The following is a 57,965-nucleotide window of genomic DNA, read 5'->3' as shown; positions in this document are numbered from 1 at the left end:
TGGTTTAAGGTGGTCTGCGTCTCCAGAAAAATAGTAGAAATTCCTCGGAATTTGAATGAACCATGAAAACGGGCACGGCCACTGCCTTTTTAAAGACGCGAAAAAGCTCCAAAATTCACAAATGGGGCATTAACTGATGTGTTTTAAATCCTAGAACAAAACGTGAGAATCGCCTAAGCTCACGTAAACCACAGACCTTGTTTCAGACGTCGAACCAAAATCCCATTCAAAAAACCCATTGACTTCCAGACGAGTGAACCGGAAGTGCAGAAGTGATAGCTCATTTCACAACTTGGTTTTAGTTTTTCCTTAGTTATTCCTGCAGCACTCTGTCATCACCAAAAGCCTTTTTTTATTTTCTGTTTTTCATAATTTTTTATTATTATCTATGTATTTATTTGTTGCACGCACATGTGTGTAGTGACAATACATTTTCTATGGGTAATATATACTGTGATAATCTATAGCAATAGTTTTTGTACATGCATGTTACAAATAAAGTCAGAATAAATTCCATACCTCAAAAGCGTACTTACCATAAATGTAATGTATATACATATACATGATACAATAAACAATAAATAAATAAATAAATAAATAATAATAAAAAGAAAAAAAAAATATATATATATATATATATATATATACAACACATTGTCAGTGTAATGCCATTGTTTTTGTTAGAGGTTGTTTTTCGGGTTTTTTTTTTACCTCTTTTTAAGTGTTTCCATTGTTATAATAAATTGCAATTATCATTACATGTTATTTTCAGCTGATTTTTTGTTTTTGGTGAAAGATATTTACCATGCATAATTAGGTACTGTTAGCTAGTGGGGGAAAATATTATGGTTATTGGATAGGATAACATAAAACACAGGAACATTCACACCAAAAAAGTTATGACAAGGGTTAAAAATTGATGACGAATAGGAATACTGACGCTCTACTGGTGTTTCTTAATACAGACTACAATCAGAGAAAACAACTAAGAACTAAATTGCTCTGCTAAACAATCAGCTTTGTTTATGAATATCTGTTTGGGTAAATGTTTATGTATCTATCGCTCTCTTTCTCTCTCTCTCGTTTAATTCAATTCAATACAACATATTCAATATTTTTCACTTCAATATAATAACAAAGAGAAAAGAGATGTGTATCTGGCACATTTGTTTTATTTACATTCATCTGACAATTATTTCCATTCCATATCATAAGAAAATTCGGGGAGAATTCAAGTAATATTAAGACATATATGCATGACCGTATGTATATGTATGTGACAAATAATCTCTTGAACATGAACTTGAACATAACTTAAAAAAAAAAAAAAAGAATTTGGTGAAGGAACTGTGATTGGTTTGTTTGCAGGCATTACAATGTTATATTATGGCTGTATATTAAAGCATTGGCTGGGTATCATTGTGAAATTATACCAAATCTACCATCAAATATTTGGTTTAAATTTGCAGATTACTACTAATAAGATATAGCCTTGTCTTTAAATGAGCATTTTACTAAATTAATCAATAAATAAATCAAAAATTGCTATTTCATTGTGAGGTGACCTAATAGACCAGTAAAAACAGAGATCTGGAAGTTGTATTGATAGCATCAGATGGGCCACTGCCAGTCTAAAGGAATACTTTAAAAGTAAAATGTAAGAGTATATTATGTAAAATAAGTGGAAAAATTACATCATGAGATAGCTTTAATTTGTATGGTCAGCAAATGAGCTTGCATCAGCAAATTCCATCGATTATTTTAGCCCACCCAATATTTGTCAAGAAACCACGTTAACAAATGAAAACAATGCCTCGATTTGTAATCTAGATACAAGCATAGAACTTTCTATCTTGATGCCATCGCTGGTGCAGCAGCTTGAGTTTTCTTTGTTCCTTCAATCGTCTCACAGACTGGTTTGGATTCTTCTTCGATGAAACCCTCAGAGGAGATCCTGTTGAACCTTTTGCGGTCTTGGCACTTCATGGTTTTGATCTATTCAGGACCCCTTTTTCTTGGGGGTCAGATTTGATTGACCTGATTCTTCTCTGTGCTGCTATAGGAGGTGGGCTCCCAGCGGCGCAACACGCTGTCCTTTATGTTGAACTGGCCCCTGGTGATGAGGGAGATTCTGCGGAGAACAGCGCGGCGAAGCAGGATGTACACCCAAGGATCCAAGATTTGGTTCCAGGAGGCCAGTCGTACACCCAATACCATAAGAGTTTTATATGTGGCAAGGTCATTTCCAATGGAGTCCCTGTAGGAGTGTATCACGGACATCAGACCAAAGATCTGCAAACATGACACAGAACACATTGTATTATTATGGTTTGGGAAAAAAAAGATATTTCAGTGTGATTTAATTGTTGACATTTAATGTTCGAACTTTCTGATTATTGTTTTTCAATTTCTTTAAGGGATCTGATTTAATTGTGAATGCTACTAATTTATCATAGGTTCCATCTGCTTTGTGACCGACCCAAAATACTACAGAAATACAGGTATGTAGTAATTCAGCAAAAGACAGCATACACGTGAAGAAATCAATTTGCGTCAAGGTCGAATAATCTGCAGTCAACAAAGGATTGTGGTCAATGTTGATGAAACAGCTATCTGGGACAATACGGTCACACATGGTTTTTTTTTTTTCAATCAAAAAAATATATATAAATTACGATATGGATAATATATGGATATATATGTGCGTCTTGCCATTCCATTTTCCAGTGTGGCCCTCAATGAGATTGAGTAAGTGTTGCTCCCTTACTCACCAGCAGGGGGCTCCAGCAAATGCAGGTGGTTACCATGATGCCCACCAGCTGCACCACCATCTCTATGTCATGGGATTTAGCTGAGTGGTGGGAGCAAGGTCGCCTCCTGAGCCGGGCCAGCACCAGCGTCACGCCACTGATGGTGTTACACACAAGTGCCACGGCCAGTGAGGTCAAGCCCATTCCAGAGAAAAGCAAAACAAATGCCACATCCGTCTCCTCTGTGTCCTCCAGTACTTTGATAAAACACCATGTTCCTGGGTACTGATAAGCGTAGGAACCCAGCTGAAAGCATGGCAGCATGGCCACGCAGAGAGCCACCATCCAAATCGCAGAGAGGGAGATCTTAGTTCTGGTGGTGGTAACCACGGAAGAATGCAGCAGGGGCTGAGTAACACCGAGACAGCGCTCGGCGGCCATGGCACAGCCGAGGAACAGTGGACAGAGGCCAAAGAACACCATGCTTCCACCCAGGAACTGACACATGGCATCGGCCTTGTTGTAGTCCCCGGTGGGAACACCTCCAGAGAGGTAGAGTCGCAGAACCAGGGCTCCGGGAATCACGTGGCCGGTGAAGTCGGTGACCACCAGTGAACTTGCAAAGAGGAGGAATGTGGCTTTGGAGCGCCGGCGCTGCTGGGAGTAGGCACTGGCCAAAATAAAAAGGGCCACGATGTTGGAGACGATGCCCAGGCTCATGGACAGCATGGCTGTGATAAGGCCACTGGATGTAGACTGATCCATGGTCAGGTTCCCGTGCTGAGACAGGCCATTCGTGACCTCCTCCATCCTCACCGTGCCCTGGCCATGGGTTGGGGAAGGGGTGAGGTGTGAGGACGGTGAGGTGTTGTGGTGGTTCATAGCTAACATTATTTGGCATTGGAAAATGTAGGGTTCATGATGAAATAATTCTGCAGGAAAAAGAAGGAAGGTCATTGTTTACGTGTGCTTAGTTAACACTAAATGAAGAAAGAAAAAAAAAACCCACTGAATAAATATTATACATTTTTATAAGCTATGCTTTATATTGATGCATTTTCAAGATTCAAGATTCAAGATTTTTTATTTGTCACATACATATACATACTTTCATACATATACGCAGTGAAATGTAATGCAACGCACCCGGTGATAGCACACAATATGTCCTAGGAAAAAAGAAATAAAAGTAAAAAAATTCCTTTCTAATAGACCGACTAACTGACTCCTAAAACGTAATACAGTAAGTTGAATACTTATAGAATAAGATAAAAATATATAGAATAAAATACAATAAAAATAAAATGAAATAAAATGGAATAGATAGAGGGAATATGCCTATGTATATACAGATATGTGCAATTAAAGTGGCATGTGAATTATTTTATAATCCATATATCCTGTATATTCCAACTCAATAAATACAATCAATAGGCTATAATCTCCAATCAAAACCATTTAAGCGATTTATTAATATTAAATATCACAATTTAGATGAGGCAGCTTGACTTCAAAAAGTTCAACCACAGAAATTATTAAATGTAATAGTGTACCACAACACGCGCACGCACACACACGCACACAGACACACACACACACACACACACACACACACACACACACACACACACACACACACACACACGCACACACACACACACACACACATACACACACACACACACACACACACACACACACACACACACACACACACCATATGCAACTGAAATCAGTATTCCGGTTCTACTGTTTTTCCTTTTATTCACATTATCCTACGTTTTACTGTAGGTTCGCTCTGATTTTACATCCTAAAAAAACAAAAAAAAAAACAATTAAAAAAAAAGATGAATTCTCAAAATATTTATCTCACCGTCGTCCGTCAGGTTGAATCCCCGACGCGTTCGTCATCAGATGCTTTTATTTCCCCAAACACAGAAATAAATTGCAGATATTCCAGAGGGAAGTTTTTAGAAAATCTGGAAAAAGAAAATTTAATTTGCTTATGGCAGCATTTATTTATCTGTTTATGTATTTTGTATCGTGGAAAGCCTTTCGATCTTCAAGAAAGCTCCAGAATGAAAAGCGAGACCAGTTTATATAGCCCCCCCCCCCCTCCCGGTCTCACACACACACACACACACACACACACACACACACACACACACACACACACACACACACACACACACACACACACACACACACACACACACACACACACACACACACACACACACACACATACGGTGGGCGGGATTCTGCGCTCATCAGATCAAGTTAACGTCATCTATCTATCTATCTATCTATCTATCTATCTATCTATCTATCTATCTATCTATCTATCTATCTATCTATCTATCTATCTATCTGTCTATCTATCTATCTATCTATCTATCTATCTATCTATCTATCTATAAAAGGCATTCCCACGTATTGCAGAAATATACAGTATATGCACAATGATTATTTATGGGTGTTGCTGCACCTTTATCATTTCAAAGTCCTCCAAATTAATTAGGGTTTTAGTTTTTGGGAAAAACCGACCAAATTTGATAGACATCACAGCAGTCCAATGCATTTCACGGAGAAATATGTACAACAAATATGTAAAACTATCTCGAAGACATTCTTCAGCATAACCTACCAACGCGGTTGAGGCGTCGTTTAAACCGATGTGTCACAAGGATGTATTCCAAATATTCAGCTGGTCTCGCTGAACTGACATGCCACTGTTTGTGTCAGAATGAGCGAGATGTCATTTACAGTGAGACGCTTTATGACGTCATCATTGTATTTCCTATAAATGTACAGGTTCTGTTTCAGAATGTCCGGTTGCGCCGTGTCCGGTGTGTGGTGTAGACTCTGTCGCTCTGTACTTGTTCAACCTTACCAACTTTTGATTTACATGTGTATTTACAGTATATACCTTCTTACCTGGTGGATGTCAGTAGATCTGCTCGATTGATTTTTGAAATCCGTGGTCCCCATTACTTTTCTGGATTAATGAAAAATACAATAAAAAGTAGTCCACAAAAACTTGTCACAGTGTCCAGTCGAAATAGCTGGAATGTGGGACTGAGTGATGCGTTCAAGATCCAGCGAGGCATCGGAAAAATAGTAGCCGGTGGTAATTACTCACAGACGTACCACAAAGTTTTTTGTATTTCATGGAAACGTAACTTACTGTTAATGTAACCCAAGGAAAAAAGTAATCAAAAAAATTATGTAACTTTGACTTCTATCGTAAATCGTCATGAATACGGCATAATTGACGTCTACGAGACAAAACGTCACCTAACGTAACTGATACTCTGGATGTATTTAAATGCAACAAGGTAAGTTATAACAATGACAATGTTGATGAAGTTTAAAATAAAATACTTTTTTTTTAAATAAACGTCATGTATAGATATTTTCCTACACTTAAACTTAACAAACTTTAATGAAAAGGCAGAAAGCGTTTGTGATATTGACAAATTCTTCCATAATAATTAAAATGCCAAATTAATGTTAAAGATACATAAATGTTGTCTGCATTACAATATAGACAAGTATAAGTATAAGTATCAAGTGAATTTTCAAATTGTACATTTTTAACAGGAAAAAAAAAAAGAAAGTAGTAATTACAACTAACATGTGTTTATATATTTCTAAAATTAAATGTATTTATTGTTATTTTTATAAAACGTAATTACAACAAAAAAATACAAATTCTGGACCTCTGACTCTTGTGTTCCATGCTGTATATTTCCACTAATAAAATATGTAAGCAATAAAAAATAAAATAACTCATTATTAAAGTTGTTTGTATTATTGTTACAATGCCGAAACTAGCCGAAAACCTAAGACATAAAAGAAGCCATTGTCCAAAAATCCAGTCGTCAAAGTCAGTCACAATATTAAAAAAAATAAGTACTGAATAAAAATACTTTCAATGTAAGTGTGGATTTCCCCAACCGTGCTAAGAGGCTTATTTAATCTGGATGCTTGACAATTTGAGACTGCAGAAATAAACAATGTGCAGCTGTGAGTTTAACAGCAATTCTGAAAAACAAAATTCTGAGTGCTTGCACATGGACGCAAAATGACATAGATGATGTTTCGACTAAATGAAATAATCTTTATCAGGGTATGAAAAAGTCTGGTAGAATAAATGATAATGTTCCAGGAAGAGATTATGTTGCGATAACAAAATTGCCAACAAGACAAACTATGTTTCATATTCCAAATAACGTCCGCAGATCTGTTAAATGGCTGCATTGGGGTACATCACCATGACTCTGCATTGTATATTATCGCTATGCCAATTGATATAGCACTTAAGAAATGACTGCTAAATAGCGATGATGCATGTTTATTAACTATTTCGGGTTATACACGTGCAATTATCAAGCAGGGATCGTGGTATGCAATTGTTGACCCACACGCAAGGTTCCTAAAAGGGCTGAATAAGTATGACCCTCCGAGCAGTTCTGTAGCTTACTACCACAACATTGAATCTGTCTGCCGTCATGTCTGTAATAGTAATAATAAATTCTGCCAAACTCAACCAATATTTGAAATCACTGGACTACAGACTGATATTATTGACACACGACGACAACACAGAGTACTTACTGTACGTGAAAATTGCGAAACACTCAATAGCAGAGACATAGACATAAACATTAAAAACTCACTAATTTACTGTCACTACTGACCGTACCGAAAATGTTTTAGAAAATGAAGACATTTAAAAAATAAAAAATAGAAAATCTATAAATGGTGAAGATACTGAAAAAAAATTTAATGTATGTCAGGAAGAACCTCACCAAACAAAATCCCTCTACCTTCGAACTTACAAACAATATGAAGACTGTAAACTCAGCTATTTGAGAACAGTTATTAAGAACGGACCTATCTCAAACAACACTTATATCATATTACAACTTTAAATCAATGGTTGACATCTGGTTGACATGGAAAGGCTTCGTACGTAATGCCATGAACGTTTGATTTGTGGAATTACATGGACGTAACTACATTATGTTTATAAGTTCAGTGGATTTCGCTGCATTACAAAAAGAAAATAATAATGTAACATGAGCCTAAAACGAATAAACTGGACCCTGTTTATTCTGTTTGACATTTCTAATTGTGTTTAGTGAGGTTTCATGCATTACAATAGTAATGCAGTGTTACAAAAAATCTCTTACTGTCTTTCCATTTTAGGATCATTTTTAGACGTTGACGCAACAGTCAGACAGGAGACCCCGTCGCTCCATTTCTACTTTCGTGCCCTTAAAAACGCTGCCATTTGCCCCCAGCAACCCTTTGGTTCTCCCAACAGCAGGTCTGAAGTTTGAAGGCCCTCGCTGCACCCCGCTCCACCTCCGCTGACCAGAGAGGAGAGTCACTTAAAGATGGTGCGGCTCAAAAAGGTTGATGAATATCTCCATCTACTCATGATGTAACACGATAAGGTAAAAAGAAAACCGGCACATTCTCTCGGTTGCCCCTTCTAAGTTGATGCATTTCATATTTCTTCCTTCTCTCCATTCCCCAGCTACCGATAGGCTTCCCATTTGAAATACACGTGGAGGTGAACAGACATTGACCACATATCTGGTTACAGATTCTTTGCGATCTGATCTGGAGGATGTTTTTACTTCTCTAATAGCTCTAATTACCTCTCTGTAGCCTATATTTTTATATTTGACCGTTTCTGTTTTGTTCTTTTTGGCTAGATTAGATTAAACTAATTGTCATTGCACAGAGTACAAGTATTGGAGCAACGAAATGCGTTTGTCTGCATTTTACCCATCATAGTAACTGACATATCTAGGAGCAGTAGAATGCCATACACATCAGCACACTACCAGGCTATTTGTGTATATCAGGCAATTTGTACTTTTATTTTATTTGTACTTTACTTTTTATTCTATTTCATTATTATTATTATTATTATTTTTTTTTTTTGCTGTTATGATGATGATGATGATGATGATGATGATTATTATTATTATTTTTATTATTAATAATAATAATAATAATAATAATAATAATAATAATAATAATAATAATAATAATAATATTGATATTATGAATACATGTTATTGTACATTAAAAATGTATATACATTTTACAAATACTCTTATTTTATAAAAAAAATTCAGACCGTTACGCTTTTATTTTAAATGTCTAGGAACGCACCAAGACAAATTCCTTGCATATGTAAATGTACCTGGTGGAATAAACTCTGATTCTGATCCTCAATGGACTCAATGGACTCCCTAGCATCCCTAATATAGGCCTGCTTGTTGTTGTGCATTGCTGATGCTCAGTTGCCATAAATCACAAAGCATGCACGGTTTGGCTTTTAAGTTGATAGACCATGAGTCATTAGATCTTATTTCACAGCAGCGTGGTCGGGTGTCATCTGAAGCTAAATCTGGACTTCACATTGCTCTGTATCGATTTGGGGCAGAGCGAGTTGCATTGCTCCGGTGTTGCTCTTCGTTGGTTGAGAACAGAGTGGAGGGTGAGTGTCTGCATCTTCTGGGAACCTCAGTAATGAAAGTTAGGAACTGCTGAAATATTAATCAGTTTTGTCTCCACATTTCCTGCATCAGCCCTACCATATCTTTCATGTATCATTACATTTGGCTTTTTGCACAGAAGCGCTTGGAATGATTTTTATTAATGTGGTTTTCCAGTCATATTTTCCGTTTTTTGTAACTAGATCATGGTACGTTTTCTATACTAAGGTGATTTATATTGTTACGTTAACATTAGGAAACCGATAACACGAGTCTCTAAACTAAGGAGTCAAAGTCAAAATTTGTAGTTAATTCATATTAAATGCACTTTTTCTTACTGCTTAGTAAACAAATAATGGCATTGATTTATACATTTAAAAAAAGAAAGTGAGTTCAATTGCTTAAAAAGAAACGCTCACACTCTGCATTTTGAGTTGTTGGAAACAGGTAAAACCTCCATGATGGAACAGATAGAACAAATTTATGACCGCTGTCACAATGAATTGCTGGCTCTTTCGGGAAATGGAGAGATGCGAAGAGAACGGAAGGTAGAAAAGTTAAGAAGTGAAAGTGTGGAAGTGAGAGCTAATGTGTGCACAGAACAAAAACAACTTAACCCGTACTCGTGCACACTCCTTCAATATTGTGCTTCACATTCACACTATTTCAAAATGTTCTCTTCGCAGGTTGTTGCAGATGGTGGAATTTGGACCACATACATGGATCCAAAAGTAGCTTTGAATTGCAAGTGAGGGAGGGGGTGAGCTGCACTTATTTAGGGCTCTGATCCAGACTTTTCCATCTGGTTCATGGTCAGAACCATTGGCTTTCTGGCAAGAAGGAGGAAGAACCCAGACACTTCCTGGAATTGCTCATTTCGGGTGAACTGGAAACTGACATGGTAGTGGGGAGTGGGGAGAGCAGATGGGAAGTGTTGGAGAATTCTCGCCGCGTGATCGGTGAAGTTAATCTGACCACTACAGGGAAACAAACTAAGAGTATAAAATATATTTCCTCTGCAAAATAAAGAGAAAGACACAGTCTTGCTTCAAAACAGTGATCTGATCAGTCCGCCCCTGCTTCTGACGATAGAGGGTTTTATACCAATGAAAGGTTATGTGTCATTGGTCAGCTTGTCATTTACAAGATTAATGCCCCCAATCATATTTCCGGGTGTTGCCCTCATACAGTGATTTAACAGTCACACTCCGGTCACAGATACAATCTTACTGGGCTATATAACAACCCAGGCAAAAGGCTCTATCAAGCCCCCTGGGGTTATCCTTATCTTCAAACAAGGTTGAGTGAAGATGTAATGTGATCTGGTCTTTATAATACAGTAGGCATTATTGGAAAGAACAGTTTCTTCATATAAACTCTGAGAGACTCATTAAAAACCCCAAGGCAATGTGTTTTCAAAGCTACTAAACACACAAAAAAGGCTATTGTCCTATATAAAACGTGTGAAACATCATTCAAAGAATTGATCTTCTGCATTTTTCGCTCACAGAAGAGCCAGCACTGGCAACAGGCAGGGGACGCAGCTGCAGAAGATTGAGGTGATTAGCAGAGTCCTCAAAAGCCGCTGTGTTTTTACCTTTCCATCGCTGTCCTGACAATGAGGCTGGTCTCCCACTCCAGACTGCACCCTACAAGTTATTATTTATGTTTGTCTGAAAAGACAAGTGTCGTGACTTTTGGTTTCAATAAATGGCAAGCTAAGGCTACCTTTTGTTGCACCGGGCTCCTGGTCCATCTCTCCCCGCCGCAACCAACAGAAACTTGTTGTGGCAGGTCTCTCACGTACAGTGATAATATCCATAGCACTTTTCCAAATTCAGAAATCATAGTTGTTTGCATCATAGTTTTGAGAAAAGGATTCATACATTCATGCTTCATGGCAATACTCTGTGTGTAGCCTAGACACTCCCAATAACTCTTCAAAAGAGTCTTTTGACAAAGAGGCGCTGCTCTCAGCTCTTGAACTCAGACATCCATACCCTACTGTGGCTTGCTCCTCACTCTGCAGACCAATCTGGCAAGATTCACTTGGCAAATCTGTTTAAGGGTCAGCTCAGTTCTGACTGGGGTCCTCCTGCAAAACCAAACCTGGCCGGTGACCGCCTGGGGCAAACGTGACACCCCTCTCACGCCATAATATAAGTGGACAAGAAATATGATTTTCAGTGTCCCTTGATTCATGGGAGTCCCATTCCAGAGACTTTCCAATGAGATGATTGAAAACACTTCAAAAGAAAAACCAAAAAACATGTAAGAATTGGGCGCAATGTAATTAGTAGCTGAAACCGCAGGGTTTGTCTTCTTGTTGTGACAAATGAACGTCCCCGTCAATTATTTAACGAGACGAAGTGAGCGGAAGTGACCATTAGTCTGCAAAAATTGTCCAGTCAGCAAAAATCATGGATTTCTGTAGACAAATTCTATACCTACATACAGCCAACCTCTACACGCAGCCTATACATTACATTATGCAACGCACACACCCACACACGTGCGCACGCACCCACGCGTGCACACACACACACACACACACACACACACACACACACACACACACACACACACACACACACACATACACAAACACACCCACAGCATATACACGCATGCATTTTTTCGGACTTGCTTTTGACGTCACATTTTATTTGGTGCATCTCATACAAATTCAGGTCTATTATTATTGATTTTGTTTTTGTTTTTTATTGAGAAGAAGTTTTGAATTTCAATAAAGCATATGTAGTAGCCACTAAAGATACACTTTTAGTGAGTGCATAAATCGCTGTGTAAGTATGAGTTAAGTTGAAGTATTAGTTCATGACCTGAATACCATCACTCCAAAAAAACAATAAAAACTAGAATCTACATCCCGACTGGAATAGCTACACACAGTGCTTTCTTTTCAGTGTGTGACTACAATCCAACACTTTACTGCCCCCTCCTTTTTGAACATTTAGACAACCTCTTCATATACTGTAACATAGCAGCAAAGAAAAAAAAAAGGTGAACCTTAACTTAAACTTTTGGGGGACCCCAACAACAACAAGCTGAATTACGACCCGTGGGCTACAACGCATGTGTGGGTTTGCCAGGTCGTTTGATCAGGCTATGAAAACACCTGAATCAACAGCAACATCGCAAGCAAAAGGATCCATCAACCAGTTTGCCACTGGAAAATGTCGAAACATGGAGCGTCCATAAAATCAGCAGGTCACTCCTTTGGTGGGTCTGCATAAAACTTCTGCTATGATCTCATTCTTTGATGTGAGGCCGGGTTTTATTTCCTGCCTTTTGAAATTTAAAAAACGAATAAGAAGTTTGAGGGAAAAAAAAGTCAATAGCAGTATAAACTGTTGCTCTTCCAGTGAAATTGTGAATTAATCTGAACTTATTTGTCATGGTAAATTTCACCGAAAGCTAATTGAATTGATGACTTTTTTTTAACAAATTAATAGACAAAGGTGTTTATATTATATATAAAATATATATTTATATTACGATGACTTGTTGATTCATATTGCGTGTCCATCATTTGCAATGATCAGTGTGTTACATTGAACAAATCCCTTCCATTATCATTTCTCCAAAAGGCCATTTTTTGAAACGTGTTGTATTGGAATGTTGGTTAATCCACCTGGAACGAAGCCCTCACCTTAAAAGCCAGCCAGCCAACATAGTGTATGTAGTGAAAGTTCCACACGGTCCAGGGCTTGATTGTTATCGTGTGTGTGTGTGGAGAGAAGCCGAGATTCTGTTCTCCCCCCCTCTCTCGCTCGCTCTCTCCTGAGGGAAGTGCCATGGGGGGATTTGGATCTGTTTTTTGGGGGGTGGGGTACGGTTTTGTTGTCCTTACTTGGGAGGAACTGTCATGTCTTGGAGCGGCCCTCATACGGCTTTCTAAATACAGCACATTTTTCATCGGCACCGTTTACAAACAGGGATGCCGACAAATGGGAATCGCGTTTAAACTAACTTTGCATTTGGTGACTCCGCACGGAGGAAAGAGAGTGAGAATCCCCCCCCCCCCCCCTCCCTCCCTCTCTCTCGCTCTCTCCACCTTCTCTGTTTCTCTATCGGTCGCTTTCTCATCGCCCGGCCGTTCTGTGTGTTGTCTACGTGCCGCCCGTTTTTTACGACATACATAATACGGTGTGGATGGCATAAATCACACGGATGCTCAAGTGATCAAGGGTTAACGGACCTCGGCCGCCTTTCCCAAAAGGGGGATCTGCTCGGCCGACCCATGCAGATAAATGCGCGGTGTGCGTGTGCGCCGGACAGGTCCATCCATAACGGCGAGCCGTAGAATAGACTGATCTGCTGACTCGTCCCCCTCCGTCAGCCCTTACCGCCCTCCGGGACGTTTTTACTCCGGCTGATTTGTGTCTCGTCGATAGCCGCGGCCCGGGCATTTTTTTTTCTCGCCATCTCTGTCGGCTGCAAACTTTGAGTTTGAGCCGTGAACAAGATTCATCGCAAACGGATCATGAGGACCCGGAATGACGTGGGAAAAAAAAAACGACCCCGAAAGCCGGCCCCGTCCGTACGTTGTTGTTTTCTCTGACGCGGCCCAATATAATGGAGGGATATGGAGTTCCTCCACCTGATGTGTCGTCGAGGCTTTTTAAAAAATGGTTTGTGTATTGTTTTTCCGACGCGCTGCAGAGTTTACAGGAAACCACAGTGATGTGACAAAGTCCGACGAGGGCGTGAAGCCTCGGCTCTCGAACGCGACGAAAACAAAGCGTGAGTCATCGCTCCGCTCGCTGAGATCTGGATTATTTTGCACTCGGGGTATAAAAGGGGCGTCCAAATAACATCTCACTGTCAGCGTTCAAACATCTTGGTCCCTCAACAATATCTCTCGATCCCTATATAGAGCTGAGCTGCAATGTTAGATAGATAGAAAGATAGATAGGTAGATAGATAGATAGATAGATAGATAGATAGATAGATAGATAGATAGATAGATAGATAGATAGATAGATAGATAGATAGATAGATAGATAGATAGATAGATAGATAGATAGATAGATAGATAGATAGATAGATAGATAGATAGATAGATAGATAGATAGATAGATAGATAGATAGATAGATAGATAGATAGATAGATAGATAGTGCTATATTTTTTATTATACCATTCCAGCAGATGCTCCCTTTTGCCAATGATGATTAATTTAAAGTCAATGTTTATCGTTTAATGCATCGACATGCTGGATCATCACACTCTGTGTTCAAAGTGTTAAAAGAGAAAGAAAATATATGATGAAGATAGGAGCTCACTGACATTTTGACGTTAAATTGCTCACATTGAAAGTAGCTGTCTAGGTGGATATTGTGATTGAAATGCAGTTTATGACCATATGTAATACTGGTCACATACTGTATGAAGTAACTTTGGTGCAGTTTGGGGATGGATAACACTCCCTCATCATCCAACTTTTCTAATTTGAATTTCTCATCTGCCCCTGTGTTCTCAAGCTCTTTCCCTTTTTAGATTCAAATGAATGTTCTTCTGTTCTCCATCTACCCCACTTTCACCCTGACCGTTGGGAAGCAACTCCACAATGACTGCGATCGGTTGCGGAGCGAAAAAAAAAAAAAAGGGGAAAATTTATGGTATGTGTTTATACAAGATTTGTGACTGTGAGCCTTCTCAGAACATGCTTGCGTGACTATTTGACCTGTAGATCACACGGGTGTTCCTCTAGTGAAGGTAGCAACATGGATCCACGGGGCGTCCACTGGAGAGCTCTGGATAATGTCAGCGACTGAATCATAGAGAGATTGTTAATATAAATAACACTTGCTACCATGCTCTAAAACGCAGCCTGATCTATAAAAAGGTAAAGAAAGCGCACATTTTTTAACATTTAATTTCCGAACCGGTGGTAACGTTAGTCAGGGCGAGACTTACACTTAAGTACTTTGATTTATTTTTATTTTTCACCTTTATTGCCTCATTCATCTGTTAAGTGTATCCCGACTTGCCAGAGAAATTAGTCCAAGAAAGTCCATTTTAAGAAAAGTGAAAAGTCCATTTCACTCTCCAGATTGGAGTCATAAAAAAAAGAAATCCCGTGATCAGCAAAGCCGGTAATTGCTTTCCACTGGAAGGTGTTCAAGGTGATCTGGAGGTGTGGTCATGTCTTCCCTGGTAGAAAGGGGCTTGTGTAAGTTTCTACTGCGTCACAGAAGACGTTTGAACAAACTGGGACCCAGAAATGTAAATAGTTTAGTGTCATCCCAGTATATAGACAATATAACATTTTTTATACATATATATAATTATTATATATATTTTTTTGTTTTACCAAACTGTGCAGCATGTGGTACATTTGGTTCACAATAATTTCAATGGAATTGTGGTTAACTAGTTTATTCTCTCACTGTTGTTCTCGTGGTTTCACTGCTTAGATCTGTACTTTGGATGACCAATGTTTCTGCATGGCCCGCTGCAATAACATTAAATATCGATGACAGGAAAACTACTGCTCTGACACTGACAAAACGACTCCCCTTTCCTCCCTTGAATTCCACCTTTGAAGACTGTCACCGGGCTAAGCCGCTTCATCCCTCAGAGAACAGGGTTCTGAGAAAATGATCATATGACCGTCAGATTTAGTGGCTTTCGGGAAAGGATGACCAAATCAATACCATTAACAGCAAACCCCCATCCTACGAGTCGTTTATTTTCTTAATTACGGGTGAGAAAAGCCTTTCTGAGTCATGGCTCACTTACAATTATAACGGCGGGTTTTATTACAGACGGATGATTTTATAATTGCAACGGCATTGGCTCAGCACAAAAGAGTAAATATAAATATATAAAACATATATACAAACAATATACAAAATGATCATTCCGCTTTATTCTGTGAACTTCATGTTTTTTCTTTCGCTTTTTATTTGATTACCATTAGTTGTGGCGTAAAGGTTAATCAACACCATGAGTGTTGAAGTAAATGTATAAACAGAATTACTGTACCCATGGTCTGGATCAAATCTGCCTGTGGAACAAAAGATCGTTACTGGATGAACGAAAAAGATTTGCATTGGAAGTGCCGTGACACGGCCTGTTTAATGTGACAGTAGAGTGTCCGAAATATCACTTAATACGAATATTTACAGACGTATTTTGTATTTCAGTTAAAGAGTAGTATCATACTGGGCTGCAACAATGACAACAACAACAACAACAACAACAACAACAACAACAACAAAAGACAGTACATTAAATGTGAATCAATCAATCACGCTCCTGCCCTGATGTGCTTCTTGTTCCTCCTGCAATTTTAATACCACTCATATTAGCTTATAACACATGCACATAAATTTTACTCCAAACAACACTCCACCAGACCAGGGTCTGTGGGGCAGGAGGGGTGCGAGTGACTCGGATCCGATTTGCTTGGAAGACTCGCAAGCCCCCCACTGACTTCTGGTTGTCCTGCGCTGAGTGCACTTGGCTACGGGGATGGGAGCTCGGGACTTGCGGCTGGATGGGACGTCTGGCCGGCTCGCCAGGCGGTTCGAGCGGGGGTGTCGGCGTCCCAGCCCGGGTTCTGCAGCCGCCGCTGCGTCTTGTGCCTGCACATGGGGGTGGGTTGTATGTGTGCCCCTCAGGGGTGCAGGGTCTCCTCGCGCTCTCTGGGACTGGTTTATGCTGCTCGGGGCCGGACGTTGGTGTTGCTCCGCGGGCTTCCGGCGTCTCTGGGGGTCTTTTGTGACTGCAGGGCGGGGTGCTCAGGGCTTTCTTGCAGTCGTGGGTTGTCTATATAGCTGTGGAACTCAGGAGGGGCTTCGGGCCTTTTTGCCTGCTTGGAGGGGCTACGATATATAATACCGACTTTATACACCACAACCAATTGGGATTAGTCCTGTGCACTCACTGGTGGACACATTCAAACACATCTCATGCACACACACACACACACACACACACACAGGCAGACACACAGGCACACACACACATATTAACACACACACCTATACATACAGTATTAACATACACACGCATACACACACACACACACACACACACACACACACACACACAGGCAGACACACAGGCACACACACACATATTAACACACACACCTATACATACAGTATTAACATACACACGCATACACACACACACACACACACAGACACATTAACACACACACCCATACATAAAAAGGAGAGGGATGCAACCAGGAGGGTGCTGGGGGGCGTGTTCAAGGCAGATGCGGGTGGTGTGTGTGCGCCTGTGATGAGTCCGGCTGTATGTACTGTAAGTGTGTGTGTGTGTGTGTGTGTGTGTGTGTGTGTGTGTGTCCGTGCGTGCGTGCGTGCGTGCGTGTTTATATAAGCGTGTGTAACTTGGGATTTTACTTGTAGATATTATGTGATATTATATTATTAGTTTGCCGTAAGATGCCGGAACCGGACCGGACCAGCAGGGGCCGCTGGTACTTCAGCCGCTCGGTGTTTGAGGTTGTCATGGCGACTCACCGCTCATTGCCCGGTGATGCAAAGATCCAGGCGCCGTTTCAACGCGTTTGCTTCATAACTTGTTAAAATGACTGAACGTCAAAGAGCAAAACTTCACTATCGGGAATCGAGAGACACAACACCTCGTTCCGGCGCTTTGGTGAGTCATTTCTGTCCCAAATCCCGAGGAAAGAGTCCTCAATTCAGCCACAGAACTTGTGGTATCTGACTTTTTGGGCTAATTATAAACTTGCCTCAGCTGAAAAAGTAACCCATTCTATTTTTTCGTCGCCAACGTCTCAGTTTATAAAGTTTAACGTGATTTAAATGTTTTTAAAATTTTTATATTCAGAAGTGCCGAACAGTCTCGTAATCTATTTATTTAAATGAAATAAAATAAAACAAAAAATCAACCTTTTGTTTGCCCCATGCGCAGTTGCACTTGCACCTGCACTTGCACTTGGTTGATTCCCTTCTGATTGTTTTTATTGATTTATTCCATTACATTTGACAGTAGGGACACTGATATTTCAGTACCAAGTACTCAATGTTAGGTACTTGCCAAGATACAGAGTGCAGATGCTGTATTCAGCCCATTAAGACAAAATCCATGATAGGATGAAAGTGTTGAACTTTCGGAGATGAACGGAACGGAACGGAGATGAATGGGGGAGATGGGTTCCATTCGAGAAAAAAAAACAGCCACAACTTGAAGATGAAATTGAGCTTGTCTGAAAATTTCTAGGCAACCGAGCTGTATAAGACACTCGCAGGCCTACTATGTCTTTGCCCTCCCTGGATCAATCCACTCGTCTTTCCGCGAAATGCTGGCCGGTTAAACTTCGGCGCTCAGTGACGATTTTATTTCGCATTTCCCATGATGGCTCGAGAAAGACGACACAAGTTGCCCGTTGCGATACAAAATGCTCGATATTAAGTTATATACTGTATGAAGTGTATGAAGCATTCTCCGACTTTGACCTCCGGCCTTGCTCTGCATTTTTGGATCGAAGTTTTAAATGTAATTGAAATATCCAGGCCTCTCAAATTGCATGCACTGTTCTCAGATACAGAGAAGGAGGAATTGGTTCTATGGACCGCATAATAACGTGCGGACGTATAGTTTTGTCAATTGTAATGCTAAAAATGGATGTTATTGCGTTTTTTTATGTTTTGTTATTTAAAGCGGGCCAGATTCCCCTCATCCAGGCCTCCTGACTATTGCACCCTGGTGAGGAGAAAACAAGAGGAAGCCCGAGACAGCGTGGTGGAGTTCACTAAATATCAGCAGACTTGCGACTTAAGAACAACTTGGGAGAAGAGCACCGATCGCCGCATCCTCTTGGGCACGATTGAGAGACAAGTCAAAGATGCACTGAACCAATATGCGAGTAGCGTTGATGAGAGAAGGAGCAGGTTTGTCTGTACAAAATTCATTTGTTTTAGGCATCTCTAAAAACTTCTACAATATCACTAAACTATTCATCCGTGTTTATTAGGCTGCGTGCCATGTTGGAGGCAGAGGAGCAGGAATTCATGAAGGAGATGGAGATAAATAAGGAGACTGTGTTGGAAAGGCACACTAAGATGCAAGAAAGAGTGAAGACCCTGAGGGAAAGAAGGGAGAATGAAAGGCAGCAATTTGTTGCGGACAAGCTTGAGCAGCTGTTTATGTAAGAGGTGACTTCATATTTTAGACCCTTTAACACGGTGCCTCGTATGTGTTATTTAAGCTGTTTATATTACAGACAGCAAAATGAAGATCTTCGGGCCGCCGAGACCAAGCGCAGGCAGGATGAAATCTGCATTGAACGTGCAGCACAGCTGCGCACCAAACAGGAGCAGCAGCGGCAGCAGCAGCAGGAAGAGAGGGTCTTTTCTGAGCTGTGGGATGCTGACCGACAAGCCAAGGAGCAGCGAGAGTGCGACACCTTGCAGAGAATACAACAGAATAACAAAGAGCATTTGGGTTCCCTGAAGATACAGATGGAGGATGCAGAGCAGCGGAAGCAGCAAGCCACGAAGCTCAAGGAGGAGGAGGCCCGGCTTGTTGTACGTATTATTTTGCCCCGTTGTATTTATATTGCATGATAGATGGATAGATATGTTCATAGCTTTGTCTCTTTATTTAAGCGGGAGCAGGTAGAGATGTTGAAGTTCAACAAACAGCGAGAGCAGCTTCAGAAGCTCCAGGCTCAGGAGACGTGGCGCGGGCAACTGCACCAAAGTTTGCGGCTGAAAATGAGGCGCCTGGCCAGGGAGCAGCAGGAAGAGTTGGCCCTGGACATGAGCATCCTGCAGCAGGTGTTGAGGGAGAAGAAGGACACAATACAAGATGCGACTCAGAGAAAGGTGGGGATTGGTATCGTATGAGCATCATGGATCAACCCATTTCAAGCTAATGCAAAAGGTGTTCTATCATACAACCACCAACGCTGTTTTTGTTGACATAGTACCAGTGGCCGTTGAGCATCATTGTACTTAAATGTAGACAGTTATGTCTACATCGAAATATCTTTGCAAAAATCTAAGAAAATAAATATAAAATATTTAAATATTCAAATAAATTGATTTTAAATACTGTATTTCCTCAACTAGTGACCGGGGCCTTTATTTACCTCAACTGCACAGGGTACCAGGCCTTTATTGGAAGCAGGCTTATATTAGAGCCAGGCTTCTATATCCAAAACCAAACAAAAACTCTCTTTGAATTTTAAATCAATATCAGTCTGGGTGCCGTGCTCCTCAAAATTAATACAGCTTAAATAAAAACACACTGTTTTTATCTTAAGAGATGCCTTTATTTGTCATTTCTCAGCACTCGCATTATGTTTTTGGTGAGGAGACACGGGAACGGCCGGGACGCACAGTGGACCGGAGATCGCTCTCTCTCTCCATTACGCAATCCACTGTCCTGATCAAAGGCGGAACATCCCTTAGCTGGGTTTAAAATGTTTGTTTCATACAAGTAGAAACTAATGAGAAAAAATAGATCTAAAAATAAAAACACAGGAAAGCCGGCATGGAAACTGGCACACCGCTGGAGGAGAAAAAGAAACCTCCAAATTTAAATGTATAAATTTGAAGTGACAGTAATTTACATTATGCTTAACTAGCATGCACATTATATTACAGGAACCTGGAGTGAATCCATCCTTGGTTTTATCCCATGGTCTCCATTTATGGGCTGGCCTTTATTTGTTTGCGTCAACGACGCCACTGGTCTTCATTAGAGGCTAATTTTTTATCTGATGATATATGGTCCCAGGCTGTCCCACTGTTTTTTTTCAGGTTTGGCCAATACCTAAGGTCAACTGAGCTGCCACTGCCTTTGTTTGTGGTTTTCTTTAGAATGACCTACGCATTGACCAGCAGCGGTACCGTCAGTACTTAGCTGATGAACTAGAGAATCAGAAGAAACAGGAAGAGGAGTTAGAGAAACTGATCGATGTGGATCTGAAAGAAACTTGGGCACGTAGGGAGAAGAGGAGCCAAATGGAGCGGGAGGCCAGAAATAGGCTCATGAAAGACGTGATAGAGACCCGCAACTTGCAAATCCAACAAAAATGTAAGAAGATGACTCATAACATCATATTACAATCATTTTGTGCTCTGGCTGATTTGCCCCTTTTGTTTGTGTGTATGAATGTTCCGTATGTGCGCTGCAGTGGATCTGAACGCACAAAAGCAAATTGAGCTGGCCAAGGAGAGTGATGAGCTGAATCGAACCATTCGGGAGATGAATGTTTTGCATGAGGAGCAGAGAAGACGGTACGGAGGATACACAGTCCCTCTCAGTTTATTTCCCCTCAGTTTATTTTCTTGGAGATTTCTCCATAGATATTGCAATGAATTCTTCTCCATCTTTTCAGTCAGAAACAAGGATGTCTGGAGTACCAGGCCGACCTACTGGCTCAAAGGATGCACCAGGAGCAGCTGTGTCTTGAAAAGAAAGCTCAGGAGCAGAGGGAGTATGAGCAGTGTCTAGTGACCAGCGAGGAATACATTAGGAAGACGGAGGAAATTCTGTCCAGACCGCACAGCAATACGATTGTTCACCCCTTTAAATTGAAGACTGGAGATGTAGAGGTCTAGTCCAGGACAGTCTGGCCTGACCTGATCAATTTGGCAATAGAGGCTTGGCCTGGATATGATGAACATAGTCACACTCCGCACACACAGGATAGATGTATCAGTGTTTACTGTGATGACAATAAAATAATAAAAATACAATTCAAGTGCCTCGTCCATCAGGTGCTGGAATGTGGCAGGGGCTACAAACAAACCGAAAGGCATCACCTGATACTGCCAAAGGACTCCAGGAGTTGCAAGGGTTGTCTTCTCTTTAGCGGCTGCAGAAAAGTGGCCCTGCCAATCTCCCTTTGCGAGATCAAGGGTGGCTATGAATCCTGCATCCAGGAATTCTCCCTGGCCTCAGTTTGGTGTCGGGGGTATGTGGTGTGGGGATGGTGTGGTTTGAGCAGCCACACTTGACCTGGATCTAGGTGATTGGGATCCCCTTTTGAACTCTCTAGGTTGGGCTGGTCTGTTATCTGCACTCTCTGCAGCACTCTGATCCCTCTGAAGGCTGGTTTATGCTTCTCTGTCTGCACGCATGCAAATGTGCACGGGTGTTGTTCAGGGACTTTTGTGTGGCTGTTTGCCTTTATACTTGTACAGGTTTTGTGTATAATGTTAACGCCGCGCAGTGTCACATTTAGTGAACCACAATGTACAGAAAACAGAAGAAATCCGTTTTTGTTTGTTTGTTTTCCAAACCTTATTTGCAAAACATTAGAACTAAAAAATATGGATGGGCAAATAGAAATCTGTTTTAGAACCTCATCCACAAGGTGCTATTCTATCCGTTCCATTTTCTTTCCTGTTTGAAACCCGCCTCCCGATAGGAGGTTGGTGAATTTGACCAACCAGCTTGTTTGACGCAAGGGACCACACCGTTGAGGTTTGGGAGGTGGGCATCGTCTCCTCTGCAACCTAGGGTTACCCATAACACCCTTTGCTGTGTGGGTCCGCAGAGATGTTTACGTGTATCCTCGAGAAGCATAAACCAGGCTTGAGCCCTCTCTGTGTGTTCCTTCACTCAATAGGAAACACAGCTGCCATCCTGTCTCACATAACCCCCACATGTCCAATCATTGTATGGCGGGTACAGGGTTGTGAAGTCTCCGTGGCTACTTATGTTCAAAGTTCAAAGTTCAAGAGATTATTTGTCGAGGGTACCCCCGGGTTCGTGGCAGTACAGCAGGTCAAAGGGCAAGAAACCAGTGGATGACTGCTGAACTTCGCTGATGGCAAACAGAAGACATTGGAGCAGCTTCTACCGTCCCACTTTCCACCGTCTTTGGCAATGGTTTTCCTCGGCATGGCTTTGAGAGTCTTGTTAAACCTCTCCACTAACCCGTCCACTTGGAGGTGGTACGCATAGGTCCTCACTTATTTGACTTGCAAAAGAGTGCTCTTTTGTGACTGGACATGAAGCAGCTCCCTTGATCGGTCAGAAACACCTCCTTTGCTATTTCTTTGGAATTTGCCCTTCTTTAGGGGTGAGCCTCTGGATAACTGGTGGCATAGTCTGCAATGACTAAGATGTACAGTACTGGTGTCCCTGAACACTCTAGAGAAGAGGACCCACTATATCCATACTGACCACTTCAAATGGGCTTTTTGTTATTGGCTAAGGGGTTTGTATAGGTCTGTTTTATTGCAGTGATTTAGTAGTCTGGGCAACTGCAGAAGTGCTTCTCCATCTCCTTGTGAACTTCTGGCCAAAGGAACTTCTGCAACACTGTTTCAACCGCAAAACTGTCAAGCACTGAGGTTGTGGAACAAGACGCTGCTCAAGAATGTTATGATTGCAGCCAGAGGAGGAGTTGTACAGTCTTATTGTAGCAGGCAGAAAATACTTCCTGTAGTGCTCCTGGAGTACAGTGGTTGTCTCAGTCTGTAGCTGGAGGTGATGGCCAGGAGTTCGAGCCTCATCCTCCCCTTAGCCACCTCCTCCACATTGTCCAGGGTGACACAGAGGATAGAACCAGCTTCATTCACAAGCTTGTTCCGCCTCTTTGCATCGCCTGCCTTGATTTTGCAGCCCCAGCACACCACCACGTAGAACACCCCACTGGCCGCAACTGATTGATGAAATTTGTTTCACTGAGTAATCTAGTGATAATCTGATGAAAGATATTGATGAGTAATTTAGCATGATTCCGAATTCAAATTAAATATATTAACACAGTTATGACTCTGGCTGCACGTTTCCTTTTTTTTGGTCGTCATGGGAATTCCCCACATGGCCCAACCCAGCAGGCATCATCATGTGATGTCTTTGTGAGGTCACAACTCTCCCTCTATAAAGCTGATCATTTGTCGCTGTCTAGGAGGCTCTAGAGTGTAGAGCGCTAATACACTTCCATAGTTTCACCAGGAATTGTATAATACAGTAATTTGTAAAATGGCTGAACGTCAAAGAGCAAAGCTTCACTGTCTGGAAAAAGATTCTGGTGCTTTGGTGAGTGACCGAAAATCACAAGGAAAAAAAAGTCTTAGCGTTAGCTGCAAAGCATAACTTGGAAATATAATGACATCTAAATAATTGTTGTCTAACTAATATGAACAAGTGTACACTGAAGAGTAAGTATTCCAAGTTTTATATGTTGATTTTTGGTATATTTATGAATGTCTCAGTTTATAAAGTTATCAAGATATTAATAACTTAGTCAAGTAGTGTAATAGCAGAAATTTGTCTCCAGTTTAATGGTTATTTTAGTGCTGTTTTATTTTTAGATTAAGTAAAGTTAAAGGAAGTAGCAAAGTATTTGAATGAACTAATAAGTGAGTTGCTTGCCGCATGTGCAGTTGCACTTAGGCTTCGTCCCCTTCTTATTGTTTATTTTATTCCATGAGAATTTAGTTCCAGTAATCCAATAAATTAAGAGTGCAAATACTGTACCAGTACTGGAATTTCACCTTTGGAGACCCTGTGTATGTGTCTCCATCACTATCAGGATCTATTCATATATTCACTGCTTTAAAACAAAATCAAACATAAGATGAAAGTGTTGAATTGAGTGTTAACAAGAAAAGATGAACAAACAGGGACCAACATAACTACATCATGTTGTATTGTTATGTGGTTGAGGTATCCATGCATTTTTACAAATACTACTAATTTAGCACAGTATTGGAACCGGTACTCTTCTAGCGCCAATGGCAGTTCCAATAAGAGGCTGTTCTCTTATCTTTTAAAGAGTCCAAAGCGCCCGTCGTCAAGGCCTGCAGACAACGGCGCCCTGCTGAGGAGAAAACAAGAGCGGACCCGGGAGCACTTGTTGGAGTACACTAGAAATCACAAGACTTACGACCTAAGAACAGCTTGGGAGAAGAGCACCGATAAACGTATCCTCATGGGGACTATTGAGAGACAAGTCAAAGATGCACTGAACCAATATGCAAATAGTGTTGATGAGAGGAGGAACAGGTTTGTCTGTACAAAAAGTCATTTGTTTTAGCATTTCGAAAGGCTTACAGCTAAACAATTAACCTGTGTTTATTAGGCTGCGTGCCATGTTGGAGGCAGAGGAACAGGAATTCATTAAGGAGCTGGAAAGAAATAAGGAGACTGTGTTGTCAAGACACACTAGGATGCGCGAGAGAGCCAAGACCCTGAGGGAAAGAAGGGAGAGTGATCGGCAGCAATTTGTTGCGGACAAGCTTGAGCAGCTGTTTATGTAAGAGGTGACTTCATATTTTAGGCCCTTTAACACGGTGCCTCGTATGTGTTATTTAAGCTGTTTATATTACAGACAGCAAAATGAAGATCTTCGGGCCGCCGAGACCAAGCGCAGGCAGGATGAAATCTGCATTGAACGTGCAGCACAGCTGCGCACCAAACAGGAGCAGCAGCAGCAGCAGCAGCAGGAAGAGAGGGTCTTTTCTGAGCTGTGGGATGCTGACCGACAGGCCAAGGAGCAGCGAGAGTGCGACACCTTGCAGAGAATACAACAGAATAACAAAGAGCATTTGGGTTCCCTGAAGATACAGATGGAGGCTGCAGAGCAGCGGAAGCAGCAAGCCACGAAGCTCAAGGAGGAGGAGGCCCGGCTTGTTGTGTGTATTATTTTGCCCCATTGTATTTATATTGCATGATAGATGGATAGATATGTTCATCGCTTTGTCTCTTTATTTAAGCGGGAACAGGTAGAGATGTTGAAGTTGACTTTAGTGCGAGAGCAGCTTCAGAAGCTCCAGGCTCAGGAGACGTGGCGCAGGCAACTGCACCAAAGTTTGCGGCTGAAAATGAGGCGCCTGGCCAGGGAGCAGCAGGAAGAGTTGGCCCTGGACATGAGCATCCTGCAGCAGGTGTTGAGGGAGGAGAAGGACACAATACAAGATGCGACTCAGAGAAAGGTGGGGATTGGTATCGTATGAGCATCATGGATCGTCACACAACCACCAACATTGTTTTTCACGACAGAACCAGTTGGGCATCAAAGGCTCTCTGTGTAATACTTGAGTGTAATATAAGCTCCCGGGCTTTTGTCTTCTCGTTGCCCAATACCTATACAGTCTGAGCTGCCGCTGACTTTGTCTGACTGTTTTTCTTTAGCATGACCTATGCGTTGACCAGCAACGCTACCGCCAGTACTTAGCCGATGAACTCGAGAACCAGAAGAGACAGGAGGACGAGATTGAGAAACTAATGGAAGAAGATCTGAAAGAAATACTGGCACGCAAGGAGAAGAAGAGCCAAATGGAGCGGGAGGCCAGAAATAGGCTCATGAAAGACGTGATAGAGACTCGCAAGTTGCAAATCCAACAGAAACGTAAGGAGACAAATCCGAACATGATATTACAATCATTTTCGCGCTCTGGCTGATTTGCCCCTTTTGTTTGTGCGCGTGTGCGCTGCAGTGGATCTGAACGCACAAAAGCAAATTGAGCTGGCCAAGGAGAGTGATGAGCTGAACCGAACCATTCGGGAGATGAATGTGTTGCACGAGGAGCAGAGAATACGGTACGGAGGATACACAGTCACTCCCAGTTTATTTTCTCCAGCATCCTTTAGATCTTAGCGATTTCTACGTTGAAATTGCAATGAATTCTTCTCCATCTCTTCAGTCAGAAACAAGGATGTCTGGAGTACCAAGCCGACCTACTGGCTCAAAGGATGCACCAGGAGCAGCTGTGTCTTGAAAAGAAAGCTCAGGAGCAGAGGGAGTATGAGCAGTGTCTAGTGACCGACAAGGAATACATTAGGAAGACGGAGGAAATTCTGTCCAGACCGCACAGCAACATGATTGTTCACCCCTTTAAATTGAAGACTGGAGATGTAGAGGTCTAGTCCAGGACAGTCGATTTGGCAACGTAGGCTTGGTCAGTATATACATAGGCTATAGATCTAATCAGTGCTCACGAGCAAATAAAGTCATTTTCATAGCACTTAACGTTGAGTGATCTAGTATGATTCTGGATTTTAATAGTATCATTTTACGGCGTTATAGAACGGAGCATGGTGTGGATAGACTGAGAAAAGTTAGTCACATTTATTGCAGAAGCGATAAAGAGCGACAGCCGGGGTATTGCACAGTCCTGGGGGAGAAGAGAGAAGAAGATGAGGAACGACGCTTGCATGGGTTGAATAAGTCTTGTATCACACTATTATTATAATGGGCAAATTTCGCTGCGCCACTCCCACAGTTTTCGAGCCAAATACACACAAAACTAGCGGCTCGATCCTGGCGGGAGGCTTCTGCCTGCGGTTTATGAACATTTTTAACCTTTAGCTCTCAACTTTTGTCCCCGGGTGTTATAACATATTTGGCTTTTTGAGACATTTCTAACTTGCGACAGCTGCCGAAGTTTTACACACACACACACACACACACATATAAGTCCAAACATACCAAATTTTTCGCTCACAATGCAAAAATCTAGCTGTTACCACTTGTGGTGTTTGTGATTTGAAAGCATTTGTTCATGAAGACCGCACCGCACACACAACCATTGTGGAATGTTAGTCTCACTATAAATCAAGCTTTTTTTTTGCCCACTAACTTCCACACTTTTTTCCCAATTTGGCCAAACGGTATATCAAATTATTACATCAACATCATCATTAACTCTCACGCAATGCAAATGTCCAAGCGATGCCGTTTATACTTTTTGAGAAGTCCATCACAACAGCGAGCTTGCAGGTCAATGTCAGTCCAGGGGGGGGGGGGGGGGGGTGTAATGGGGGTTATGTGCAGTTTAATGAGATTGAAGCTTGGTTGCTATAGTCACAAACAGTTGGGAGGGTCATGTGAGGGACCCGGACAGACAGACAGATCAATGGAAAAGAGACTAGTCGGTCCAAGTACAAAGAATGCTCGGCTTTCAAGCACACACACAATAGTGAAACCAGAAACATGGTATTATTGGGGCTTTGAGAATAGGCACTAGATGGTAGAGGGCAGCTGAAAAGGAGACCCCTTTAGGATTATAATGTAAAATGAGAGGAAGAAACCGACAGACACACTGAAAATCATAGGTATGCAGTGCATTTTCACACATAATCAATCCTGTCGTGGAAATTCCCGCAGTACGCGTCTGAGTTTCCGCTGATGTCCCCCGGCGTGAGATAAATCAAAATATTGAATACGCAACAACTTCCCGCCTTCACCTTCGGTTTGTTTTTGGATGGTTGCAGCCAGAGGGGGGCCGCGGTGTGTCTCAGTCTTCTGAGACATCTACGGCCCCCAAATAGCAGATCGTTCCTCCACACAGACTGGGTCGGGGGACCCCCCCCCCCCCTCGCTCTCGAGACGGCCTTGAGAGCGTCTTGAGAGCGTCGTAAACTATGTGAGAGGGAGCCGCTCATTATCAGAAGGAAGCCAAACAACGAGTTATGTTGGCGCTGTGGATGATCTACCGGTCGTTGTGACGGGTTTCTTACTCGGTTCTGCAAGGAAAACAACGCGTGGGAGGTTATCAGTAAGGACTGCCACTTATCCCTCTGCCGTAACTTAAAGTGCGAACCCATGACCTTTTACTTGAAGTGAGAATATAACAAGGAGATAGATATTCCACCCTGAGGTATTTTACCTGGTTGGTTGTTCTTCAGGCAGTAACTGATTATTAAAGTAATATCTATAGTTCTAAAGTAATATCTATAATTTGCCACTCCAATTTGACACCGTATCATGAAAGGTTGCGATTCTGGTTAAAGCGCCCACACACACACACACACACACACACTCGATTTAACCTTGATGTAAATGTCCTTCTGTTAAAAATTCCAGATAACTTAAAAATTCCAGATACCTTTCAATAAAGTAAAGGGAAAATGTGTGTACTCGTCTATTTAAAGACTTGAAAACCTCTGCAGACGGAGGGAAATAGTTGGGGTGTACAAATGAATGGCGCAAGGCATAAAGTGTGAAGGCAAACCTTAACGCACCTGCATTAACATACAAAGGAGAATTTGAACCAAAACGTGTTTTCATTTATGGTGCACATGTCATTTGTCTTGATGCCTTGAGATCTGTGACAACTGAACAGAAACTGACTTTATATTGAGCTTTACCCTCCCAGGTCGAGCTGGGTGATAAACCATCTGGTTCTGATCTATGGGTGGAGGGTGAGGGATCCGCTGCACGTGACCACGCAAGTCATTCAGTGGCTGGTGTGTGGGAATAATGTTCTCTGCGTCGATACACTGAGGTGCTGGGCTGGTTCTGATGAGAGTGCAGAGTCAGCAGCGTCATAGGCACTGCAGGAATTAAGCATAGTAGGACGGCTCAAAAGAACCGTTCAGATATGCTGGGGGTTTGTTCAGCAAAGAGGACTTACCTTGCGATTAAAAAATATGCCCGTTTTAATGGTTAGAGGAAACGTCAAATAATGCCTTTTGATCTCAGAATTATGACTATTCAGAATTCTGAGATCTGAAATAACTATTTGCATGGTAATGTTTATCAGAGATGTATTTTTTGTTGTCGATGTGTTTAACTTAACATGTAATTTATTTTCTAGCTTCGGTTGCAGAAAACTGCTTCTTCGGCAGTTTGATGGATTTCTATCAATGGCAGACTTGTTCTACCACTTATTCTTAGTAAAATACCTTCCCCATACAGTACAGTAACATGGTTTGAACAGCCAAATTATATTTTAATAGAAAGTCTTTTAAAAACATGATCTTTTATTCGAATATAAAACGTGTCATTGAAATAACTGTACATCAATGAAAGAAATGCATAGTCACGTGCCAGGCATACTTTCTCCGAAGGAGCAGAGTGTTTGTTCTTCAAGTGGCTCAGGTGCACCCTCTCCAGGAACACACAGGGACATTTTTGTACAATAAACTGAATTATGCTGGCCTATTGTTATTTCTTAACAGATGAACATAGAAATAAATAACGAGTTCCATGGTGACACGGCCGACCAAAATGACTAAATTTGCATTCCAGAAACGGCTGCGCTAGACAGCAACTGGATCTATAAGCGTCGGAGTGGACACTGATGTGGGGCAGAGCGAGGCTTTGCCCTTGTAGCCCAGCATGAGGATGTGCTTCTGCAGGTGAGCGATCCAGTCTACTTGGATGGACACAGGTCCATGGAACACCTCCTCACAAAATCTGAGGGACGACATGGACAAGAAGGACACCAGCGCTGAGGTGAGCATCGCAAGACCACAAAAAAATGCGTATGACCGAGAGGGCTCACATTTTTCGCCTAATTTCACAGGCTTACCTGCACTTAAGGGAGTAATATTTCCCCACTAGCTTGACCAGCGGAGTGAGCGGGGGCTTGGGCAGCAGGGCAGGGATGTTCTTGGGCCTTGGTTGTTGCTGGCTGCTGCCGTCCTGACTGTCTTCCCCTGTCGGCACGAGGTGTTTGGAGGGATGGAAGCCTGAAGACACACAGATGGGGAATGCCAAGTTAATGGCAAAAATATGGAGTTGCAAACTGAGCCGCACAAGAAAGTCACTGCCCTCAACCCGACTTAACTTCAACCAAATGAATATTTTGACTGACGAATGAGCCAATGCAAACTGGGTTGGTTAAATTAATCAAAATAATGCAAACAAATTTAAGACCTTATTCCAAATATCTTATTCTGATTAATGTGCAATGCAGACATACTGACAAGTGCAAATTCTTTTTAATATTTCTATTCGTCCATTTCCACAATATCTTACCCCTTGGGGGGTGCACAGTGACATCGCTGCAGGCCACCAGGCCCCTTTCGCCCTTCAAGGGTTCCTTAATCGCTTTGGACGACCCCACAGCGACCCCCAACCCCTCCCTGTCCACCCTGTGCCCAGGGTGCAGCACCAGAGGCTTCAGGCTGCTGCCAGGAACACAGTTTGCCTCAGTAGAGACAGAGGGAGAAGGGGCAGGTTTCTGAGACCGGAAAAAAAAGAATATATTCATATAATTTCATGATATGAAGGACAGTTTATTAATATACCACAATGTGATTAAAAACAAAAATAAAGCTGTTTCGGGCACCATAATAGGGGGAGGGCATGGTGTAAAACTTGTGTAATTTGCCAAATAAATTCAAATATCATGCTTGACTTTTGCATCTGTTTTGAATCTGAATTATGGTCCAATTCCTTTGTATTTGCTTATGTACCACTCGCCTATTTATTTTTAACTGAGGAGAAAAAGAAAGTCATTTTTTAACTACTGGTACTGAGCAGGGAATGTATTTTTAAATTTTTATTTTTTCCATTGTTCAATTTGGAATTTTGAAAATAATTAACCAACCATTTTCCAACCTTCTCGTTCTGTTTCTGAAAACAAAAAAAAGCGATGGCTATGCCACAGGGCAGAAGACCTACTTTCCTAATGTAGAGGTCGCCCATCCGATAGCGTTGCGTTATCTCGGCTACTTTCGTTGGCTCCTTCCGGATCCACGCATTGAGGAATTCGATAGGAGAGCCCTTGGAGCCGTCGGCCTTCCACTCTGTGACACCCAGCTGCCGGAGGTGGGCGCGGGAATGGCTGGCCAGGGCCTTGCGGTTTTCAAACTCAAACCCACAAAGCTCACAGCATCTGTCTGCTGAGGGTGGAGACCCGTATACTGCGTGAATATGTATATACCGTATATTTCATATAGGTTAAAGACAGTCTACAAAAAAAGTCACTAAAACAATCAAGAAATATTAATCCTCTGCTTGCTTCCATTCCTAAAAGCTTATCTCAGTTGTGATCAATAAAAAGTTATTGTGACACTTGCAAGTTAACAGATCCTATTGTGCAACAAGTTGTTGGGCAACTACCATGTGACACTACTTCCCTACGAGCACAGCTGACATAAGTAGCCTCAATAAAAAAAAACGTGCTTTGGCATACAGTACCTGGCTGTGAGCTCCCACTCTTGCTTGGGGAGGATTTTTCTTTCAGGGAGAAATCCAGGGGTGAGGCTGACCCTTTGCGACCTTTAGAGTCCCTTGTGGGTCCACCTGAGGAAGAAACCTGGTTAAACACGGCTCCTCTTTAATGGTCCCTTCAACGGCCCCTCGTCAACACCTCCTTGAGGAGGTCAATCGGCGATGGGCTGAATGTCCCGGAAATGCAAAAGTGGCGAAGTAAATGGGAGCATGCATGGCACGACAGGGTCTTGGGAGTGTCAAAAAGCTGGCCACAGAAATCACAAAGAACTAGTGGGATGGATTCTGTGTTTGTGGAAGGCCCTGGAAAATCACAGTAAGGGATCAGAAAAGAAAGTTGGGGAAAAAAATCAAATAAAGCTAATTATACATTTGTAAACAAGAAGCAATTGAAGATAGAATATTGAGGGAATCTTTAACAGGAGGAAATAAAATAAAATAAATAAATGCATTACACATCCAAGCAATTCTGAGCTGTGACATTTACCTGCATCAGGGGATTGTGAGTAAATGGTGGAAGTTGAAAAGCGTCGAGTGGGAGAGTTGCTGCTGCTGCTGTGACCTAGTGGCGGAGAGTGCATCTCCACCTCAATAGGCTCCTGCTTGGGCTTCTTATTCTGGGGGTCCACTGCTAATCTAAAACCTTTCTTAGCCTTTGGGGCTCGGTGGGCAGGCAGAAGAGGTGAGTGATTGAAGTTAGCCTTGGTTGGAGAGTGCGATTGGGACAGGAGTGGGGATGACTGGGCTGATGTGGGAGCTTGTGATAGGGTCTGGGCTGGGCCAGAGCTGGTGCCAGGGCTTGTTTTGTGGGTCCATAGTTCGGCTATCACACCACTGCTGACCAGCTCCTCAACAGCATCAATAGCCGAGCTTTTCCCAAGAAGGTCATTCACGCCCATATGGCGCAGATGAGACCGGGAGTGGCTGGAGAGGCCTGTACGGTTATCAAATTCTTCCCCACAGAGCATGCAGACAAACTTGTCAGGCGCTTTGGCCCGTTTGCTGGGGGGTGGCTGGAGAGGGGTGGAAGTGGGCGATTCCACAGAGGGCCGTTTGGCACAGGTTTTAGGGGAGACTTTTAAGGGCTTCTGCTGTTCTTTGCTCACTGGCTTGATGTGCCTGGTAACCATGACCTTGTAGAGGTGCTCAATTGGGCTAGTTTTGGAATCAGAAAGTCCAAACCGACGCAGATGGAACCGGGCGTGACTGGAGAGGCCCTTACGTGTCTCGTACCAGGCGCCACAAAGTTGGCATACGTGGAACTCGTCACTGGAGCTTGAGGCTGCAGGGATGTGGAAACGGAGAGACGGAAGGAATGAAAATAAAATACAATGTGTGAAATGTAGAGATTAATTTTCCATTATAAATGAAAGTAAATTCTATAAAAGTTTATCTTAAACATCTGACAATTTCTTATTTGTATCTTTGGCAATTTGTATACATACAAATAAAATACACGTATATATGTTATATTTTTTTTTAACTTATTTTTTATACTATTTAATTATTATTTTTATTCTCCTTTTTTTGGACTGTTAAAGCTTTTTTATTTTTTAATGCTTATGGTCTGTAAAATTCACCATAAGAAATTCCCAGTACATGTAAATGTACCTGGCGAAAATAAACCAATTCTGATTCTAGAGGTGGCATTGCTTACCTTCACACACACACACACACACACACACACACACACACACACACACACACACACACACACACACACACACACACACACACACACACACACTTATTTATTTATTTATTTATTTATTTAATAAAAGACCAGGGAATCCCACGTATTTTCGTTACTTTATGGCATTTAGATATAATAACACCTTAAATATTGTGAATCTGGTATAGTAATATATAATCTAATGTTGTAATGACCCTGGATGTGTTGGCTACTGTGGGTGGTTCACAAGTCCCGCAAGAGGGAACGCACGCATGTGATCTGGTGCGGTGGTGTATGTGTGGTGAGCGAGAGAGAGAGAGCGAGAGAGAGAGCGCAAGGATGAAGTGCTCGGTTTTCAATTCAACAGCGTGAAAGTAACATGACTTATAAGGTTAGATCAGTGAGTCCTCAGCAGCAGCTTAGTTCATACTTAAGTAGAATTGGCAGCAACGCTTCTGTCTACCGATTTATAACTTTAGAATCGGGTCATTGACCTGTTCATGGTACATCTAGATCGATCCAAGGGTCCGTGTTTAACTTTAACGTCAAAACCGGTTTCCAATTCGTATCGGTGAATCGTCACGCACACACACACACACACACACACACACACACACACACAATTAGAATATCATGAAAATGTTCAATAGTTTTTGTCACTCATTTCAGAAAGTAAAACCCATATATTATATTGATTCATTAAACAGAGTGAAATATTTCAAGCCCTTATTTCTTGAAATTTTAATGATTGTGGCTATAGAGAATGAAAACCCAAAATTCGGTGTCTCAGAAAATTACATAAGATCAATAAAAAAGGATATTTTAAAAATAAATGTCAGGCTTCTGAAAAGTATGTTCATTTCTATGCACTCAATACTTGGTTGGGCCTCCTTTTGCATGAATTACTGCATTCATGCAGCGTGGCATGGAGGCGATAAGCCTGTGGCACTGCTCAGGTGTAATGGAAGCCCAGGTTGCTTTGATAGCAGCCTTCAGGTCATCTGCATTGTTGGGTCTGGTGTCTCTCATCTTCCTCTTGACAATATCTCATAGATTCTCTATGGGGTTTAAGATCAGGCGAGTTTGCTGGCCAATCAAGCACAGTAACACCATGGTCATTGAACCAGCTTTTGGTACCTATGGCAGTGTGGGCAGGTGCCAAGTCCTGCTGGAAAATGAAATCAGCATCTCCATAAAGCTTGTCAGCAGAAGGAAGCATGAAGTGCTCTAAAATGTCCTGGTAGATGGCCGTGTTGACTGTGGACTTCAGAAAACACAGTGGACCAACACCAGCAGATGACATGGCAGCCCAAATCGTCACTGACTGTGGAAACTTCACACTGGACTTCAAGTAATGTGGATTCCGTGCCTCTCCACTTTTCCTCCAGACTCTGGGACCTTGATTTCCAAATGACATGCAAAATTTACTTTTATCTGAAAAGAGGACTTTGGACCACTGAGCAACCGTCCAGTTCTTTTTCTCCACAGCCCAGGCAAGACGCTTCTGATGTTGTCTCTGGCTCAGGAGTGGCTTGACACGAGGAAAGCCACATTTGTAGCCCATGCCCAGGATTTGTCTGTGCGTAGTGGCTCTTGATGCGCTGACTCCAGCCTCAGTCCACTCCTTGTGAAGCTCCCTCAAATTCTTGAATGGATTTTGCTTGACAATCCTCTCAAGGCCGCGGTTACCCCTTTTGCTGGTGCACCTTTTCCTACCACCCTTTTTGCTTCCACTCAACTTTCTATGAATATGCTTGGATACAGCACTCTGTGAACAACCAGCTTCTTTAGCAATGACCTTTTGTGGCTTACCCTCCTTGTGGAGAGTGTCAATGACTGTCTTCTGGACAACTGTCAAGTCAGCAGTCTTCCCCATGATTGTGTAGCCTACTGACCCAGACCCAGAGAGAACATTTCAAGGCTCAGGAAACCTTTGCAGGTGTTTTGAGTTCATTAGCTGATGAGGGTGTGACACCATGACTTTCCAATATTGTACTTTTTCACAATATTCTAATTTTCTGAGACACTGAATTTGGGGTTTTCATTATCTAGAGCCACAATCATCAACATTTCAAGAAATAAAGGCTTGAAATATTTCACTCTACGTGTAATAAATCTATATAATACATGGGTTTCACTTTTTGAAATGAGTGACAAAAAATATTGAACTTTTTCATGATATTCTAATTTTATGCGATGCACCTGTGTGTGTATAAACTCTATATCTATATAGATAGATAGATAGATAGATAGATAGATAGATAGATACTGTATATAGATATGTATGTATATATAGTGTTTATCTATTTCGCAAGTACGAGAATTGAGTATACAGAGGTGACTGGATTGTAATCAACATATCAGTTAAAAACGAAGGCATACCTAATGTTAGAGGGGCATCACTTTCTTGTGGGGCCCAAAGGGGCTTTGCTTTTGCAGCAGATTCTTTCGATGGGCCTCTGTCATCAGGGACAGTTAGTGCCCTGGAATCCTTCCGGTCAGAGTCTTCTGATGTGGCGAGGGCGGGTTGGACAGGGGAGGATGTTTGGCGGTTGGGTAGACCACCGTCTCTTTCTCGGACGATTTGGTAGAGTAGATCTATTGGACCACGGCTGCTTTCCGACATGGTCACACCGAGCTGCCGTAGATGGAGGCGGGCATGGCTGGAGAGCCCTCGTCGTGTCTCAAAGTATGAACCGCACACCTCACATATGACTGCCTGCGGCATTGCTGCGAGATATAAGGAGACAATGTGATTAAGCGTGGGCACTCAGAACTTGAGCGAATAATGGAATGTCATTCTTTCTCATTATGGAAATGTACAAAAAATAATTTTAAAAACGTATGTAAAACTAATCGAGATATCATAAAACTTACTGTTTGCATCCATGGACGCGAATCAAAGACGAAGGAGATGAACAGACGGGATGAAAAGAGGATCATGTGATAATGTTCCTTCATCAACTGTGAAAAGCTGAGCAGAGTTATTACAGTATAATGGTTATTAACCAGTGAAGAGGCAAAATAACAACCTGAAAAACTATTTTCCATCACGTAATGCCATCACATACAGATATTTTGACATAATACTAAATATTGAGGGAATGTAGGCTGAAGTGGCCCTCAAATAATTTTACATAACGAATCATTTTGCTTTGAATAGTGTTCGATAGGAAAGAAAATGGAAATCAATCAAACGCATTGGAGTGAGATAGTGAATAATATAAAACTGATTCGCTCTTTTGAGACCAAATTTGATTGGATCTGAATCGTATTAAACGTTATACTCTCAAGCTTCCCTGTGATAAAAGCAACCCTCGCATTCACACCGTCTTCCCTATCGGTTTCCAATGATTTCCCTACTGTCCCTGGGGCGCGGGTTCGGCTCCATCGACGCCAACGTAAACCAACCTCAAGCCTCTGAGCGGATTTGATAAAACTACGCCTGCCCGCTTCCGTGAGCTTATCAAGAATATTTGTATAATGCTTCTCCATGTTTCACGTATAGTCCTTCGAACATGCTTCCAATCTTCTCATGTAGCAGGACGCTACCAAATGAGGTGCCTTGTTCTCGACATGCCGGCCTGCTTTTTGGTATTTTAGAGTACAAAATATCGCGGATAACTAACCAAATAGCTACAAACTTCAATAAACAAATAAGTGAACCCGACTCCAAACATTTCCCTTGTCGTTTAGTTCAACATTTACCTTGTTACTTAGTTATTAAACAGACAAATGTTTATCGTTGTACTTAGTTAACGCGCAGGCAGCCGTTCCGAACCGCTTCAAAAACAAAGCCTTGGACTGCCAGTTCCTGGTTCCGCCGCCAAATGTAGGCTTCGAAATAAAATCTATCGTTTCCATTTCATCCCAGCGACAGATACTGTACAGTTATTAAAGCAAATTAACAGTGACATTAAATTAGATTAACATAATTAATTATGTAAATGCGACATGATATAATATATAACGAATTACGTATATACGTTTAAATGTGGACGGTGCCTAACAGTGTATATCTATGCAGGCTTTCCTGCTTCACTTTTCGAATTGTTGCTACGGAGGTTTTACTGGTTTATTGTACATTTTTAGTTTATTGTTCGTTCTTTGTTTTTTAACCACCTTACCGTGGCCGAAAAAAAAAAAAATAATAATAATATAAATATATAAATAACGTCATGTAATTAAGAAATAAGGCGGCCACTGGAGACTTTTGCTTTGGAAACCAGTGGATCTACACCATTTCGCTTCCGGGTCCCTGGCGGGCCACGCCCACTCCTCGTCCCCAGCGCCGTCTCTTTCTCCGGTCGGCGTCAGTCTCGCTGCTCTGCCCGTGTGCGACGGACCGACCCCACCGCTGCGACGCCTTCACGTGAGTGCGCGATTCGTCGGCGTCTGTCCCCGGCGTCTGTCCCCCCCCCCCCCCCCCCCGGGTCGAGGCCCTCCCGTTGGACCGAGATGCGGTCGTGTTCGCGGAGGGTTGTGGGAAACTGGCCGTGACCGGCGTCCGCGGCTAAGCTAGCACCGCGAGACAGTGTTTTGGGCCTTTCTTTCCGACTCGGGCTTTGTCTCGCCGCCGCTCGCCCGGACAGTTGTAACCGCAGGGGGATGGGGAGGCGACCGTGTTGCCGGGCGGTGTCTTTGGACCGCTCGCTGCCGGTGTGAAATCCGCGGAGAAGGGAATGCCTCCCGTGCAGCGGCGAAACAACTTGTGTGACTGGAAACCTTTTTTTTTTTTTTCTCTACGCGTTGCGAAATTTCTAAAAACCCGAGGCGAGCCGCTCGATATTTATCGGTTTATTCTTCTCATGACTGTAAAGCTTCTTAGAGAGAGAAAAAAAAAGAGCCTTAAACCAGCAGCGTCACATGCTTTGTGCCTCGTACGGTGTACACCAGAGGGACTTGTGCGGGGAACTTCCAGCCGCAGACACATTTTAATTCACTTTCAAGGGGGATCTGTCTCGTCTTCAGGGTCGACACGGTTGGGATTAGTCCCGCGAGAATATCAGCTTGAATGTCAGCTTTGCGCCATCGCGTCTGGGGGTCTTGGCCCCTTTGTGCGCAATTCAGCGGGTTACAAATGTGTGTGAACCCTGTGATCACCCGTCCTTGCTTGATTTTCAAGATTGAAGATTTTTTTTTTTTATTCGTCACTTACATATACATACTTTCATACATACATGCCGTGAAATGTAATGCGGCGATAACACACAATATGTCCGAGGAAAAAAGTCTTTCTAATAGCCCAACTAACTGACTCCTAAAACGGAATACAGTAGTCGAAAACTTATAGAATAAAATAAAAAATATAGAGAATAAAATACAATAAAAATGAAATAAAATGGAATAGATAGAGGGAATATGCTTATGTATATGGAATAGGCAATTATGTATATACAGATATGTGCATTAAAGTGGCATGTGAATAAAGTGAGGTAGTGTTTGGGATAATACAGCACAGTAAACAACAGTACGGCGCAGCAATACGGCATCACGAACACCCTGAACAGTGACACAGTATGCGGTACAGTATGCTACATACAGTACCGAAGGTAGTGGAGCCTATGGAGCCATTTCAAGTATTTTAGTGTATCCCTGCTGTCAGGTAACAGGCAAGGAATGTTTGTTTGTACAGCACATCTCAAACCAAAGGGGAATTCAAAGTTCTTCACACATGGCGTTATATAAAAGTAAATGCAATAAAAAAAGAAAAAGGGTTAAAAACGTGGAAAACTTGGCCAGATGGTAGAACTCAAACCCGCCCCCAATTTGTTCTTTGGGACTCTAGCCCAACAAGAAACTCGTTAGTACTGTAACTACGTACTTCGGAGATGGGGATAAAACATAATGAACATTGTGGCTCTCTATAAGAGGTTCGACCTAACGTCTTTGTTTGTTTAGAAAATATTGCTGTCGAGGTGAGCCTCGGACTCGACCCGGCCGCTGTTAATATATAGCTGTATCCAGAGCTGTCTGTTGACTATTTGTTCTACCCACCTCCTCCCCGTTAGCCTGCACCACGAAACCATGTCTTCTGGAAACGCTAAGATTGGCAAACCCGCTCCAGACTTCAAGGCCACAGCCGTGGTGAATGGAGCGTTTAAGGACATTAAGTTGTCAGACTACCAAGGTAACGGGCTCTGCAGGCTTGACATTGAATGTTGCAGTGCTATGTTTATAAGACCTAAAAAATGCGGACACTTCCTCTTTATGAGCTGTTGGATCATCACATGTGGCTATGTCAGTTAAAGGATGTGGGGATTTATCAAAAATTATTAAATTTATTTATTTATTTTTACCAAAATTACAACTTTTTTTGTATCTTCCTCCTGGCGCTGTTTAGGGAAGTATGTGGTATTTTTCTTCTACCCCTTGGACTTCACCTTCGTGTGCCCCACTGAGATCGTAGCTTTCAGCGACAGGGCGGAGGAGTTCCGCAAGATTGACTGTGAAGTCATCGCCGCCTCCACGGATTCCCACTTCAGCCACTTGGCCTGGTAAGCGTGTCCACCTGAGCTCCCTGGAAGTGAAGCTCTGAAATTAATTAACTTCTTTCTTTTTGTGTGTGGGAATATCACCGACACCTTAATTCTGGGATTGTCATGTGATACTGATGATGGGAAACTTAATTGTCAAATTTGATTACATAACTTATGCCATTTGTTAAAAGAATGCTATTTTAAAGATATTAAACTCTAATTATTGGTGGATATATTGTTTACCATGTCCTGTAGTTGAGTCAAGTGAGTACAAGTAGTTTAAGCACGTTATTGACAACACCCACTCAAGTTTATCACCTCTTAGTTTGCCGCCCTGAATCATGCTGATAAGTGTCACTGAGGGGTGTCACACTGAGACGGGCTAACGGTCATGCAATAAAGTGCAGTTTCACTTTATAGAAGGCCCCCGAGAAATTTGTAAAGAATTTGTGCCCCCTCCCTGTTGTATCTTAGTTGAATGATAATCTGCAAATGTTTTATAAAGACACATAAGTACACTCCACTCCTACCAGAAGTGCCCTTTATTGTGGCGAGTATTTTATTTCTTTACTAAAATGGCATTGCTTGTTTAGGATCAACACACCAAGGAATCAGGGAGGTCTGGGTCCAATGAACATCCCCCTGGTGGCGGACCTCACCCAGTCCATCTCCAGAGACTACGGCGTGCTGAAGGAGGAGGACGGCATCGCTTACAGGCGAGAACTCTTGTCCTTTTGAATTAAGCTCTTAGGTTTTCCTTATTTGGTCTTATTTTATTTTCTTAGTGTTATTTTTCTTATCTTTTTTTTCCCCAGCTTGTATTGTTTTTATTGTGTTGTAATTTCTGTCATCAATCAGACAAAGCCGATCTGCGGACCAAATCTCAATCGAGGTTTTAATCAGCCCTGCCCTGATTCGACGAGTGGAACCGTCAGGCAACTGAGATTCTTCAAGTCGCGCAGTTTTCTTTTTTGTTCTTTTTTTTTTTTTTTTTCAGTCATTGTGCATTACAATAACAGGATAAAACAGAAGCTTACAAAATGCATAGGGATAACATTCCAAGGGGGAATTTAAAATAAGGGGAATCATAAATATATTTTAATATCTATTAGCACGGCTCTCTGTGCGCCCCCATTGCCGCACTACCTGTAGTGTGGGGACGGGGCACGGCTTGTAGGCTCATGGAAGTCATGGTGAGCTCATGGTGAGAGTCACAGAGAAAGTGTTCCCAGTACGCACGGTTTCGTTCCATACCGTTCTATACACACTTGTTTAGTTCCAAAGGCAGACGTAAAATAAAATAACCTACATCTAAACTAAAAGCGTGCGGTTTTGGCGCGCCGATCACCGGTACCCCATCGCTAGTGCGCGCATCGCCTGTACCGTCCGAAAGGGAGATGGGTGCAAAGTGCGCCCCGGATAGTCTAATACAACAGCCAAATCCGGTTCCATTGACAAAATTCTGATTTGGGTACAGCCCTTGTTTCAAGCATATTGTGAAAATGTTCATTATGAGGCTGACGTGAATGTTCTGGTAGCCCTTGTGTTGGGAGAAGCTGGGCTTAAGCTTTTCTGCTCTTAAGCTCGGGTCAGGACTCTGTGTGGCGCTTCTCGTCTCCCCGCCCAGCGGGCTCTTCCCTTCGCTGACCGAGAGGCGACAGTGCCCCCGTCCCCAGGTGCAATAACTCTAACCCAAAGTTATTAAATCAGTGTGATTATTTTCAACCTGTACTACCCTGTCTGCCTCCGGAGAAGGAACGTTCTCCACCCGTTCCACCCTCTCCCTGTCCCTCCTGCTCTGCGCTGCGGTGCAGCCGGCGGGCAAGTGAAGCGATTGTGCCCATGTCCCCTCACCGCACCCCCAACTGCAAAAGACCAGTGTCTGAGTGGCATTTTTAAGAAGAAAAATAATAAAAATTAGGAATATAAAGACCTGTCTCTGTAGAGAGTGCAGGTGTTTCAGTTTCTTGTCTTTGCTGCCGAGCTCCACGGTTCAGATCAGACTCGCTTTTATTTTTTCTGAATGCTTTTTTTCGGGAAATAATACTACTTAGAGCGGGGAAATTTACGGAACGACTTTGATGGAACACGGACACTGGCTCCTATTCCCACATAACGCCAATACCAGTAGCCAATTGCCAGTAGATTTACCGCTTTCAGTGGAAAGGGGCTTTATAAAGAATGGTGGTTTTTCAAGTGAGACTGACAACTTTAAATTTAAAAATAGTGACCATGAACATAACATTTTGGTGAGTGTTATTTTGGCTTTACTATTTTACTAGGCATACAATTTTTATGTTCCCCTGTGGTCTGCCTTCAAAAATATTGCAAATTCTAAATCTATTTCTCTGAAAAATAGTAAAATGACTCAGCTGAAGTAGCAAGAATTTTGCATTAGTTTCTCAGATGTCTGTTCTGCTTCAATGCAAAAAAGCAACGGTTGACTGATTCTGGTCCTAACGTCCAAAGGCTGTTAATAGTCTACCCTGCTCTTTCGGGAACACCTGCTTACCTGATCGATCTTAGCTATGACTAACTATTCTAGTTTCTTTTGCTGACATTGACTAGTTTTAAATTGTTGTATTGACATAATGAACTGACAACACATTAGTTGATGTTGACCAGTTTAAGTTTGTTATTTTAACATAATGCACTAGCAACATGAGTACCATGTTGCACTAACATACAAAAAAAAAAATGCTAATAACACAACGTTTATCCTGAATCCTTATAGCTATCTTGCACTTGTATCTGGTTTAATTTAGAAACAGGCTCAGGCACTTAAATTCAAGGTTGCTCCAATGGTCGATTTATACTTGGGTTGTTTCGAGCCTCTCACATAAGTCGCTTTGGACAAAAGACTGTGCTAAAGGAATAAATGTATTGTACGGGGATGGTAGCTCAGGCGGTAGAGCTGGTGGTCTAGTGATCTAAAGGTTGCTGGTTCGATCCCAGGCTCCTCCTGCTAGCATGCTGTAGTGTCCTTGAGCAAGACACTTAACCCCTAATTGCTCCTGATGGCTGCGTCCGTCGGTGTTTGAACAATTGTAAGTCGCTTTGGATAAAAGCGTCTGCTAAATGACTAAATGTAAATGTACCCTGTTGCCCTTGATTTTTGACCCCACACTTCGCCCCCGTAGGGGTCTGTTTGTGATTGATGATAAGGGCATCCTGAGGCAGATCACCATCAATGATTTACCAGTCGGCCGCTCAGTTGACGAGACCCTGCGTCTGGTCCAGGCTTTCAAGCACACCGACAAGTTTGGAGAGGGTGAGTACATTTCACATTTAAGATTTTTTTTTTCTAATGTTAGGAGGAGGTACTGCTCAAGGTGTGCTGCTTATTCTTTTTATTATTATTATTATTGTTGTTACTATTATGAAGGGTCCAGCCCGCAGGGATGGGCTATTATTGTCGTCTGGCAGCACCTTATTGTTTTTGGGGAAAAACTTCGGAATTTTGAAGCCTAAAACTGTCTGCAACACCAACTTCGGCATAACACACGAACACAGTTGATGTCTTGTTTGACCCAACTGCCACAAAGACCTTGTGGTTGAAGTTTCATCCAAATCTATACACATATGGAGCAGATATTAGTGGAAAAACCGACCAAATTTTGAGTGATTTTTAACACAGACGAGCCAGTACATCTGACACCGAAATATGTCTCGGCTAAAACTATCTGGAAGCCACACTTTGCCTTAAGCTATGAACACAGTTGAGGTGTTGTTTGAACCCCAATGTCACAAGGATCTTGTGGTTAAAATTTCATCCAAATCGATCCAGCAGATACTGGTAAAAAACCGAGTTGGTCTCGGTTAACTGACACATCTTGTCTAAAATGAACGGCATGAGAGTGACAGTCATCATAATATTTACTTTAAATCTAAAGATTCAGATTGAGAATGTCCAGTGTGTGGTCTCGACTGTCACTTTGTAGTATTTATAAGTTACCAAACTATCGATTAACGTGTGTATTTATGTAGCTTCTTACCTGGTATATGTCAGATCTGTTCGATTGATATTTTAAATCCGTGGTCTACATTACTCTGACAGATTAATGTAAATAAAGAATCCTTAAAATGTCGTCAGCGCGTCCCTCAATTACTTAAATGTGCCAACGAGTGATACGTTAGAGATCCAGCGAGGCGTCGGAAAAATAGAAGCCGTGCAATGGTAATTCCCCACAGAAATACCGCAACATTATTCATATTTCATGGAAACGTAACTTACTGAAAATGTAATCAAAGGGGGAAAAACTCAGTAAATAAATGATGTGCTGACGCGGCACCAAACGACCACCTGTCACAGAGAGTGCAGCTCTATTTCCACAGACAACACGGTGAATTCTAACAATGAGACGTTCTGGTTTACAGGCAAACATGTACGGTTGTTTTAAAGACAGGGTGTTTGCACTGTGTGTGCCGCATAAGAAGAGATGACAGACCTGGGGGAAGCTCATGCTGCATTCAAGTAAACTTGGAAAATCGTGCTGCGTTTCAGAACCAGGGAAAGCACCCAACACAACTAAACTGGACCGCATGTATTGCTGCCTGCTGCTATATTTATTATTATTATTATTATTATTATTATTACTTTTACAGGTTTAGCCCATAGGGTGGGAACCCTATTGTTTTTTCTAGGACTTTTATTATTATTCTTCTTATTATTCTTATTATTATTCCTGGTGTTTTTTGGGCTAAAAGTGTCTGGAACAGGACAACCACTGGAGCTACGGACATAGTTGAGGTCTCGTTATAACCAGGAGTCCTCCAACATCTCGTGGTTAAAGTTTCATCCATGTCGATCCACATACAGTAGGAGCAGGAATTTGTGAAAAGCCGCTGAAATTTGACGGAAGTAGCTGACCTTTCGTGTATCACCCACACGCCAAGGTTCTAAAACTTCCACTAGTGTGATGGACAGGATTAGTTTGTTGACTGAGATGCTTTGTGTCGTCATCATCCAATTTGCTATATATGTGCAGGTTGTGGCTACAAACGCACATTCGCACCGTGCGAGCTATGTCGTGGTTACAAACCGCGTGTGTGTATTGTCTTACCCGCTAGATGTTGGCGGAGCTTTTCGATTAATATTTTATCTCTTTTGCACTTTTTGTAAATTCAAACACATTCTGTTTGCATCTAACCCGTTGCCGTGTACTTCCTTATTTTGCGGCATTTGAGCCAGTCGTAACAAACTGTAGGAGTCAAAAACAGTCAAATATATACCGCGTTTGTGTCCTCACACATGGCGCTCCAGAGCAATGGATCTGAATCATGTCAGTTTTATTTTAGTCCCAAAGTTTAAAAAGTTGATGAAATGTGTGAGGTACATGCCGTGTTTAGTCTGTTTGCATGGAACTATGTTGTTGGGAACTTCCACACAGAGTGATTACCTTCCACGGAGACAGGGTACGGGTATGAGACAGCCACCTTTTTAGGATAAAGTCTCTTCACCCAACAAGTGTATCTGCCTGTGGTAGTAAATCTGGTGGTCGCCAGGATTCTGAAAACTTGCGTCATACATCAGCCAATGCTGCGTTCATCGGAAACTTGGAAAATTGTAACTTGTTTTAGACGTAATGCTGATGTAAAAACGGGCGACGGTCCAAAGTGTGTGCATGCGTTGCTCCACGTGGGATCTGAGCCGGGTCCAGACGAGAGTCAGCAGCAAGTGATGCTGCGTTCCATGGGAATCTGGGAAACTGTTATTGTGTCTGTATGCTGTGTTTTTCAGGAGCTCTGCAAACTGTAATTTGTGTCGGTATTCCCAAGGTCTTGACGCTTTTCCACAGCATCATACTGACTCAACTCCGGCAGGAGAACGAATTGCTGCACTAAACTGGACCCCGTGCATTGTTGCCTGCAGCATTATTTGTTATTATTATTAATGGTTTTTCACAAGACTCCAAACTGAGTCTTTTTCTTGTAGGATAACTAAGATTGAGTGATCCATCCAACCTAATTAATAGTGGTTTGAGCCAGGGCTTTCACTGCACTGAAAATTTCAATTTCTAAGACAATCGTTCAATATTTGGTGATATCTGCGAGCTACGTTGACTGTTCCATTTCACCTCAGACACAAACAAAGGTAGAAAGTACAACCTTGGGGCTATTATTTTTTTTTCCATTTCTTGAAGGTGGTTTAGCACTTTGCATGGATCAACTCGAATAAATAAAAAGTGTTCACGTACATTAACTCTAAAACGAGGCCTGTTATTCAATGTGCAGTGGATTTTGTTCTGTCATTATTTATAATCTTCACTGTAAATAAATAAAATATTTTTTTTCTTTGTTCACAACTTTTTTCAAAGTCATGCATAAGTGTAGCATTGTACTTTAATCTGCCACCTTTCTTAATTCCATATCTAAATATGGAGGTATCATTATTGCTGTGATAAGTCCCCAAAACCGTTTCATGTCCAATAGTGACCTTTTTCTCCCCCCCCCCCCCCCCCTACAGTGTGCCCAGCTGGCTGGAAACCTGGAAGTGATACCATTATCCCTGATGTAAAGAAGAGCAAAGAATTCTTCTCAAAGCAGTGACTTTTGCCATCTTGGAGTTAAATGCTACCCGTAGCACTTACCGTTGTATCGGTGAGAAGTTCCTCTCACAAGCAAGTTCCTTTTTCAAGTTTAAAGCCAACCTAAAATATTTTTGACTGTTGCCTGTTTACATACCCTCTGACAGTGTTACGCTTCTTCATTTTGTACGACAAGCTGACAGTGGAGCTGTTTCCTAGTCCTGAGCACTGAAATGTGTGTTTGCCTTTTTTTTTTTTTTTTTCTGTTTGACTGTTACAGAAAAATATTTTTACCTGGAAAATCATTAATGAGTCAATACTAAACCTCTCATTAAAGCAGTTGAAAACAATGCGTACGCAGCTTTTTGTTTCCCTTTCAACCTCTAGGTGGCGCTTTAAGACTTGACTGCTACCTTTGGGAGTCTTTTTTATTTTTATTTTTTTTTTAACACAACATACTCAACAAAGCAGACTTCTCCAAATGACTAGAAGTTGAACTATTTTGACTCAATACTTTCATACTCAAGTGGTTATTTTCAAGTACTTTTGCGCGTACAGGTGAGATTTAAAGCGAACGATTCTGCAGCCCTCACGCTGAGTTAACGACAGCTGTCAAAACTGTTCTTTTGAATGTATGGTGCCGTTGAATGAACAGGCCCGAGGAAAGCCGCGGCCCGCCAGGCGTGAATTGTACAGTCCAACTCAGAACGGCCTCAAGGGCAAAGGTCTTCGGCTCCCTCCTGTGTTTGCACTGTTGTTACATTTTCAAGTTAACATCATTTTAATATAGACCCCTACAGGCTTACCTACATCATCAGCACGCCACGATTATGTATTTGGTTAAAGTTTTTGAGGCTGTGAGACTATTCTGCTATAGTGTTTATGATATAAAATACCATATTCATACCCCAACATGTTTTCTCGATGGGGTAGATGTTTTTTGTTTTTACCACGTTGTCGTTTATAGAGAAATCAGTTATTTACCCTAAAACTGGCTCCAGCACAAAGCCTGGAGCTTTATTTTCTTTCTTTTAGCTGATGGTGACGCAGGCTGGGCGGGGGTTGAGGGGGGAACTCCCATATTTTTCCCAGAATTGAGAAGTGGGGGGAAAAAAAAAAAAAAAAGTTATTACGAAAACTACCTTTGTGATCGGAGTGTGGAAAGCCTCGGCGTGGCAGCCGCCGCCGCCGCCGCCGCCGCCGGGCCCCGGAGGAGGGAGTTCCCGGAAACATTTCCCGAGCGTGACGTTTGACCGGCACTTTGACCAAATAAGGCTTCGCGCGCTGACGTCAACGAGAAAAGGAGCCCACGCCGGGACTCGCCCCACCTTCAACCCGCTCCACCTTCAACCCGCTCCACCTTCAACCCGCTCCACCTTCAACCCGCTCCGACGCCGAGCGCCGCGACACGCGTCCGGTGGGATCCGCTCCCCGCGAGATATTATAACACGCGAGACGGATCAACTCAACAAAAAACAAAACAAAAAAACCCCAAAAGATGAAACACGACCACTTTCTTCATTGTATTTACTTAAATATATACTGTACAAGTAAAAAAAAAAAAAAAAAAAAAGACAAATCCTTTCAGGCTCAGCCCGATGAACACAAATAACTTAAAAGCACCACAAATGGCAGTTGTCGAAAAATTGTAAACAGGCAGAGCCAAAGACACGGAACATCATTAGAAGGTGTTTTGACGACGCGCCGTGGGTCCTTGGAGACTTGGTTCCTGTGCCGGGCGCCTCTTAGTGCTTTGTTTTAGTCCGTGAACAGCGAGACCCTTCACCCTCATTATGTACAAAGTCGTGTCTATTTCCACCGCCTTGACGCGCACTCTTGTCGCGGCCTCAGTGCACTTCGCTTCTCGGTGAGATCTCCCTCGTATTCAGCCCAGCGTCCACCCCCCCACCCACCCCATCCCCCCCAAAAAAAACCTCAGGTCGGGGTCCCGTCAATAGGACTTGACTTTGGGCGCCAGCATGAGCTGACAGCCGCTGCTGACGTGCGTCATCACTTTCTGTTTGAGCTGCGTCACCTGCTCCCTCAGCAGGGAGGCGGTGCTGGACAGCCCCGCGTTGTCCGTCTTCAGCAGCTTCACCTTGTCCTCCAGCCGCGCGATGCGCTCCAGCTTGCGCTTCCGACACTTGGTGGCCGCCAGCCGGTTCCGCAGCCGCTTCCTCTCCGCCTTGATGCGCTCCTGGTTCTCCATGTCGATGGGGGACATCGGCGGCGAGCCGCTGTCGCTGCTCTGCAGGTCGGGCACGGTCTGCGGCTCCTCCTTCATCCCCCCGAAGCGCTGCGGGTGGAAGTGGTGGTGGGAGCCGTGCGCCACGGCCTGGGGGTGCTGCGGGTGCTGCGGGTAGTGGTGGTGGTGGTGGGGCAGGTAGCTGATGGTGGTGGACGGGTAGCTGGCCGCGGAGGACAGGCTGGGGTTCGGGGTGCAGTTGCTCAGGGTGGTGTACTCGAGGTGCTCGGGCTGGATCGAGGCGCCGAACACCGAGGAGGGGACGGGGCACCCCACGCCGCCCACGCCAATGGACACGTTCGGAGGCGCCATCTGGTTCATCTTGTGGAGGTCGTCCAGGGCCTTGACGAAGCCGTCGGCGAAGCCCTCCTGCTCCTCGGTGATGCAGCGGCCGTAGACGTACTGCGCCGGGGTCGGCGTGGTCGTGACGAGCCCGTTGCTGTTCTGGATGATCAGGCGCTCCAGCTCCGGGGAGGCGAGTTTCAGGGATCCGACGTCCGCGGGCCCGGCCGGATAGAAGTCCGAGTCGGCGCGCAGGTGCAGTGGCTGTCGGTGGGGCTGTCGGTGTGAGTCGGAGAAGTTCAGGTTCATATTCTGCTTTAGCAGCTTGTAGTCTGACAGCGCAGCGCCTGCATGGCCACAAGCAGAGAGAAACGAGTCGTCATAAAAAGGCTGTTCCGTTAGTGTGGACATTATTTCAAAGCAGACAAAAAAAAAAAAAACCCCACACACACACACACAGTGCGCGCTGCGGAGGGTGGGGAGGATGCTGCGTGGACACCCGAGTCTCCGGCGTCCCTCCTTCCACGCCGAGTCCCGCGGTGTTTATTAAAGCGCAGATCAAAGTTATCACACGAGAAAAACGAGAGGGGAAAAAAAAAAAAAAAAAAAACCCGAAAAACTCCCAAATATAGTGGAGCTGTACTGTACCAAGTCGTCGCTTTTGCCCTTTGGGTCGATGCAAAGCGGTGTCCGGTGTTTTAGATCCCACGCGTGTGTGTGTTTTTCTTTTTCTTTTTTCGTCTTGTTTTGTTTTGCTTTCTCTTTACGCGCTTCCCACTCGCGTGTTTCTCGGGCTGCACTCGCTCGGTTCCCTCCGCGCGTCTCGCTATTTATGCGCTCGCAGACTCCGGCCGCCGATTGGCTGCTGCTCTTTTGGCCCCGCCCCCACATGTCCGATTGTCGGTGACGTCGTTGCCAGGAACAGGAGCCGTAACTACGGCTTTTCTTTTTTTTTTTTTTAATTTTAATTTTTTATTTTTTTCAAAGTTGGTTGCATAGTATTTTGATATTATATTCATTTATATTCATCATTATTCTCATTTATTTTCATTGTCGTTGTTGTCATTTTATTTCTTTTTTTACAGTTTGACTTTATTTTATGTGCGATTCAATGACTATTACAGTGTGACAAGACAACCGTGTGTATATTGCACGTTGAGCGTCTTTTTCTATGACAATAACACTGCGTGCGATTTAGCCGAACGACGAAATAAACAAAAACAAACTGCGGCTACAGGAGTCGACGCTTGGCGAAACACCCGGACAGCCCTGCGTGACACCTCGTCATTTTGTCGGGCGGTGGACGGGGTTTATATGAGGGAGACGGAGTCGCCCCGCGTGGGGTATCGATACGGGCGCGCTGCTCCGTCGTGCGATCGGAGGCGATACGAGTGCGTCCTTTTATGGTGATCCTGCCTCACCGGTTCCTGCCTCCGACAAGCGGGAAGCCGATCCCCCCCCCTGGACCGCTTCCAGGATGATGTCTCCGGGATGGAGGAGGCGACGTGGGCGGAGGCCCCGCTTCACTCTCTCGCCCGGGGCAAGAGGAGGAGGAGGAGGAGGAGGAGGAGGAGGGGGGGGGGGGGTGGGGGGGTGGGAGGTGGAGGACTAGTGTGGAGGGTGGCGCAGACTGCGCAGATTATGCCTTTTGAAACGCATGACCCTTGTGGCTTGCCACGTTTTAAAGCCTTGACTTTTCTTATAAAAGAGACATAGACAGCTGCGGTGTCCAAGATATGGCCCGCGAGCCGGATTCGGTCGGCAGAGGGGTCCGATCCGGCCCGCGGGATGATTTGGGAAAAGGTTGTGTGTGTGTGTGTGTGTGTGTGTGTGTGTGTGTGTGTGTGTGTGTGTGTGTGTGTGTGTGTGTGTGTGTGTGTGTGTGTGTGTGTGTGTGTGTGTGTGTGTGTACATACAGTGTGTGTGTATATATATATATTTTATTTTATTTTTTAAATTTTTTTTTTTTTGTGTGAAACACCGCAGATCCAGCTGAATCCATTTCTGTGTAGATGAGGTCTCTCAGATATAGAAACCTCTCTATATAGAGATGTTCAGTATAAAGTCAATAGATTCAATCTTCTTCATAAATGTCCTGAATTGAAACCCTTTGCTGTTATAGCAGAGACATGAGAGCAGGCGGGAGAAAAAATAATAATTTCTCACATTCCTCCCTCCTATCGTTTTATTTTACAAAAAGTAATTTGGGCCATATGAAGTGGCATTTTGACCTATAATGAGTCTGACCCACCTGCTCCACCATGACAAGGAGACAGAATGTATAGTGTGTCCGGCTCAAATGAAAACACCTTGTGTGGTAGAAAGGCGTCTTTGTTTTGTCCTGTGTAACCACTGGATAACTCCCTCACAATGCAAACATACAGTGTTGTAATCATTTTTCTGCCTGTAGCCCCATGCACTTGGATTTATGAAGAGTCATACGAGCCCCAATTGCAGACTGTCATATGCCCTCCCCCCAGGGGTTGGCATAATCATAGTGATAGAGATTGGGTGGTAATAATGATATCCCAAGCTGCATGAAAGTCGGTTGTAAATTTACATGTGACTTTCATTTTACACGTAAGAAATTGTGAGTAGCTAAGTTAAATTGAAATGTTGAAAGGAGATCGAATAGAAGAATGTCTCTTATGAGAAGGCAATTGCAGTTTAACAAAGGAATTTCAAAGTAATACCATATACACTGTTTTCCAAAATGAAATGAATTGTAAGTCATTTGAAGCCTAATTATGGTGCTTTGCAGTCTTTTTCTTCAGACTGACTAAACAAGACGCCCTGTGTAACGGCTTACTTTTGCCAAATTTGTATGCTTGAATGTCTGAATTTCTATTATTATAACAATTTCAAGGCATTTAATCTATGTTTCTTTCACTACGCTAATGCAGCCATTTAATCGCTCGATCTTTTGTGCACCGCAAAATATGCACATATACTGACAATTATAGGCCGCTATGCACACACGTCTACACATTTTAACACACGCACTTAGAGAGATGCACATCTCATATGCAAAATTTTGTCATCCTCTGCGTGCAGCGGAAAATCAACATGACAGTTGTAATCGAAAAAATGTACGGAGCTAGGAGGAAAACCCACGGAGAAATAGGGAAAGGGGGAATCACAGGAAAGCAGCAGGGCATCCCATAGGTGCAATCAGCGACATAAGTGAGCACGGCGCCTCGGGCAGAGCTATATAAAGACTGTTGAACCTGCTTGTGGAACATTAGCATATGATGGGTACGTGGCTGCTCGCGGTGACAAGGAGAGGAACAGAAGGCAGGTGAAGTAGAGAAAGAGGTGGGAGAAAGGGGGAGGATGGGAGGCTTTTAGAAAACATATTGGGCCGACATTACAATATGAACAAGGTTTTCGTTTTCCTTGTTCATATTACTGCGTCGGCCCGGTAGGTTCAATGTCTGTCAATAGAAAGCATGGCAATCGCCTATATTCATTCTGTATTTATGAGTATTAATTATTATAATCTTTATCATTAATTTCTTATCATCCTTGTGCTGTGGGCCACTCACATTAATTTCTGTGTACTCGGACAATCCACGATAATGTTCGCTCTGCGTTGTGAAGGACATAACAGTATGACGATTGAAGGAGAATGAGCAATTCTTCGCCTCACCCCGTCCGACCGGCCGCTAAACACTGTCCAGCCCGGTTAAATGAAGCAGAAGTAACCTGTTTCCTACGTCTTTGGCAAGGTCTTCCGTGCTGGAAGCTCGGTGACCTGGAACTGGCCTCTTGGTGCGGGGTGAGTCAGGTAGGGGGTGTTCATCAGGGCAAAAAGCGGACTGTCCCCGCAAGTAAAACACAGCCCCCACCCCCACCCCCGCCCCCTCGCCCGGCAAATTAAGTCAGAGGACTGTTAGTGCAGTCAGTGTTTAGGTGCAAGGGGTTCATTTGAAGCAAAAAGCTGTTGCCGATCTCTTTTTTTAATCCTTCCTCCACCCTGAACCAAAGCCCCCCCACCCCGCACCCTCTCTTCCTCTCCCATCATCGTTATTTGCCTGCCGATGGGAAATCAAATGCCCTTGTGCATCTAATCGGTTTAATGAAGGCATGCTCGCTTAATCACCGTATCCTTCGTCTGTAGCTCGCAGATAGTGCCAAGGAGCCTTGTAGCGACGACAGACCTTTAGCACAAGACGGCAAGATTTCTGGGGCCAAATGAGCGTGGCAGCAAAAGACAGTCGGACACGACTGTCCCCCGGGGCTGACATAACGCATATGGAACTGTCCTTACCACTTCCCCGCCGTCTCAAAGGCCTTAAACTCCCCGTCACTCCGCCACTCTGCGAGAGGCAAACTGCGGGACTTAATTCGATTTAATCATATTTTACATGCTCATTTCGTTTATTAATCGAATCCGGTGGGGTTCGGTTCTCGAAAAAAGCTCTCACATTTGCGCGATTAATGACATGGAATACATGCACGATGGCAGCTAGCGCAGTTCACGGGTTCATGCTTTTTGTTTTTGAACTCTGATTTGTTGTGTTCTATTACAATACAATTTATCGTTGATACAATACATTATGTTATGTACAAGTTATACACACAAATTACTGAAAAGAAACCAAAGAAAATAGATGTTTTTCTACTGAAATATACCCTGCGAGTAAACCCGTCACCTTCGCAGTTTGGAGCCATTAAGAGACATCTCTCCGAGGAAAGTGAATGATGTCAGAGCAAAAACAATGACAGCTCAGTGCAAGGTGAGTAAGAAGCAAGTCCCCCCCGTACTGTACGACCACGCCCCAAAAAAACCCCCTGTCACAGGCACAGCTTCTCGTAGGCCCAGCGTGCCGAGCGTGACGCCGAAATGACGTTCACAGAAATACACAAACGCGGCAGCCGTGCATCCAAAGCGGCGGTGGCCCACGTACAGAAGTGCACGTCTGGGATGAGCTCGGAGAGATGGAATGTCAGGGCGTACGTTGGACGCTCGCACAAGTTCCTCTTTGTGGGAGAATTGGAGAAGTGAATGCAAGGGCGGGCTTTGGTGCATTCAGGTTCAGTGCATTTTCGTTTCCCCAATTAGCTGTGGCCAGAGCACAATGTGGCAACAACAGGCATGAAAATTTGTACATTTTGATTTTCATTTTGGGGAGTTTTCAGAGAACCAGATCTCTTCTTCTTATTCAGATTCGGAAATGTCGTTGCTCGTGGACCAAGGTGCGACGTAAAACAATGCAAAGACAAGTAGACGACATGCAACATGGCGGTCCTGGCTTCCTAGAATGGGACTAGTGTTCCTGTGACAGCACCCAGAATGATAGATAAGAAATAACCGTAGTGGATGTCCATAGTCATGATGTCCATGGTGTCCATAATGTCCATGGTGTCCATAATGTGCTTAATGCTTAAAATGTCCATAATATCCATAGTGTCCATAATATCCATAGGGTCCATAATGTCCATAGTGTCCCTAATGTCCATAATGTCCATAATGTCATAATGTCCATAACATCTATAGTGTCCATAATGCCTATAGTGTCCATAGTGTCCATAATGTCCATAGGGTCCATAGTGTCCATAGTGTCCATAATGTTCATAATGTCCATAGTGTCCATAATATCCATAATGTCCATAATGCCCATCATGCCCATAGTGTCCATGAGGTTCATAATGTTCATAATGGAAAACAGTCTGTAGTATGTAGTGAAGTATGAGTGTGTGTACTGTATATGCTGTGTAAACAATCCACGCACACACACACACACACACACAGACGCACACACAAAAAACACACACACACACACACACACACACACACACACACACACACACACACACACACACACACACACACACACACACACACACACAGACACGTATACTTCACTACATACTATGGACTGTTGTCTTATGTCGGTAGAATAGTTTTACGTTCTTACCTTTACATTCTCATTTTTAACCCCTCTCAGTCTCAAAACCTACAAACAAGGGATGTATTTTGTCAACAGAATACTGACATTATCACAGCGTCGGCTCACATTTTACACAAAGTATTAAAAAAAATCGAATTAAATCGAATCTAAATCAAATGTATTTTTCTCTCTTTGCTTACTCAAACTTCAACGTGCACACTTTTATGCTCGACAGGTTGGATCTGAGAGAGAGACAAGCCAAAAACCCAAAAAGAAATGGTGCTGTGAGAACTACCCGGCGGAGATGAAAGCATCTTAGGGGAATTAACAACCGTGGTGTATAAATGACTTGTTTTATTTACTCCCTGTGTGTAAGACGCCGAGCTGTGGTATTAGGTTGAGGTTAGTCACTTTGCCTCAGCCTACACAATTTCCCAGCAGGTCATTTGAATAAGAGATTATGGCTATATTTATTATTCAGGTTTAGTGAGCTCCTTCAGCGGAGGAGCGAAGGGTAAGAGGGTTGTTTTTAAATGGCTGCGTCCGCATTTAGACAAACCAAAGAACCCATCAAACTGATGAATGGCACCGTATAGGTGAGTGATGTGCTCGACGACAGTCGAGCGTGTCCCCCGTGCGCGGGGCGATTGTGTGCATTTTTCGAGGGGCCACCTGCGCCGCAGGGAGAGAACTGTTTATCGTGGAGCGGGGGGAGTCAAGGCGGAGGAAATGACCCGTCTGTCTGCGACCGCGCTGGGGCCGCCCGAGATCCGCGGTGGGTGAGGGCGCCCGGGCCGAAACTGTGTAGGCGACCGAGGCACGTTGTGAAGCACGCAGCCGCGCGACTATCACTGAGACTCAGCACTTCTCGTTCCGTTCGCTTCCTGGAAGCAGATCCGAGAGTCTGATAAGTCGAGAGAGGCGGACGTCATGTTATGGCTTTTGTGAAAAAACAAAACAAAAAAAAAAAAAAATGCTTATCTTATTATCTATCCTATTTAAAGAAGCAGAGGCAGAAGATGCCCGTAACTAATTGCGTGCATGGGAATAGGAAGCTGTTTTATGGATTTGAATTTTTCATGAATTGCGACGTGACTAACGAATATCAAGGGAATTACTACCACTACTACTCAACGTATTTATTTTTTCCTTTATCCCCAATGGTTGAAGGTCATCTGGTTTGTAAAAGTAAATATGCTACGATTTCCTGGAAGTCAAGTGGTACGATTCGTCCGACAAAAAAGCCAAGAAATGTACATAAACCAATGTGGCATGTTAACCGCAGAGCAACTCACACCTCTGTTATGTTTACAAGAAGTGCACTACCAGCATGGGGCCTCATAAATGCATATTCACACATGCATGTGTACACACCTCCCCTCACACATACAACTTTTTTTTTTTTTTTTTTTTTTAAGAACAGTCAACAACTACTGAACCAAATCCGCATAAGTAATTATTGGAAATGCCCTTTGGAGCTAAGCCGTTTAGCGAGCCCACAGGTCATCGTACCGGCGGTACAGCCATATCAAAGTGCTTCTAGGGGGGGAGATAGTCAGATCAGGGGTGGTGTAGATACCGCAGCCTGTCGACTGGGTTGTCGTCCTCGAATATCGTCCCCTTTACCGACACTGTGTGAGCTTTGCGTGGTAGTGCTCGCGGTTTGAGTCGTCCCTTTATCTGACACCCATGTGATGCAATGAAAACTTCCTTTGAAATGAATCACTATCAAATGTTTCGCCGCGATAAAGCGAGGAGATATGTTAGGCCGTGTGGGACAGGGTGTTGGTTTGATTATTATTATTATTATTTTTTTAACTTTGAGCAGCATCAGATCAACACCGGCTTCCAGTAGAAACAGTTAGAACTCACCAGGGCGGCACAGATTAGACGTAATCTTGGACTAAATCACGCTTTTAACATGGACTAACTGAAATGGCCTTTCTCAGTCCTGGTTTTAAATAGTCTCCGTCTTGCTTAAAAAAATAAAATAAAGTAATTGGATTTCCCAAAGGTATATTAGAGCTAATCTAGGTCGAAATCAAGTCTTAAACTAGGCCTGGCCAGAGGCAGCGACTAATTCATCTCCAATTCACCAACAGGAAGGCATTTTCTACATTTTTGGATTCATTTAGCTAGGATTAGCTGAGTTGAAAAGTCTGCAAAAACACCGCTTCACCTTGACCCCCCGCCCCCCAGTAAAAAACAAAAAACAAACACGACATGTATTTAAATGAGTTTCATGCACACAGACTTATTGTACACATGTTTTGCATTGTGCTCATTCCCCTCATATCCCCCTGAGGGAAACGGGGAGAGGCAGAGGAGGGAGGGGGAGAACCACAGTCATGAGGTGGGGTTTTCACTACAGCGCCCACCGCCGCCGTCCCCTCTCTCCACACCGACGAGACTGGGGCCGTGTAGCAGCCTTGGCTCAATCTAAATCAGCACTAAGATGATACTCCTTAGATGAACCCAGAGTTTAAAAATGCCCTTCTGAGATGTAGGTGAAGTACTATTTGTGTTGTTTACCAGTCTGCAGGCGCAGAGACGGGCGTGTCCTTGCCGCCAACCCCACACGGACTGGGAGAGGCATCCTGACACTTTCCTCAATACTCACCCGAATGAAACCATATTAGTAATAGCAACAGTTTGAAGAGGGAGAGACGGAGAGTTTTTAGTCAGGCGACCGCATG

At 43.0% G+C, this 57,965-nt stretch overlaps 6 protein-coding genes and 1 long non-coding RNA gene across 7 annotated transcripts; 3 read left to right on the top strand and 4 right to left on the bottom strand.

Moving 5' to 3' along the window:
* Positions 1 to 2,022: 2,022 nt before the first annotated feature.
* On the bottom strand, positions 2,023 to 3,632 carry ptger1a (prostaglandin E receptor 1a (subtype EP1); the record flags this gene model as incomplete). Its single annotated transcript, XM_079998942.1, has 2 exons — positions 2,023 to 2,292; positions 2,772 to 3,632. 2 exons carry the CDS (start codon positions 3,630 to 3,632, stop codon positions 2,023 to 2,025), a joined length of 1,131 nt encoding a protein of 376 aa, XP_079855068.1.
* A 14,082-nt stretch (positions 3,633 to 17,714) lies between these two features.
* Positions 17,715 to 21,866, top strand: LOC307229068 (cilia- and flagella-associated protein 53-like; the record flags this gene model as incomplete). The annotated part of the gene is made up of 8 exons (XM_079998941.1): positions 17,715 to 17,774; positions 18,958 to 19,187; positions 19,271 to 19,444; positions 19,520 to 19,823; positions 19,905 to 20,123; positions 21,123 to 21,339; positions 21,440 to 21,542; positions 21,644 to 21,866. The coding sequence occupies 8 exons, from the start codon at positions 17,715 to 17,717 to the stop codon at positions 21,864 to 21,866; spliced, it is 1,530 nt and encodes a 509-aa protein (XP_079855067.1).
* A 3,567-nt stretch (positions 21,867 to 25,433) lies between these two features.
* On the top strand, positions 25,434 to 27,132 carry LOC307229066 (cilia- and flagella-associated protein 53-like; the record flags this gene model as incomplete). Its single annotated transcript, XM_079998939.1, has 6 exons — positions 25,434 to 25,519; positions 25,595 to 25,898; positions 25,980 to 26,198; positions 26,419 to 26,614; positions 26,703 to 26,805; positions 26,910 to 27,132. 6 exons carry the CDS (start codon positions 25,434 to 25,436, stop codon positions 27,130 to 27,132), a joined length of 1,131 nt encoding a protein of 376 aa, XP_079855065.1.
* Positions 27,133 to 30,041: 2,909 nt separating this feature from the next.
* LOC307228764 (protein Wiz-like) lies at positions 30,042 to 33,324 on the bottom strand. Its single transcript, XM_079998549.1, has 6 exons — positions 32,658 to 33,324; positions 32,138 to 32,242; positions 31,619 to 31,839; positions 30,971 to 31,175; positions 30,522 to 30,681; positions 30,042 to 30,406 (listed from the first exon to the last, which is right to left on the bottom strand). The coding sequence occupies exons 1-6, from the start codon at positions 33,298 to 33,300 to the stop codon at positions 30,250 to 30,252; spliced, it is 1,491 nt and encodes a 496-aa protein (XP_079854675.1). The 5' UTR covers positions 33,301 to 33,324; the 3' UTR covers positions 30,042 to 30,249.
* On the bottom strand, positions 33,322 to 36,821 carry LOC307228765. The gene is made up of 3 exons (XR_013844091.1): positions 36,720 to 36,821; positions 36,225 to 36,572; positions 33,322 to 33,452 (listed from the first exon to the last, which is right to left on the bottom strand). It is a non-coding gene; the product is annotated as an uncharacterized lncRNA (long non-coding RNA).
* Positions 36,822 to 38,113: 1,292 nt separating this feature from the next.
* Positions 38,114 to 47,198, top strand: prdx2 (peroxiredoxin 2). The gene is made up of 6 exons (XM_079998826.1): positions 38,114 to 38,214; positions 39,854 to 39,972; positions 40,186 to 40,339; positions 40,915 to 41,037; positions 43,462 to 43,592; positions 46,788 to 47,198. The coding sequence occupies exons 2-6, from the start codon at positions 39,870 to 39,872 to the stop codon at positions 46,868 to 46,870; spliced, it is 594 nt and encodes a 197-aa protein (XP_079854952.1). The 5' UTR covers positions 38,114 to 38,214; positions 39,854 to 39,869; the 3' UTR covers positions 46,871 to 47,198.
* Positions 47,199 to 48,358: 1,160 nt separating this feature from the next.
* On the bottom strand, positions 48,359 to 50,165 carry LOC307228968 (transcription factor JunB-like). Its single transcript, XM_079998824.1, has 2 exons — positions 50,024 to 50,165; positions 48,359 to 49,722 (listed from the first exon to the last, which is right to left on the bottom strand). The coding sequence occupies exon 2, from the start codon at positions 49,682 to 49,684 to the stop codon at positions 48,800 to 48,802; it is 885 nt and encodes a 294-aa protein (XP_079854950.1). The 5' UTR covers positions 49,685 to 49,722; positions 50,024 to 50,165; the 3' UTR covers positions 48,359 to 48,799.
* Between the last annotated feature and the right edge of the window lie 7,800 nt (positions 50,166 to 57,965).

The sequence above is a fragment of the Zeus faber genome, assembly GCF_960531495.2.
Source record: "Zeus faber genome assembly, chromosome: 4".
Taxonomy (NCBI): Eukaryota; Metazoa; Chordata; class Actinopteri; order Zeiformes; family Zeidae; genus Zeus; species Zeus faber.
Note: the sequence above shows the minus strand (reverse complement) of the source record. Positions and strands in the feature narration are given on the sequence as shown.

Excerpts from the sequence above, each read along its gene's own strand:
- LOC307228764 (XM_079998549.1), bottom strand. The coding sequence starts at position 33,300 with ATGGTTACCAGGCACATCAAGCCAGTGAGCAAAGAACAGCAGAAGCCC. Across the intron at positions 32,243-32,657 it reads CTCACAATCCCCTGATGCAG|GTGGACCCACAAGGGACTCT; the intron begins GTAAATGTCACA and ends TTTCTTCCTCAG. Across the intron at positions 30,682-30,970 it reads CACTGTGCACCCCCCAAGGG|GCTTCCATCCCTCCAAACAC; the intron begins GTAAGATATTGT and ends GTGTGTCTTCAG.
- prdx2 (XM_079998826.1), top strand. The coding sequence starts at position 39,870 with ATGTCTTCTGGAAACGCTAAGATTGGCAAACCCGCTCCAGACTTCAAG. Across the intron at positions 39,973-40,185 it reads TAAGTTGTCAGACTACCAAG|GGAAGTATGTGGTATTTTTC; the intron begins GTAACGGGCTCT and ends GGCGCTGTTTAG. Across the intron at positions 43,593-46,787 it reads CACCGACAAGTTTGGAGAGG|TGTGCCCAGCTGGCTGGAAA; the intron begins GTGAGTACATTT and ends CCCCCCCTACAG.
- LOC307228968 (XM_079998824.1), bottom strand. The coding sequence starts at position 49,684 with ATGAACCTGAACTTCTCCGACTCACACCGACAGCCCCACCGACAGCCA.